The 60,157-nt window shown below is 40.7% G+C and overlaps 1 protein-coding gene across 2 annotated transcripts; it reads left to right on the top strand.

Annotated features, from left to right (window-relative positions):
- Nucleotides 1–12,371: 12,371 nt before the first annotated feature.
- On the top strand, nt 12,372–59,720 carry mcrs1 (microspherule protein 1). Of its 2 annotated transcripts, none has more exons than XM_061984738.1 (14): nt 12,372–12,589; nt 20,372–20,523; nt 20,661–20,799; nt 23,343–23,507; nt 36,553–36,662; nt 36,746–36,854; nt 36,934–37,072; nt 45,827–45,902; nt 46,821–46,849; nt 46,924–47,016; nt 52,265–52,347; nt 52,426–52,513; nt 52,574–52,701; nt 59,492–59,720. In XM_061984738.1, exons 1-14 carry the CDS (start codon nt 12,575–12,577, stop codon nt 59,576–59,578), a joined length of 1,413 nt encoding a protein of 470 aa, XP_061840722.1. In that variant the 5' UTR covers nt 12,372–12,574; the 3' UTR covers nt 59,579–59,720. The 2 variants fall into 2 exon arrangements, with proteins under 2 accessions (XP_061840722.1, XP_061840721.1); XM_061984737.1 differs by having other exon boundaries at nt 36,919–37,072.
- Nucleotides 59,721–60,157: the final 437 nt, after the last annotated feature.

Genomic DNA, 60,157 nt, shown 5'->3' with positions numbered 1-60,157 from the left:
ATTTAGACAAAAACATGTTTGGAAAGTATGATAATATACTGTAATATTTGTTGCAATATTGGATACTATTAAAGTTAAAAAGGCATGCAATTTCAAGCAGTACATATATTTCTTCTGTCAAAATGAAAAAAATTTATGACATTTAGTGAGAAAATAAGTACATTATTGACACATATCATTTACAGGTGTTTGTGGGCCAGATAAAATGATGTGGCGGGCCAGATCTGGGCCTTGAGTTTGACACCTGTGTCTTAGTAGATCTTTAGTGGCCGTTATATCTTCTACTCTATTTATTCTCAAATAATGTGCAACTATAATTGTCATTAAATGCAGAGTCACTTCTTCGCGTGTGCGTGTGTGTGTGTGCGTGTGCGCGCGTGCGCGCGTGTGTGTGTGTGTGTGCGTGTGTGTGTGTGTGTGTGTGTGTGTGTGTGTGTGTGTGTGTGTGTGTGTGTGTGTGTGTGTGTGTGTGTGTGTGTGTGTGTGTGTGTGTGTGTGCGTGCGTGTGCGTGTATGCGTGCATGTGTGTGTGACAACCGTCATGTCTATCGTCACCATTTCAAGTCCAGTCTAAATGATTCTTTGAACTCACGCGTTGCACAAGTAGGACCACATTTCGAAGAACTTGGGTATCAAAGTTCTTGTGTGTGGAGTCGATTGTGGGTCAACAATCGTTCAGCTCCAAGGTGACAAATACAGTTATCGTCACACAAGAACTACAGTAAAGATGCTGGAAATGGTATGTGGATTTTAACATGAACAAAGTACTGTGAATACTTAATGACTGTGGTTCTAAGTAATACTTCAGGAAACACTCCCAAGTACCACCATAATGACAACATTAAAATACAGTAGTGTAGTAGATCTAAGTATTCATCAAGTACCACCATAATGACCAACATTAAAATACAGTAATGTAGTAGACCTAAGTATTCATCAAGTACCACCATAATGACAACATTAAAATACAGTAGTGTAGTAGACCAAAGTATTCATCAAGTACCACCATAATCCATCCATCCATCCATCTTCTTCCGCTTATCCGAGGTCGGGTCGCGGGGGCAGCAGCTTAAGCAGGGAAGCCCAGACTTCCCTCTCCCCAGCCACTTCGTCCAGCTCTTCGTGTGGGACCCCGAGGCGTTCCCAGGCCATCCGGGAGACATAGTCTTCCCAACGTGTCCTGGGTCTTCCCCGCGAACTCCTACCGGTCGGACGTGCCCTAAACACCACCCTAGGGAGGCGTTCGGGTGGCATCCTGACCAGATGCCCGAACCACCTCATCTGGCTCCTCTCGATGTGGAGGAGCAGCGGCTTTACTTTGAGCCCCCCCCCGGATGGCAGAGCTTCTCACCCTATCTCTAAGGGAGAGCCCCGCCACCCGGCGGAGGAAACTCATTTCGGCCGCTTGTACCCGTGATCTTGTCCTTTCCGTCATAACCCAAATCTCATGACCATAGGTGAGGATGGGAACGTAGATCGACCGGTAAATTGAGAGCTTTGCCTTCCGGCTCAGCTCCTTCTTCACCACAACGGATCGATACAGCGTCCGCATTACTGAAGACGCCGCACCGATCCGCCTGTCGATCTCACGATCCACTCTTCCCCCACTCGTGAACAAGACTCCGAGGTACTTGAACTCCTCGAACTCCTCCACTTGGGGCAAGATCAATCAATGTTTATTTATATAGCCCTAAATTACAAGTGTCTCAAAGAGCTGCACAAGCCACAACGACATCCTCGGTACAAAGCCCACATAAGGGCAAGGAAAAACTCACCCCAGTGGGACGTCGATGTGAATGACTATGAGAAACCTTGGAGAGGACCGCATATGTGGGTAACCCCTCCCCTCTAGGGGAGACCGAAAGCAATGGATGTCGAGTGGGTCTTACATAATATTGTGAGAGTCCAGTCCATAGTGGATCCAACATAATAGTAAGAGTCCAGTCCATAGTGGGGCCAGCAGGACACCATCCCGAGCGGAGACGGGTCAGCAGCGCAGAGATGTTCCCAGCCAATGCACAGGCGAGCGGTCCACCCCGGGTCCCGACTCTGGACAGCCAGCACTTCATCCATGGTCACCGGACCTGTGCCCCCCCCCTCCACAAGGAACAGGGGAGCAGAGGAGAAAAGAAAAGAAACGGCAGATCAACTGGTCTAACAGGGGGTCTATTTAAAGGCTAGAGTATACAAATGAGTTTTAAGATGGGACTTAAATGTTTCTACTGAGGTAGCATCTCTAATTGTTACCGGGAGGGCATTCCATAGTACTGGAGCCCGAATAGAAAACGCTCTATAGCCCGCAGACTTTTTTTGGGCTCTGGGAATCACTAATAAGCCGGAGTTCTTTGAACACAGATTTCTTGCCGGGACATATGGTACAATGCAATCGACAAGATAGGACGGAGCTAGACCGTGTAGTATTTTATACGTAAGTAGTAAAACCTTAGAGTCACATCTTAAGTGCACAGGAAGCCAGTGCAGGTGAGCCAGTATAGGCGTAATATGATCAAACTTTCTTGTTCTTGTCAAAAGTCTAGCAGCCGCATTTTGTACCAACTGTAATCTTTTAATGCTAGACATAGGGAGACCCGAAAATAATATGTTACAGTAGTCGAGACGAGACGTAACGAACGCATGAATAATGATCTCAGCGTCGCTAGTGGATAAAATAGAACGAATTTTAGCGATATTACGGAGATGAAAGAAGGCCGTTTTAGTAACACTCTTAATGTGTATCTCAAAGGAGAGAGTTGGGTCGAAAATAATACCCAGATTCTTTACCGATTCGCCTTGTGTAATTGTTTGGTTGTCAAATGTTAAGGTGGTATTTTTAAATAAATGTCGGTGTTTAGCAGGACCGATAATCAGCATTTCCGTTTTCTTGGCGTTGAGTTGCAAGAAGTTAGCGGACATCCATTGTTTAATTTCATTAAGACACGCCTCCAGCTGACTACAATCCGGCGTGTTGGTCAGCTTTAGGGGCATGTAGAGTTGGGTGTCATCAGCATAACAATGAAAGCTAACACCGTATTTGCGTATGATGTCGCCTAGCGGCAGCATGTAAATACTAAATAGTACAGGGCCAAGAACCGAACCCTGGGGAACTCCGCACGTTACCTTAACATAGTCCGAGGTCACATTATTATGGGAGATGCATTTCATCCTGTCAGTAAGATAAGAGTTAAACCACGACAAAGCTAAGTCTGACATACCAATACGTGTTTTGATACGCTCTAATAAAATATTATGATCGACGGTATCGAAAGCAGCGCTAAGATCAAGAAGCAGCAACATAGATGACGCATCAGAATCCATCGTTAGCAGTAGATCATTAGTCATTTTTGCGAGGGCTGTCTCCGTAGAGTGATTTGCCCTGAAACCGGATTGAAAAGGTTCACAGAGATTGTTAGACACTAAGTGTTCATTTAGCTGCTGTGCAACAATTTTTTCGAGGATTTTCGAATTAAAGGGAAGGTGGGACACCGGTCGGTAGTTTACCATGAGGTCAGGATCAAGGTTAGGTCTTTTGAGCAGAGGATGAATAACCGCTTTCTTGAATGCTAGTGGAACAGTGCCAGAGGAAAGTGATAAGTTTATAATATTTAGCACTGATGGACCTAATAATACAAAAAGCTCCTTGATAAGTTTCCCAGGAAGTGGGTCAAGTAAACATGTTGTTTGTTTTATCCCACTTACACGCCGTAATAGTTCCTCTAATGTTATTTCATCAAAAAGAGAGAGACTATTTTGTATTGCAGTATCCGTCGTAGATACAGTTGTATCTGTGTTAATAAAACCCAGTTGTAGCTGGGATGCGTTGTCTTTAATCTCCTTTCTAATGAGTTCAATTTTCTTATTAAAGAAATTCATAAAGTCATCTGCCGAGTGGGTGGAGCTATTGGGAGGAGTCCCTTGTTGGGTTAGCGATGCTACTGTACTAAACAAAAATTTAGGGTCGTTTTTGTTGAGGCGGATGAGATTTGAGTAATATTTAGCTTTAGCTAAGGTAAGCATGCGTTTATACGATATTAAACTATCACTCCATGCTTGATGGAAAACCTCAAGCTTGGTCGCGCGCCATTTGCGTTCCAACTTTCTACATGATAATTTATGAGCTCTGGTTTCTTCTGTAAACCATGGGGTGCGCCTTTTAGGGGCCCTTTTTTGTTTTAGCGGTGCTATACTATCAATGGTTTTGCGCAGGGCATTGTCAAAGTTGTTAGTTAGGTTATCAATAGAGCCGACATAATTTGGGAATGGTGCCATTACCGAAGGCAGTAGGTCAGCAAGAGTCATCGTTGTGGCAGCATTAATGTTGCGGCTGCTATAGCAGTTATTATTATTATTACTTTGTTGACAATGAGTCAGAACTTCGAATTTTATAAGGTAATGATCGGACATTACTTTAGTATACGGGAGTACCATAACTTTGGAGGTGGTGACACCCCTGACCAGCACTAGATCTATCGTATTACCGTTGCGATGCGTAGGTTCATGTATTATTTGTGTAAGACCACAGCTATCAATTATAGTCTGGAGCGCCACGCACTGAGGGTCCGATGGGGTATTCATATGGATATTAAAGTCCCCTATTATGATTATATTGTCTGCGTGCGTCACTAGATCAGCAACGAACTCTGAGAATTCATTGATAAAGTCCGAGTAGGGCCCTGGGGGGCGGTAGATAACAGCCATATCGAGAGGCAGCGGTGCGACAGACCTCATAGTAAGCACCTCAAACGATTTGTATTTATTATTTAGGTTAGGGGTAAGGTTAAAGTTTTCATTGTATATTAGTGCGACACCCCCACCCCTTTTAAGGGGACGGGCAATATGCGCATTCGTATAGTTAGGAGGAGATGCCTCATTTAGCGCAAAAAAATCGTCTCGTTTGAGCCAGGTTTCGCTAAGACCAATGACGTTAAGATTGTTGTCTCTAATGACCTCATTAACTAATAACGTTTTGGGAGACAATGATCTTATGTTTAAAAAGCCCATATTATAAGTATTGGGCTGTTTTGACGAGTTTTTGTTTAAATTATCCATCCATCCACCCATCCATCTTCTTCCGCTTATCCGAGGTCGGGTCGTGGGGGCAGCAGCTTAAGCAGGGAAGCCCAGACTTCCCTCTCCCCAGCCACTTCGTCCAGCTCCTCCCGGGGGATCCCGAGGCGTTCCCAGGCCAGCCGGGAGAGATAGTCTTCCCAGCGTGTCCTGGGTCTTCCCCGTGGCCTCCTACCGGTCGGACGTGCCCGAAACACCTTCCTAGGGAGGCGTTCGGGTGGCATCCTGACCAGATGCCCGAACCACCTCATCTGGCTCCTCTCGATGTGGAGGAGCAGCGGCTTTACTTTGAGCTCCCCCCGAATGACAGAGCTTCTCACCCTATCTCTAAGGGAGAGCCCCGCCACTCGGCGGAGGAAACTCATTTCGGCCGCTTTTACCCGTGATCTTGTCCTTTTGGTCATGACCCAAAGCTCATGACCATAGGTGAGGATGGGAACGTAGATCGACCGGTAAATCGAGAGCTTTGCCTTCCGGCTCAGCTCCTTCTTCACCACAACGGATCGATACAGTGTCCGCATTACCGAAGACGCCGCACCGATCCGCCTGTCGATCTCACGATCCACTCTTCCCCCACTCGTGAACAAGACTCCGAGGTACTTGAACTCCTCCACTTGGGGCAAGATCTCCTCTCCAACCCGGAGATGGCACTCCACCCTTTTCCGGGAGAGAACCATGGACTCGGACTTGGAGGTGCTGATTCCCATCCCAGTCGCTTCACACTCGGCTGCGAACCGATCCAGTGAGAGCTGAAGATCTTGGCCGGAGGAAGCCATCAGGACCACATCATCTGCAAATAGCAGTGACCTAATCCTGCAGCCACCAAACCAGATCCCCTCAACGCCTTGACTGCGCCTAGAAATTCTGTCCATAAAAGTTATGAACAGAATCGGTGACAAAGGGCAGCCTTGGCGGAGTCCAACCCTCACTGGAAACGTGTCCGACTTACCGCCGGCAATCAGAATCAGAATCAGAATCAGCTTTATTGTCATTACGCAAGGTAACGAGATTGAGGCCATTCCATACAGTGCGATGTGTGCATGCTAGAAAAACAATGTGCAAATATATAAAAATTTAAAAAAAAATGTAGAAGTGCAATGAATATGGTGTGAAATGAATATATACATGAAAAAACAAAACAAAAACAGGGTGGTTGGTGGAATGGGTTATTGCACCGAAGAGAAGGCAGTTATGAGGGACAATGGGGCAGTCCGTTCAGGATGGTTATGGCCCTGGGGAAGAAGCTGTTCTTTAGCCTGTTTGTTTTGGTTTTAATGCACCTGTAGCGCTTCCCAGAGGGCAGCAGGTGGAACAGGTCAGAGCCAGGGTGGGTGCTGTCCTTGATGATGGCACTGGCTCTGTTGAGGCAGCGGGAGGTGTAGATGTCCGTCAGAGAGGGGAGAGGGCGGCCGATGATCTTCTGAGCCGTCTTGACCACTCTTTGCAGCCTCTCCCTGTCTGCTGCAGTGCAGCTGCCGTACCATACCGTAATACAGTAGGTCAGCAGGCTCTCGATGGACGAGCGGTAGAAGGTCAGCAGCAGGTCAGGCTTCAGGTTGTACTTCCCGAGGACTCTAAGGAAGTGTATCCGCTGCTGAGCCTTCTTGATGATTGATGTGGTGTTGACTGTCCAGGAGAAGTCATTAGAGATGGGGACTCCAAGGTACCTGAATGCGGACCAAGCTCTGGCACTGAGCATACAGGGAGCGGACTGCCACAATCAGATAGTCCGATACCCCATACTCCCTGAGCACTCCCCACAGGACTTCCCGAGGGACACGGTCGAATGCCTTCTCCAAGTCCACAAAACACATGTAGACTGGTTGGGCAAACTCCCATGCACCCTCAAGGACCCTGCCGAGAGTATAGAGCTGGTCCACAGTTCCACGACCAGGACAAAAACCACACTGTTCCTCCTGAATCCGAGGTTCGACTATCCGGCGTAGCCTCCTCTCCGGTACACCCGAATAGACCTTACCGGGAAGGCTGAGGAGTGTGATCCCACGATAGTTAGAACACACCCTCTGGTTCCCCTTCTTAAAGAGAGGAACCACCACCCCGGTCTGCCAATCCAGAGGTACCGCCCCCGATGTCCACGCGATGCTGCAGAGTCTTGTCAACCAAGACAGCTCCACAGCATCCAGAGCCTTAAGGAACTCCGGGCGGTTCTCATCTACCCCCGGGGCCTTGCCACCGAGGAGCTTTTTAACTACCTCGGCAACCTCAGCCCCAGAAATAGAAGAGCCCACCACAGACTCCCCAGGCACTGCTTCCTCATAGGAAGACGTGTTGGTGGGATTGAGGAGGTCTTCGAAGTATTCCCTCCACCGATCCACAACATCCGGAGTCGAGGTCAGCAGAACACCATCCTCGCCATACACGGTGTTGATAGTGCACTGCTTCCCCTTCCTGAGGCGGCGGATGGTGGTCCAGAATTGCTTCGAAGCCGTCCGGAAGTCGCTTTCCATGGCTTCCCCGAACTCCTCCCATGTCCGAGTTTTTGCCTCTGCGACCGCTGAAGCCGCACACCGCTTGGCCTGTCGGTACCTGTCCGCTGCCTCAGGAGTCCTATGAGCCAAAAGAACCCGATAGGACTCCTTCTTCAGCTTGACGGCATCCCTCGCCGCCGGTGTCCACCAACGGGTTCTAGGATTACCGCCACGACAAGCACCAACTACCTTGCGGCCACAGCTCCAATCAGCCGCCTCGACAATAGAGGCGCGGAACATGGTCCATTCGGACTCAATGTCCAGTACCTCCCTCGTGACATGTTCAAAGTTCTTCCGGAGGTAGGAATTGAAACTCTCTCTGACAGGAGACTCTGCCAGACGTTCCCAGCAAACCCTCACAATGCGTTTGGGCCTGCCAGGTCTGTCCGGCACCCTCCCCCACCATCGCAGCCAACTCACCACCAGGTGGTGATCGGTAGAAAGCTCCGCCCCTCTCTTCACCCGAGTGTCCAAAACATGAGGCCGCAAATCCGATGACACAACTACAAAGTCGATCATGGAACTGCGGCCTAGGGTGTCCTGGTGCCAAGTGCACATATGGACACCCTAATGTTTGAACATGGTGTTCGTTATGGACAATCTGTGACTAGCACAAAAGTCCAATAAAAAAACACCGCTCGGGTTCAGATCCGGGCAGCCATTCTTCCCAATCACGCCTCTCCAGGTTTCACTGTCGCTGCCAACATGAGCATTGAAGTCCCCCAGTAGGACGAGGGAATCACCCGGGGGAACACTCTCAAGTACTCCCTCGAGTGAATCCAAAAAGGGTGGGTACTCTGAGCTGCGATTTGGCGCGTAAGCGCAAACCACAGTCAGGCCCCGTTCCCCCACCCGAAGGCGGAGGGAAGCTACCCTCTCGTCCACCGGGTTGAACTCCAACGTGCAGGCTCTGAGCCGGGGGGCAACAAGAATTGCCACCCCAGCCCGTCGCCTCTCACTGCCGGCAACGCCAGAGTGGAAGAGAATCCAGCCCTTCTCGAGAGAACTGGTTCCAGAGCCCTTGCTGTGCGTCGAAGTGAGTCCGACTAGATCTAGCCGGAACTTCTCGACCTCACGCACTAGCTCAGGCTCCTTCCTCCCCAGCGAGGTGACGTTCCACGTCCCAAGAGCTAGCTTCTGTAGCCGAGGATCGGACCGCCAAGTGCCCTGCCTTCGGCTGCCGCCCAGCTCACATCGCACCCGACCTCTATGACCCCTGCTATGAGTGGTGAGCCCATTGGAGGGGGGACCCACGTTGCCTCTTCGGGCTGTGCCCGGCCGGGCCCCATGGGGACAGGCCCGGCCACCAGGCGCTCGCCATCGCGCCCCAACTCCGGGCCTGGCTCCAGAGGGGGGCCCCGGTGACCCGCGTCCGGGCGAGGGAAATCTGGGTTCCTTGTCAGTGTTCTTCATAGAGATCTTCGAGCTGCTCTTTATCTGATCCCTCACCTAGGACCAGTTTGCCTTGGGAGACCCTACCAGGGGGCATAGAAGCCCCCGGACAACATAGCTCCTAGGATCATTGGGACACGCAAACTCCTCTACCACGTTAAGGTGGCAGCTCAGAGAGGAGTACCACCATAATGACCAACATTAAAATACAGTAGTGTAGTAGACATAAGTATTCATCAAGTACCACCATAATGACAACATTAAAGTATGGTAGTGTAGTAGACCTAAGAATTCATCAAGTACCACCATAATGACAACGTTACAGTACAGTAATGTAGTAGACCTAAGTATCCATCAAGTACCACCATAATGACCAACATTAAAATACAGTAGTGTAGTAGACCTAAGTATTCATCAAGTACCACCATAATGACCAACATTAAAATACAGTAGTGTAGTAGACCTAAGTATTCATCAAGTACCACCATAATGACAACATTAAATTACGGTAGTGTAGTAGACCTAAGAATTCATCAAGTACCACCATAATGACAATGTTACAGTACAGTAATGTAGTAGACCTAAGTATTCATCAAGTACCACCATAATGACCAACATTAAAATACAGTAGTGTAGTAGACCTAAGTATTCATCAAGTACCACCATAATGACCACATTAAAGTACGGTAGTGTAGTAGACCTAAGTATTCATCAAGTACCACCATAATGACCAACATTAAAATACAGTAATGTAGTAGACCTAAGTATTCATCAAGTACCACCATAATGACAACATTAAAATACAGTAGTGTAGTAGACCTAAGTATTCATCAAGTACCACCATAATGACCAACATTAAAATACAGTAATGTAGTAGACCTAAGTATTCATCAAGTACCACCATAATGACCAACATTAAAATACAGTAATGTAGTAGACCTAAGTATTCATCAAGTACCACCATAATGACCAACATTAAAATACAGTAGTGTAGTAGACCTAAGTATTCATCAAGTACCACCATAATGACAACATTAAAGTACGGTAGTGTAGTAGACCTAAGAATTCATCAAGTACCACCATAATGACAACGTTACAGTACAGTAATGTAGTAGACCTAAGTATCCATCAAGTACCACCATAATGACCAACATTAAAATACAGTAGTGTAGTAGACCTAAGTATTCATCAAGTACCACCATAATGACCAACATTAAAATACAGTAGTGTAGTAGACCGAAGTATTCATCAAGTACCACCATAATGACAACATTAAAGTACGGTAGTGTAGTAGACCTAAGAATTCATCAAGTACCACCATAATGACAACGTTACAGTACAGTAATGTAGTAGACCTAGGTATCCATCAAGTACCACCATAATGACCAACATTAAAATACAGTAGTGTAGTAGACCTAAGTATTCATCAAGTACCACCATAATGACCAACATTAAAATACAGTAGTGTAGTAGACCTAAGTATTCATCAAGTACCACCATAATGACCAACATTAAAATACAGTAGTGTAGTAGACCTAAGTATTCATCAAGTACCACCATAATGACAACATTACAGTACAGTAATGTAGTAGACCTAAGTATCCATCAAGTACTACCATAATGACCAACTTTAAAATACAGTAGTGTAGTAGACCTAAGTATTCATCAAGTACCACCATAATGACCAACATTAAAATACAGTAGTGTAGTAGACCTAAGTATTCATCAAGTACCACCATAATGACAACATTAAATTACGGTAGTGTAGTAGACCTAAGAATTCATCAAGTACCACCATAATGACAACGTTACAGTACAGTAATGTAGAAGACCTAAGTATTCATCAAGTACCACCATAATGACCAACATTAAAATACAGTAGTGTAGTAGACCTAAGTATTCATCAAGTACCACCATAATGACAACATTAAAGTACGGTAGTGTAGTAGACCTAAGACTTCATCAAGTACCACAATAATGACAACGTTACAGTACAGTAATGTTGTAGACCTAAGTATTCATCAAGTACCACCATAATGACCAACATTAAAATACAGTAGTGTAGTAGACCTAAGTATTCATCAAGTACCACCATAATGACAACATTAAAGTACGGTAGTGTAGTAGACCTAAGTATTCATCAAGTACCACCATAATGACCAACATTAAAATACAGTAGTGTAGTAGACCTAAGTACTCATCAAGTACCACCATAATGACCAACATTAAAATACAGTAATGTAGTAGACCTAAGTATTCATCAAGTACCACCATAATGACAACATTAAAATACAGTAGTGTAGTAGACCTAAGTATTCATCAAGTACCACCATAATGACCAACATTAAAATACAGTAATGTAGTAGACCTAAGTAGTCATCAAGTACCACCATAATGACCAACATTAAAATACAGTAATGTAGTAGACCTAAGTATTCATCAAGTACCACCATAATGACCAACATTAAAATACAGTAGTGTAGTAGACCTAAGTATTAATCAAGTACCACCATAATGACAACATTAAAGTACGGTAGTGTAGTAGACCTAAGAATTCATCAAGTACCACCATAATGACAACGTTACAGTACAGTAATGTAGTAGACCTAAGTATCCATCAAGTACCACCATAATGACCAACATTAAAATACAGTAGTGTAGTAGACCTAAGTATTCATCAAGTACCACCATAATGACAACATTAAAGTATGGTAGTGTAGTAGACCTAAGAATTCATCAAGTACCACCATAATGACAACGTTACAGTACAGTAATGTAGTAGACCTAAGTATTCATCAAGTACCACCATAATGATATTTGTAAAGTACAGTAGTGTAGTAGACCTAAGTATTGATCAAGTACCACCATAATGACAACATTACAGTAGTGTAGTAGTACTGTATTAACACAAACTATTTCCAGGCTTTTGCGGGGCACATAAAATTATGGGATGTTTGCTATAACCATGTAGAAAGAAGAAGAAGAAACAAGTCCATGTCAGAAAACCAACAAATTTAGCTGAACTGCACCAATTTTGTCAAGAGGAGTCGTCAAAAAATCAACCAGAATCTTGCCAGAAGCTTGTGGATGGCTACCAAAAGCGCCTTATTGCAGTGAAACTTGCCAAGGGACATGTAAGCAAATATTAACATTGCTGTATGTATACTTTTGACCCAGCAGATTTGCTCACATTTTCAGTAGACCCATAATAAATTCATAAAAGAAACAAACTTCATGAATGTTTTTTGTGGCCAACAAGCATGTGTTCCAATCACTCTATCACAAAAAAATAAGAGTTGTAGAAATTACTGAAAACTCAAGACAGCCATGACATTATGTTCTTTACAAGTGTATGTCAACTTTTGACCACGACTGTATATATGGAGATATAAATGACCTACATCAGTTCCTCCAGGCCAACAGGTGTCGCCATTGCACTTCTGACATGTTGACTTCCTGATGAGAAGGAAACATACCTACAAAGAGGCTCATGCTAACAACACGTCAAATGCCCCACACCCGTCTCGCTATGTAGTGAAACATGGGCACCCGCTGAACGCGTTTTGGATCAAGTGCATATCGGGACACTTGCGTAGGCTCCAGCGGTCGGCCTCTAACACGCCAAATAAATGCACCAAGGAACGGTGAGTCACAAAAACGCGCCTGGCTAGCATTAGCTTGCTAATCGACACCGGCTAGCTCAAGCTATCATTTAAAATGTTTAAGCGAATAAAAGATGGCAGACTTAAACTTTTTTGACCGGGTTATGGTAGCAATTGTTTGGATAGTGTCATATACCGCAGCTATTTAAACAGAGTTGGGTGTTTTATGTTGCGAGTTTTGTCAGTTGGGCCCGAGGCTAATGCTCACATGTAAACAGAAATACGAGCGAAGGAAGCCAGAGTTCGAACGTCAACAAGTTAAAGTTAAAGTACCAATGATTGTCACACAGACACTAGGTGTGGTGAAATACGCCTCTGCATTTGACCCATCCCCTTGTTCACCCCCTGGGAGGTGAGGAGAGCAGTGAGCAGCAGCGGTGCTTCCAAACCTGTTTCATGGCTCCTCTGTATGTTGTAAAGATAATATATCAGTTGCGCTTCATTAGTGTTGGTGCTAGGAACTTTCAAAATGGGGTCCCACATAGGGTTGGGCCATATGGCCTTTTTTAAGGCCATGTCACGATACACGATATATATGGTTAGAGTGTCCGCCCTGACATCGGTAGGTTGTGAGTTCAAATCCCGGCCGAGTCATACCAAAGACTATAAAAATGGGACCCATTACCTCCCTGCTTGGCACTCAGCACCAAGGGTTGGAATTGGGGGTTTAATCACCAAAAATGATTCCCGGGTGCGGCCACCGCTGCTGCTCGCTGCTCACTGCCCCCCTCACCCCCCAGGGGGTGGAACAAGGTGATGGGTCAAGTGCAGAGGACAAATTTCACCACACCTAGTGTGTGTGTGTGTGTGTGTGTGTGTGTGTGTGTGTGTGTGTGTGTGTGTGTGTGTGTGACAATCATTGGTACTTTGACTTAACCTACTCAGTGGCCTAGTGGTTAGAGTGTCCGCCCTGAGATCGGTAGGTTGTGAGTTCAAACCCCGGCCGAGTCATACCAAAGACTATAAAAATGGGACCCTTTACCTCCCTGCTTGACACTCAGCATCAAGGGTTGGAATTGGGTGTTAAATCACCAAAAACCGCTGCTGCTCACTGCTGCCCTCACATCCCAGGGGGTGATCAAGGGTGATGGGTCAAATGCAGAGAATAATTTCGTCACACCGAGTGTGTGTGTGACAATCTTTGGTACTTTAACTTTTTAACTTAATATATCTCAATATTTTGCCTTAGCCTTGAATGAACACTTGATGCACAGTAGTATGATGATTCTATGTGTCTACATTAAAACATTCTTGTTCATACTGCATTAATATATGCTCATTTTAAACTTTCATGCAGAGAGGGAAATCACAACTAAGGCAAAAAGGTGTCTAATGCTTAAACCAAAAATAAACAAAAGGTGAGTGCTCCTAAGAAAAGGCATTGAAGCTTAGGGAAGGCTATGCAGAATGAAACTAAAACTGAGCTGGCTACAAAGTAAACAAAAACAGAATGCCGGACAACAGCAAAGACTTACTGTGACGCAAAGATGGCGTCCACAATCATCCGAACATGGCATGACAATCAACAATGTTTCCACAAAGAAGGATAAAAACAACTGAAATAATCCTGACTGCTAAAACAAATTAGATGCGGGAAATATCGCTCAAAGGAAGACATGAAACTGCTACAGGAAAATACCAAAAAAAGAGAAAAAGCCACCAAAATAGGAGCGCAAGACAAGAACTAAAACACTACACACAGGAAAACAGCAAAAAACTCAAAATAAGTCAGGGCGTGATGTGACAGGTGGTGACAGTACACCTACTTTGAGACAAGAGCTATAGTGATGCATGCTTATTTATGGTTTAAAGTCATATCCAACAATTGCGACAACAACTTCTTACTGTCAACTGAGTTTAGTTTTTTAATGATTTCTGCTGGTGGTGTGCCTCCGGATTTTTTCAACGCAAAAAATGTGCCTTGGCTCAAAAAAGGTTGTAAAACACTGCTCTTGAAGGTGACTTTTCAAGTCACTTTTCAAGTCATTCTACAAATTAGCAGTGCTGCTACTTTTTGTAGCAACGTTTTTGCCGCATACTTGACATATTACGCTTGTCTGTTCAACATCTTTCCGCTTGAAGCGAAACCACCGCCGGACAATGGACCCCGTGCTGTTTTTCTTGGGAATTAATTGTTCTTCCTTCATTTGTTACCAGACTCGCACCTTCTCTCTCTCGTATTTCCACTTGCACCAGCTAATGTTACCAATGCCGCTACCTCTCTGCTCCGCGAGGGCGTATGAAGTTGCATGTGCGACCGTATGTGACGTATGTAAGAAGGTGCGCTTGTTTTATGTCTCTGTGAGAAGGAGAGACAAGAGAGTGACAAACGGCTGTAGTGTAATGCCAGCAGCTAAAAACTCACAATATAGTCATTTTCTATATCGCACAGAGACAATCCCGCGATATATCGAGTATATTCCATTTATCGCCCAGCCCTAGTCCCACAGTACATTTTTGGGGTCCCACTGTTTTGTAAGCGTTTTGAAAACAAATGATAAATGTATGCATTATCCTGTTATATCTCACATTAAATTATATTAGATTAGTTTATTTCAAATGGGACAATGCAATTTCATAAAACACATGACTACACATGGTTAAAAAAGCCAGAATTAGCCAGAAGGCTAGTTTTCATCTGTAGTCCCCTGACCATGATGTAAAAAAGGCAGTAAAATTACAATTTAAAAGAAAAAGAAAAGAGAAAAAGAAAAAATGCACACAATACATATACAATATGATTCAAAATAAAATACAACATCACAACATAACATTTATCTGATCATCAAAACAGGCTCATCTTTTAGTGCTGGGAGCTGTAGGCGTTGATAAGCCACATTTTACATTTCTTTGTGACGGCCTTGTAAGTTGTGACCAGTTTAACCTCCTCAGGTACTGAGTTCCACACATTTGCACTCCTTACTGACCAGGCCCACTTACTGAAAGTGCTCCTGCGCAGAGGAATATAACAGTCACCTCTGACGAAGCCTCGAGTTACACGCTCACGGCTGTTTCTTTGGCTGATGAACTCTTTCAGGAGGATCTGCAGCCAATTCATGCAGGACTTTATAGGTCCCTTTTAAGTCTGCTAATGTGTGAAGGCTGTGCCAGTTTAAAACACTGTATTTTTTTTAAATGGCACAGTGGTGATAGTGCAGGGTTTCCCGCAGCGCTTTGTTGTTAAGGCAGCCGCCTTAACAACAAAGAGCCACCGCCTAAACTAAAGTCTTAACAAGCTGCTCCGCTTAGTTCTGCCTCTTGTCAGTACGTCTCTGCAGCACCCAGCATTGTCCCACCCACAGAACCATCTGATTGGTTACATGCAGAGCGGTAACAGCCAATCAGCAGTGCGTATTCAGAGCGCATTTAACAGCCAATCAGCAGTGCGTATTCAGAGCGCATGTAACAGCCAATCAGCAGTGCGTATTCAGAGCGCATGTAACAGCCAATCAGCAGTGCGTATTCAGAGCGCATGTAGTCAGTGCTCCTGCGGTCTGGTGAGCAGAAAGGTGTTTAGCAAGTAAACATAGTTATAATAAACACCTCCCAGTCAACTACCAGTAACATCACTATGAGCCCGTTGACGTTCTAGAAACATAAGCGGCAGCTCAGCTCACTCGCAGTCCTTGGAGTGAAGGCTAATTAGCTTTTAGTGTAACGTTAGCTAATTTTGCGGTGTGCGTGTGCGTGTGTTACGGGCAGTAAAGCCCTGTCTGTCTGAGAGAAAGACAAGCATTATTGACCTACAGTTAACAAATAAGTTATTTCACTTTACCTTTTTCTGCGTTGATTAAGCTTTGTTGAAGCAGCAAAAAAGGACATTATGTTAAATGAAGAGTTTCCTGAAGCTGTCTCTGATAGTTGATATAATAATGTAACTGCATCATAAAGCCTACATGAACTCCATGGTGTTCATGGATGAATAGTCTCTCCTATTGCTATTGTACTATTTTTTCAGCTATAGTAACATTAATCATTAGTAATGTAGCAGCCTAGTTTTGAATGGCAGGGTCCCTGCTATCACATGTTGATATAAATATAACATTTACATAACAAAAATCAACTACAGGCTTCCCAAATGCTGTAATAAATTAAGCATGATGAGTTGAGTATATGTCTTTGGAGGTGGGAGGAAGCCGGAGTACCCGGAGGGAACCCACGCAGTCACAGGGAGAACATGCAAACTCCACACAGAAAGATCCCGAGCCTGGGATTGAACCCCAGACTACTCAGCACCTTCGTATTGTGAGGCAGACGCACTAACCCCTCTGCCACGGTTGATTGGCAACACTAAATTGGCCCTAGTGTGTGAATGTGAGTGTGAATGTTGTCTGTCTATCTGTGTTGGACCTGCGATGAGGTGGCGACTTGTCCAGGGTGTACCCCGCCTTCCGCCCGATTGTAGCTGAGATAGGCTCCAGCGCCCCCCGCGATCCCAAAGGGAATAAGCGGTAGAAAATGGATGGATGGATGGAGTTGAGTATATGTCAGCATGTGGCCCCACTTTTAACTGTTTTTTTCATACGCTTACTTACAGTAAGTCATTAATTTGACTTTTTAAGTCATTATTTTGACTTAGTAAGTCATAATAATGACATACTTAGTATCTCAGGTAACTAGGACTGTTTTGTTTTTACTTTACGGAAAAAATATCGAGATATATATCGTATATCGCCATTCAGCAAATGGAGCAGAAAACACAACTAAAAAATTTTAGGCTTCTTCACGCGACGAAGCCGGCCTACGTCACCACAGTCTGTAGTCTATTGCCCCCCAGGCTGTGGTGGCAGCGACGAGGTGGAGACGTGATGGCGACAGACCAAGTTATACCGATCCTTACACCCACCACCCCCTTCCCCGGTCTGTCCGCCGGAGAGACACCACCTTGACTAACACATTTTCTGGGGGAAACACTGTAGTGCAGGGATGCTCACACTTTTTCTGCAGGCGAGCTACTTTTCAATTGATCAAGTCGTGGGGATCTACCTCATTCATATATATAATTTATATTTACTTATTTATGAAATATATGTTTTTGTTAACAAGTTAAAGGTGTTTAATGATAATGCAAGCATGTTTAACACATATAGTTAATATTGTTAATACATTAAAGGTGTTTAATGATAATACAAGTATGTTTAATACATATAGTTAATATTGTTAACAAGTTAAAGGTGTTTAAAGATAATGCAAGCATGTTTAACACATATAGTTAATATTGTTAACAAGTTAAAGGTGGTTAAAAATAATACAAGCATGTTTAACACAAATAGTTAATATTGTTAACAACTTAAAGGTGGTTAAAGATAATACAAGCATGTTTAACACATATAGTTAATATTGTTAACAACTTAAAGGTGGTTAAAGATAATACAAGCATGTTTAACACATATAGTTAATATTGTTAACAAGTTAAAGGTGGTTAAAGATAATACAAGCATGTTTAACACATATAGATTCCTTTCTTTCATGAAGACAAGAATATAAGTTGGTGTATTTCCTGATTGTGATGACTTGCATTGATTGGAATCAGACAGTGGTGATGATAACGTCCGCATTTTCGAATGGAGGAGAAAAAAAGTCCTCCTTTCTGTCCAATACCACATGAAAGTGGTTGGTTCTTGGTATCTTATTTGTCCAGCTTCCGTACTCCTTTGTATACACTTTACAAGAAATACAATGTCGGCAAACTCCGTAGCTTGCTAGCTTGTGCACGCCAGCTTTCTGAGACTCTTATTTTGGTAGCGCAGGCAGGATGAAGCAGAGCTTTTATTGTGCAACTGTGCAGTTGGTCTTTGCAGTTTTGACGACAGGTACGGCGCCAGAGTCTGTTGAAATAAAGTGTTTCTCGCCTTCCAGTCGGTAATTTTAATGAGCTGGCAGCAGCTAGGGTCATCTCAGAAGACCCTCGGGTGCCGTGAATGTCAATCAAGTGACGAAAGTGACGTCATAGTGAAGATTTATGATCGCTCATTTTTAGGACTATTTTTTTAATGCCTGGCTGGTGATCGACTGACACACCCTCCGAGATCGACCGGTAGATCGCGATCGACCCAATGAGCACCCCTGCTGTAGTGCATAGGTTTTTTTTATCCATAACTTTAATTGCTTGTCTGTAGAAGATTTCCAATGTTTTTTTTAAACTCTGACCAGGCTGAGACCAACTGGTAAGGCAATAGTTGAAGTGGCTGAAAATCATCGAATGCAAATACAATTTTGCAGCTTCAGTTGACATTTCATTTCGAATTGCACAAAAATTTGCGAGATTAAACTTGATTATTTTACACAATTTGTCAATATGGGCTTTAAAGGAAAGCTCTGAATCTACTATTAAAACAACATATTTATATTGGCAAAATATGCAAAATCTTCCACAAAAAATATTTTTCAAAGTAGAATATTTAATGTAAAGTAATCGGAGCCTTGGATAGGTCAATAATTCATCAAAACATTTATTTTGATTCAATATTATGTTTTGAGCAATAGCAGTTTTAAATGGCCTCCAGGCCACAATTTTGACACACTATGTATAATAAAAAATTTAATCTGATAAGTCTATGCCTGGATAAAAATAAGAGCCTGGCGTTTATCAGAAAGCGACGATTTCCCCATTAATTTGAGCGAGGGTGAAAGATTTGTGGATGAGGAAAGTGAGAGTGAAGGACTAGAGGGCAGTGAGAGCGATTTAGATAGGGAAGATGCTGTGAGAGGCGGGTGGGACCTGATATTCAGCTGTGAATGACTAAAACAGTAAATAACCACAAGACATATATATACTCTATTAGCCACAACACAACCAGGCTTATATTTAATATGCCACAAATTAATCCTGCATAACAAACACCTTCCCCCTCCCATCCATATAACCCGCCAATACAACTCAAACACCTGCACAACACACTCAATCCCACAGCCCAAAGTACCGTTCACCTCCCCAAAGTTCATACAGCATATATATTTCCCCAAAGTCCCCAAAGTTACGTACGTGACATGCACATAGCGGCACACACGTACGGGCAAGCGATCAAATGTTTGGAAGCCGCAGCTGCATGCGTACTCACGGTACCGCGTCTGCGCATCCAACTCAAAGTCCTCCTGGTAAGAGTCTCTGTTGTCCCAGTTCTCCACAGGCCAATGGTAAAGCTTGACTGTCATCTTTCGGGAATGTAAACAATGAAACACCGGCTGTGTTTGTGTTGCTGCAGTCGGCCGCAATGCACCGCTTCCCACCTACAGCTTTCTTCTTAGCTGTCTCCATTGTTCATTGAACAAATTGCAAAAGATTCACCAACACAGATGTCCAGAATACTGTGGAATTTTGCGATGAAAACAGACGTCTTAATAGCTGGCCACCATGCTGTCCCAATATGACCTCTACAATCCGTGACGTCACGTCCCGGCGTCATCATACCGAGACGTTTTCAGCAGGATATTTCGCGCGAAATTTAAAATTGCTCTTTAGTAAGCTAACCTGGCCGTATTGGCATGTGTGGCAATGTTAAGATTTCATCATTGATATATAAACTATCAGACTGTGTGGTCGGTAGTAGTGGGTTTCAGTAGGCCTTTAATGTACTCTAAGATTTTTTTGTGAAAATAAAGCCAACAATGCCATTTTGTTGGTCCCCTTTATTTAGAAAAGTATCAAAATACATTTTGGTATCGGGACAACCCCAGTGTGTGCAAATATATATTGACTGTTTTTAATAATAAAAAGGGATGAAGACTATGATCATGTTTGTGTCTCTTGTTGTGTTGGAGCAGATGCAAGCGGGCGACCCGGGGCTGGCCATGGCAGTAGCAGGTTCACAGAGCCGCTCAGAAGACGAAGAGATCCTTGGTGTAAAAGACGTGAAAAGGACAGCAGCACAAGCGTTCGGCAGTGGCGGCGTCCCCAAACGCCGAAGTTCGTCCAGGTTAGATTCCCTCTGTTCCACTTTGAGGTTTATACTAGCTTGGTGAGCATCGTTGGGCGCACAATGACTTATTCCTGCTCACCATGTGGTCTTTGGAAAAGCGCGGCTGTGTAAATGTTCTCCGAATACATGTCCAGATCAATAAAGAGGAAGAAGTTTGATGATGAGCTGGTGGAAAGCAGCCTTGTCAAGTCCTCGAGTCGAGTTAAAGGTCCCCCTCTCATGGAACCTGTGCGCTACTTTGGAAGTGAACCTTCATCAAGCGAGAAGAAAAAGGTACATAGTAGTGGTAACTGCTGTAAAACTCCCCACGGTTAGTATTATTGTATTAAATTAAAATGATCAAAAAACCCTGGTTGATAACCACACAATGATTACATCTGGACGTAAGCTTGCTAACTAGCTTAAAAGCTAACCTGAAAACAATATTATACATTAACATATACATTACAGGCCAAAAGTTTGGACACACCTTCTCATTCACAACACAACTGATGGTCCCAACCCCATTGATAAAGCAAGAAATTTCACTCATCAACCCTGATAAGGCACACCTGTGAAGTGAAAACCATTTCAGGTGACTACCTCTTGAAGCTCGTCGAGAGAATGCCAAGAGTGTGCGAAGCTGTAATCAGAGCAAAGGGTGGCTGTTTTGGAGAATCTAGAATATAAAACATGTTTTCAGTTATTTCACCTTTTTTTGTTAAGTACATAACTCCACGTGTGTTCATTCATAGTTTTGATGTGACAATCTACAATGTAAATAGTCATGAAAATAAAGAAAACGCATAAAATGAAAAGGTGTGTGTGTGTGTGTGTGTGTGTGTGTGTGTGTGTGTGTGTGTGTGTGTGTGTGTGTGTGTGTGTGTGTGTGTGTGTGTGTGTGTGTGTGTGTGTGTGTGTGTGTGTGTGTGTGTGTGTGTGTGTGTGTGTGTGTGTGTGTGTGTGTATATATATATATATTATACATATACATCAGGGTATCCACGCGGTCTTAAAAAGTCTAAAAAAAGTCTTAAATTCAATCATTTGAATTTACGACCTTAAAATGTCTCAAATTCTCTTAAAATCTCATAAAATGTCTTAAATACGATTTTGAAAAGTCTTAAAAATCTATTGACGTTACTTTTATTTAAAACATGCATAAACTTCAGTCTCACTTTGAAATGTTTCGATTTTTGAGGACGCTATAACGTAATACACAGCGGAACTAACCGTGCTCAGAATTGATCAAAAACCACCAGCTGTTGCTGTGCGCGCGCAGCTGTGTGTTGTTACAGCTTAGTTAGCATTGCAGCGGAGAAAACTTTAAACAGAAGCGAATTACAGTACTTGCAAGCATGCGTAAGTACAAGTTTAACGCTTTGTGGCTTCAGGACGAACAGTTCAGTGCATGGTTGAAGCCGGTGGAGGGAAACGCATATGAAGCACACTGCACTATGTGCAAGAAAACTTTAAAACTTGGAACATTGGGCATCAAGGCATTGGAATCCCATTGCAAATCGGAAAAGCACAAAGAGGTCATAAAATGCCAGCAGCAAATGCCGTCAGTCAGCCACTATTGCACCACATCAGGAACCGGAGCATCGAGGTCCAGCGCGACCCAGTCTGCTGCAACTCCAGTCGACCTCCGGTCAGCGTTTGGGTCTACGCGGAGGTTCTATGGACTTTTCACACGGTAACTAAGCACCAGTCATATACTGGTAATGAGAACGTTGATGAGCTGTTTAAGTGTGGAAAATACAAGACGGCGTACATGGCGCGATTTGGATTAGCCGATTACATCAAGAGAGACCTCGTCTCCAAAGTTAAGGGCCCGTTCGTGCTGAAGTTCGACAAAAGCCTGAATCAAACAAGTCTTTTGTACTTTTTTGCCTGTATCGATGTGAAATGGGTTTTAAATTGTATTCATTATAATCTTAAATTTGGCTTGGTGAAACCCTGATACATTTACGTCTTCCCCCGTTTAAAAAGGGTCATACCCCAAATAAACCTCTATATCTGAACAACTAAGACGCAGTTTTCACATTGAACATAAAGGCTGTGCTGCCTTTGCACAAATTGTTCCATATATACTCGACAGTTTTGAGTCAAAACAGTCGGAGATGTCTTTAACAGGAAGTGAACTCGCGTGACCAGAAGTGAAATAAACGATTGCGTATTTTGCAATTATTTAAAAAATATTATAAAACATTTACATCTGAAAAGATAACAAATATTTAATCACAAATAAAAATGATATGGCTCTTTTGAAGCCAGAACAATATCTTATGTTTCCTCTGCCAAGAAAGTATATTTTGTGCCCGTTCATTTTAGGTATTAAAAAACACAACTTGGTTAAAAGATTTCGGAGTACTTTTTGAGCAAATTCAACAATACCGCGATGACAATAACGGGATAATTTTGGTCACAATAACTTTCTTTAGCCATGTTATTTATTGTATTTTTGTCTTAACAAAGAGAGAGAACCTATTGTATCGCTTTTGGTTGTGATTTTTAATTAAGTGCAAAATGTTGCTAATAGAGTATATTTAATTTGTATTACTTGTTTGTTTTATTTAGCATTAAATGTTTACATTCCAATTACAATGTTGTCATATACGACAAATACATGTGTATTGGGTATACTTGCATTAATATTATGTATTATTGTTTCATCAGTGATTAATTTGGTTTCGAAATAATGTTGACAAAATATTGTTTACCGGGAATAATTGGTAGGTCAATATATCATCAAGCAAAATATGTTATGGGCCCTGGCCTAGTTAAAAGCTTAAAGATTACACTGCCACGGGTTTAATGTTCTCATTTCCTTGTAGGTGGCTAAAGCAGGACCGACTTTGATGCCGCCTCTCGCAATGGTGCTAAATCCTTCACCAATAAGCAAAAGGATGAAGAAAAGCAAACAGCCGCTACACATTACAAAAGACTTGGGTCGGTGGAAACCTACTGATGACCTGCTGCTTATTAATGCCGTGTTGCAGGTAAGTGCCACAAATGATGATTAGGACAGTAAGTGCTGAAATTCTTCTTTTAGCAGGATAATAGTCACTCAGCACATTTACATGCACTAAGGAAAACCAAATTGTTAAATTGATTGGCAAAAAAAACCTTTTCCTAAACACGTAGAAACACCTACTGTAGTTTCCGGACCATATGGAGCGCCAGATTATAAGGCGCACTGCCAATGAGCGAGTTTAGTCGGGTTTTTTTCATACATAAAGCGCACTGGATTATAAGGCGCATTAAAGGAGTTATATTATTATTATTTTTTCTAAATGTAAAATACTTCCTTGTGGTCTATATAACATGTAATGGTGGTTCTTTGGTCAAAATGTTGCATAGATGATGTTTTACAGATCATCTTCAAGTTGCTTTCTGAGCGTCTCTTCAGGATGCGCCGTTTTGTGGGCGGTCTTTTTTACGTGGCTCACCTTCACCAGCGTCTTCTCCCCGTCATCTTTGTTGTAGCGGTGTAGCGTGCAAGGACGGGGGTGGAGGAAGTGTCAAAAGATGGATGGAGCTAACTGTTTTAATGACATTCAGACTTTACTCAAATCAACAACGGAGCAGCATCTCCTCATCCGTGGCCCACTAGTGCAACAACAACGCCGGAAATTTGTCCTGTGAAAAACCGTCCGACCGGAACTCTCTAATAACTAAAGTTCCTCGGATGAATAATGTAAACTCACTACACTGGTAGTTTTTAGCGCTTCCATAGCAAGATGTAAGTTAGAACTTTACACTACTTTATATTAGAAATGGCAACAGCAGAGGATGAATGTCCCATAACAAGAAGATAGAGAAAAAGAAGAAGCTTATTGACTACGGCATCGGCGTGGACGTGCACACATTTTCAGGACTTATGCAGATCTCAAATACACATCAGCAGGTACCAGAAGGTAAGAAAAGTTGTTTCTGCATAATATTGTGAAACAAAACGCCAGATCATATGTCTGCTAATGAGTGCCATTTTGCGGTCCTTATACACACACACCATAGTAATACTTGTATCTCTGACTACGTTAGCCGTAATGGGCCGATGGTCCATCAAGCGGTGCGGCTTCAAAGTCATACTTAAACATTTTGACAGATTTTTGAGTGCAGTATATAATGGTCTTTATTTTCAATGGAACATTTAAAGTTTTAGTGTTTACTGGCGTCATATTGCAGTATACACGCATCTCTTATGTGTGACTACCATCTACTGGTCACACTTATCATTACACCATGTACCAAATAAAATTGCTTCGAGGTCGGTAAGCACAACCAAAATTATTACGTACATTAGGCGCACCGGGTTGTAAGGTGCACTGTCGATTTTTGAGAAAATGAAAGGATTTTAAGTGCGCCTTATAGTCCGAAAAATACGGTAATTTGATTGTGTTTTGGATTTTTTAAAATCTGATTAACACATCTCGATTATGCAATTGGAAACTAGTTCTGTCTGGCATGTAGTGAACTACTGTATGCGCCAGTTTAGGTTGAAGAGCAACACACAGCTCTTCATTATAGGGATCGATCAATATTTTTAAAATAGTAAAGTAGATAATAATAACCACTGGAGCATGTCTCCTCTGCTTACATAAACTTCTCAAAACTATTTTTTGCCGGGAATTCCAGTTTTTGTCCTTATTTCATGGAGTCTTCCTCCCGTTTTCTGTGTTTTGGTACTGAAGCCAATTGCAAGACAAACCTCCGTTTGCAACACTGGCAACGTGAGCTCTTTAAAGGAGCGCTGCTAGTTTTTATGTTCCGTGATCTAATCAAATAACATAACCGAGATGGATAGACTTGAAGATGACCGAAAATACAGTTCAGGCCAAAAGTTTGGACACACCTTCTCATTCACAACACAACTGATGGTCCCAACCCTATTGATAAAGCAAGATATTCCACTAATCAACCCTGATAAGGCACACCTGTGAAGTGAAAACCATTTCAGGTGACTACCTCTTGAAGCTCATCGAGAGAATGCCAAGAGTGTGCAAAGCAGTGATCAGAGCAAAGGGTGGCTATTTTGAAGAAACTAGAATATAAAACATGTTTTCAGTTATTTCACCGTTAAGTACATAACTCCTCATGTGTTCATTCATAGTTTTGATGCCATCAGTGACAATTTACAAGGTCAATAGTCACATATGCTCCTCCCTCCCCCCCACTATCGACCCGCTGCAATTTGCATACCGCCCAAACAGGTCAACCGACGATGTAATCGCACACGTATTGCATACCGCCACGACACACCTGGACAAAAGGCAGGGGAACTATGTGAGAATGCTGTTCATAGACTACAGTTCAGCATTCAACACCATAGTCCCATCCAAGCTCGTCATCAAGCTCAAGGACCTGGGCTTGAACTCAATCCTCTGTCAGTGGGTCCTGGATTTCCTAACAGGCAGACCACAAGTGGTGAGAGCAGGGAACTGCACCTCATCAACCATCATCCTCAACACCGGAGCCCCCCAGGGCTGCGTTCTGAGCCCCCTCCTCTATTCACTCTAAACACATGACTGTGTGGCTAAAAACACCACCAACTCCATTGTGAAATTTGCTGACGACACAGCTGTGGTGGGCCTGATCTCCGGTAACGATGAGACGGCCTACCTGAGTGAAGTGAAGAACCTGGCACTATGGTGTCAGGAGAACCACCTCGCCCTGAACGTCAGCAAGACCAAGGAGATCATAGTGGATTTTAGGAGACGGGGGGCAAGGAACTACAGTCCACTCAGCATAGACGGGACGCCGGTCGAGAGAGTGACCAACTTCAAATACCTCGGAGTGACAATATCAGAAGACCTGTCCTGGACCACACACATAGACAACGTGGTGAAAAAGGCACGACAGCGTCTCTACTTCCTCAGGAGACTCGGGAAGTTCAAACTAAACCACAAGATCCTCAGAAACTTCTACTCATGCACAACAGAGAGTGTCATGACTGGAAACATCACCTCCTGGTTTGGGCAATAGCACCGCACACGACCGCAACAGACTGCAGAGAGTGGCCAGATCAGCCGAGCGCACCATCGGAGGTGTGCTCCCAACCATCTGCAACATCTGGGGCGGCATGGCGTAGTGGGTAGAGCAACCGTGCCAGAAACCTGAGGGTTGCAGGTTCGCTCCCCGCCTCTTACCATCCAAAAATCGCTGCCGTTGTGTCCTTGGGCGGGACACTTCACCCTTTGCCCCCGGTGCCACTCACACCGGTGAATTGAATGAAGAATGATAGGTGGTGGTCGGAGGGGCCGTTGGCGCAAATTGCAGCCACGCTTCCGTCAGTCTACCCCAGGGCAGCTGTGGCTATGAAAGTAGCTTACCACCACCAGGTGTGAATGATTGATGGGTTCTACATGTAAAGCGACTTTGGGTACTTAGAAAAGCGCTATATAAATCCCAGTTATTATTATTATTATTATTATCTACACCAGGCAGTGTAGATCCAAGGCCAAGAGGATAGTGAGGGACTCTAGCCACCCAAGCAACTGCCTCTTCTCACTGCTGCAGTCAGGCAAGGGCTACCGGAGTCTCATGGCCAACATGGAGAGACTCAGGAGGAGCTTCTATCCCCAAGCCATCAGACTGCTCAACTGCACCGCTGATTAACACTTATCACAATTGCACAAAACCGCACGCTAGAGATGCGCGGTTTGCGGACACAACCGCGGAGTCCGCGGATTATCCGCGGGTCGGGCGGTTGAAATAAAAAAAAATTAGATTTTATCCGCGGGTCGGGTCGGGCGGTTGAAATAAAAAAAAATTAGATTTTAAATAGATTCAGGCGGGTGGCAGTTAAACCAATTCGGAAATATATATACATAGTTAAATGTTGTTACCCACATACGAAAAACGAGCAGGCACCTGCAGCATATGCCACAACAGAAGAAGAAAAATCAAAGAGATGGACACTTTTACGGAGCGGAGAAGGGACGCCTCGCCGGGGTCCGGGACCGAGGCCCCTTCCCCCGAGAGGGACCCACCGGGAGCCGTAGCTGAGGTGATCCGCGAGAAGGGCCCGACGCACGTCCAGGGTCACCACCGCGCCCACCGCACCGACACCCCGCCTCGTCCGCCTTCGCCGCGGCCGGCGTCACGCGCAGCTTACCTGCCCGCCACCCCCGTTGCCGGGGGCGCGTAACAGGGGTCACTCCGCGCGCAGTGCGCTCACGAAAGGGGTGGGGCTCACCCTGGTGAGCCGAGTGGGCCACTTTTGGTAAGCAGAACTGGCGCTGCGGGATGAACCGAACGCCGGGTTAAGGCGCCCGATGCCGACGCTCATCAGACCCCAGAAAAGGTGTTGGTTGATATAGACAGCAGGACGGTGGCCATGGAAGTCGGAACCCGCTAAGGAGTGTGTAACAACCCACCTGCCGAATCAACTAGCCCTGAAAATGGATGGCGCTGGAGCGTCGGGCCCATACCCGGCCGTCGCCGGCAGCGAGAGCCGCAAGGGCTAGGCCGCGACGAGTAGGATGTCCGCCGCGGTGCGCGCTGAAGCCTCGGGCGCGAGCCCGGGTGGAGCCGCCACGGGCGCGAGGGACATCGCACCTCCACGCGCTTGGAGGTGCGCTCAGCGCGGCTCCCAGATGATTGCGCACTGGTGTGCGTCTGGGCCGTGACAGCGTGGCACGCGAATGTCTCTGCTGCATTGGATCAGTCTCCTTTCTTTAACAGGCAAAAGCTTTATAACCTCACTAATGCCTTGCATCATCTATATTAGATATATAACAGCGGGCGGGTGCGGTTTTGATTAAATGTTAGATCGGGCGGATGGTTGACGACTTTTGTGATGCGGTTGCGGATGAAATAATTGCCTATCCGCGCATCTCTACCGCACGCACAAGAATCACTTTACTTACCACTGTAATTACCGGACTACAATACTCCTCATTCAATGACTGTAAATAATGTAAAAACAAGAGTATAAAGAAGTCATACTGTTCCATTACCTTTGTTCATACTACTGTCACTACTCAACTGCCAAAAGAACTGTAGACACCTTAATATGTATTACTTGCTATACTGTATATACTGTTATACTATTTGATATTGCACTGGTACAGTGACGTGCAGTCACTAGAGGCAGGTGAGGCGGGGCCTCACCTGCCATCATGGAAATATATATTTTTTTTTAATTGTTATATGTATCCAGTGATTATACTATAAAGTTATTTTCCATTTAACTTCACCAGTTTTAGATTATTTTTATTCAAAATCGCTGAATTTTCACATTTGACGTTCAAATACTGAGAAGAGACTATGCGGTGAACAGCAGCCAGTTGAGGCACGTCACTCAGTGCCGCAACATGGATTGCGCAATGACTCGGCTAACTGCTGGCCTGCTGTGCAGTGAGACTGTATTGCTATATGAACTATATTATACATTTCCATAGTTTAGTTAGCTGAGGTATATAATGTACAGTGTATTTTGTCAACAACTGTATGTGTGTAAAGTATTTCTTGTGCTGAGCGATCATAAAACGGCTGCAAGAGACGCCTGAGGCTCGCCTCCTGCACCCCCGCCGTAGAATTGTTATATCAACTAAAGCCCACACTTAAACTTTCCACGTGCAAGATTGAATCTATTTTAAAAAATTATTTCATAAGAAGCCAAAAAGTGCAAAAACAATAATGTTGGTGTTGGAGGAGTTGTGAATGACTGCAGGGACACAACATTAGATACACCTGCAGACTGCAGGTGTACCTAATTCACAACTCCTCCAACACGAACATTATTGTTTTTGCACTTTTTGGCTTCTTATTAAATAACTTTTGTAACCTATTTTCATGGGCTTTCCTCTTTGTGATGTTAAGTTCCTGTTATGCGCTGTTATACAGTATATGCCTTGAGCTCTTATTTTGAAGGCGCTAAGAGCGGAAGTGATGACGCGGAGTGGAGCGGAGGTTTTTGAAAGAAGGTAAATAAAGTGGTCCTCGTGTAAACTGGAGCCTCCGTGTTTGTTATTTTGTAGTTTCATACAGTATAGGCGACATTTATAAACCCTCGGTTACACTTTTTTAAATAGATTCAATCTTGCACGTAGAAAGTTTAAGTGAGGGCTTTTGTTGCGGCGCATGGACTTAATTTCTAAGTAAAGGTAAGACCATAATAACGTTTTTTTTTATTAAATGTGCTTTTTTGTGTGCTACAGTTTGTATGTGTAAAGTTAAAGTTAAGTTAAAGTACCAATGATTGTATCACACACACTAGGTGTAATGAAATTTGTCCTCTGCATTTGACCCATCCCTTGATCACCCCCTGGGAGGTGAGGGGAGCAGTGGGCAGCAGCGACGCCGCGCCCGGGAATCATTTTTGGTGATTTAACCCCCAATTCCAACCCTTGATGCTGAGTGCCAAGCAGGGAAGAATGCTGGTATGAGCTTTTAAACATAACCCGTTAACTGCTGCCAATCAAATGGTGAATAAGATACTCTTTAGGGTTCATATGTTTGTAAATCTGACTGTGATGAAGTCAGTGCCTCACCAGCCATCAACCTCACCGCACGTCACTGCACTGGTACTGTATGTGACTACTGTACTGATACTTCTACCATAACTACTGGGACTTATTGTGCAACTTATTGTCTTGTAATTAATGTACATCAGAGCTATTCAAATTGTTGTATTTTTTTGTATTTAGTGTATTAGATTCAGCAACTAGTGTTTGGATCCCACTGTACGCAATATCTGAAGAGCATGGAAAAAAGCATTTCACTGTGGTGTATTCTGCATGTGAAGAATAAAACCTTTGAACCTTGAACCTTGAAAATAAAGAAAATTCATTGAATGAGGATGTGTGTCCAAACTTTTGGCCTGTACTGTATATATCTGCCAAAATCCAAACATTGTCTAAATTAACAAATAGGAGACTTATATAATAAGCAGCTCACACATTCTCATACTGACATTGAGGAAGAAATTATGTCAGCCATCTTGAAAGTTGTCTCACTTATCAGCTACATAAAGTAGCCCGAAATTGTTTATCGGCCCTGAAAAAAACATATCGGTCACTTCATTACATTATTTACAGGGCAAGAATGCCAAGCGGGGGTACTCTTTATACCAAAAAGCAAATCATTGTCAATAAATACTATTATTTGCCATTATTTTTTTTAAGATCAAATTCATCTCTAATGAAATGATGATAATTCAAGTACAGTGTTCCCTCGCTACAACACGGTTCACTTTACACGGCCTCGCTGTTACACATCTTTTTTGTGTGTGTGTAATTTTTTAGTGTCGCATGCTTTTCTTTTTTACAGCGTATGAATGTGCATTGTGTTCTGCGTCCTGATTCATTAAAGTACATTACAGAATGCATACTATGGTGGGGGATATAATCCTGAACATGTTTTTAATATGGATGAGACAGACTTATTTTGGAAACGAATGCCCTCTCGCACCTTTACAATGCAGGACGAAGCCAAAAGCGTAGGATTTAAGGCTCAAAAAGATGGTGTGACTCTGGTTATGTATGGAAATGCTGCGGGCTTTATGATAAAACCCGGGCTTATTTATAGGTCCAAAAAATCCTAGAGCCCTAAAAAACAGGTTTTGATATTTGGTTTTATTCTTTAATACAGTAGTGTACTCTACTTATTTTTTTAAATCCACGAAGGTTTGAACTTTGAGTGTTTAAACGAGATAAATGTGAGAAAATGTTAATGCCTGCCTGAGAAAAGTTTATAAAATGTGTGTTTAGGGGTTTTACAGACTTAAAACATATATAAGAAACAAAAAAACATAATAAATGAAAAAAACATAAAAACATGCACAGTAAATGAAAAAAAAAACATTCTGTGAATGAAAAAACATATACCGGTAGTGTAAACGAATAATGAACGAAAACACATAAAAAATGTGGGGGAAAAAGCTACTTCTACTACACGGTTTCTACTTAAAACGACTGTTTTTTGGAACGTAACCCCAGCGTTAAACGAGGGAACACTGTAGACTCTTTCAAATGCAATAAACTTGTGTTTCTTCTATATTTAGGGCCCGCATGGCCCATTGCATAAGGACTCCCACAGGGAGTCCTTATGCAATGGGACATAAGGACCTATTGAATTTGTAAGGTTTTATTCTTTATTCTTTATTCTTCCGCCGCCACATTAAACTGTAATTTGATCCACTTAACATGCTTCAAAACTCACCATATTTGACCCACACATCAGGACTTGCGAAAATTGCCTTTTTTTAAAAAAAACGAACCACAAAACTCAAAATTGCGCTCTAGCGCCCCCTAGGCAAAAAAAAAACTAGACTGCCTGTAACTCCCACTAGGAAGGTCGGAGAGACATGAAACAAAAACCTCTATGTAGGTCTGACTTAGACCTACATTTCATAATAGTACATTCTCGGGCTAAAATCAACAGGAAGTTGGCAATTCCCCCTTCAAGACAAAAAAGTACTAAAAACAGTCACTTTTGCCTCTTTGAGCTGTAATTTGACCCCCTTAACATGCTTCAAAACTCACCAAACTGAATGCACACATCAGGACTGGCAAAAATTGTGATCTAATAAAAAAACCTAATCTCAAAATTGTGCTCTAGCGCAATTTTTTAATAAAACGCACAAAAAACTGCTCCTCGGATGAAAAAACTGACAAAACTGCCTGTAACTCCCACTGGGAAGGTCGGAGAGACATGAAACAAAAACCTTTATGTACGTCTCACTTAGGCCTACATTTCATAAATTGACAACCCCCAGCAAAAATCAACAGGAAGTTTGCTATTCCCCCTTCAAAACAAAATTTTTGTAAAAAACGGTCACCTTTCTTCAAAATCTATCTCCTCTGAGCGCGTTTGTCGTTTCGGCTTCAAACTAACACAGGAGAGAGATTAAACCCTTGTGTATAAAATAACAGAACAGCGTTTTAATACCTGCTCCGGTTTTGATTTTATGACCCTTCAAAGACCCGCTGCGCTGATGCTGCTGCGCTGCTGTTTTTTTAAGATGGCTGCTTAAAAGCAGGAAGCACCAGCGTGCCTACACAATGCAGACAAGGTAGGTACACTAGACAAAAGTATTGGGACACTTATGACTACCACCGGACAAAAGTATTGGGACACTTAGGCCGAAAACTGGACAAAGGTATTGGGACCCTTGGGACTACAACTTGACAAAAGTATTGGGACACTTAGGACTACAACTTGCCAAAAGTATTGGGACACTTGGGACTAAAACTGGACAAAAGTATTGGGACACTTAGGACTAGCACCTGCCAAATACGCGGGCCCGACCAACGCTGCTTGCAGCTTTAATTTAACATTGTAATTGAAATGTAAACTTTTAAATACCAAGCTAAATGAAACTAAAAAATAATAAAAATAAAATATACTGTCTGTAAGCAAAATTTTGCAACTGAATAATAATCACAACCAAAAGCAATGAAATAAGTTCGGTTTTTGTTAAGGAAGGGGAGGGAGACCCTCAAATAGACACAACCATATCCAAAAAATGACTAAATAAAGTTGTTGTGACCAAAATGATCACAATTATCATTATCATTGAAATATTTTTGAATGTGCTCAGAAAGTAATTATACACACGTTTTTAACCAAGTTGTATTTTTTTTAAATAAATAAATAGCCACACAATATACTTTCCTGGCAGAGTTCTGGCTTCAAAAGAGCCATATTATTTGTTTTTTCTTCTTCCATTTTCATTTGTAAATGTCTTAGAATGTTCTTTAAAAATGTCAATTGCGTGATCAGTTATTTCAGATTTATGGGAAGTCCCGTGAATTTACTACCTGTTGTACGGAGTCCGTGTCCGTCTGTTTCCACTGGTGACTGTGGCGTTCATATTCATAACCTTTGTGCAAAAACATCACAGCCTTTATATTTAACGATGATTCTGTACCTCAGTTGTTTAGACCGTAATGTGTTTATATAAGTTTAGATAAGGGGAATGACGTTAATGTCTCTAGTTTACATGGTAGCTTCTTGTTTATTCTAGCTAGCAAGGTAATGCTAGTTATTCTCCTTTATTTTATCCAAGTGTGGTTATCAATCACGGTTTTCTGATCGTTTTAATTTTATATAGGATTACTAAGTGTCAGTTTTACAGCGTTTAGTTATCATTACTACCGTTTATTTGTTATACAAACTCACGCAGCTGCAGAAACCGATGCAAAAAAGTGACCACTCTTGTAACCCGTAACAACGCATTTATGACACAGATGTTGAACCAAGTCAATAGTTTTAAAGTTTATGATGAAATAAAAGCCTACCTGGTTTTAAGTTTCGGAAACAATAAACATACAGCTATTACGATGCTTCTAATTATTTTCTATTTCGCGCCCCCCCCCCCCCCTCGCAGAAGAAAATTCCCCCCTATTTGTCTATAAAATGGTTATTTGTACACTTCAGCATAATATTGTACCCTTATTAACGTGAAAACAAAGAAGAAAGAAATGTAGATCAACTTACAACAAAGAATAACTATATCAACATTGTTTTTAGACTGTGATTGAAAAGATTTAAAGTGCATCAATTTTCCTTTTATAAAAAAAAAAAAAGTATTTTTTTGACCGACTTGAACCATTTGATACTGAAAAATAAAATGAAAGAAACTCAATAATAATACATTGAAATTGATAAGCAACATTAACTCAGAGCAAGTACCCGGTAGTAATAGTGCCAAGGAGAAGCCAGAACTTGAAAACTCTCTTTATTCGTTAAAGTTCTTATTCCGGAATACTTGACCTTTCCAATGAAATATGTAATCCGATAAGGCGAAAACAATGTATAGTCGAGATGAAGAACATGGCCCTCAAGCTGGAACCATTTTTTTTACTAACAATAATACAATAATTCACACCTCTAACAACTCTTAACTGTAGCACTTGCCAGTATTGTTGAGCTTTCCTAAAAAGAGAAATATGATTTATTTTACTAAAGGGTGTTATTTAGTGTATAATTACCATGTTTGCACCTTTTGTTTAAAACTTCATTAAAGCAGTGTACACCAAAGTAAAGCAGTTGTACGATTTGCATTTTGTCCCCTTACTGTACCGAAGAGGAAGCAAACTAAGTTATGTCATCCCGTTGAAGTTGTTGGTCTGACATGTTTCCTGACACAGGTCACACAGTGTTTGTAGAAGATTATACTGTGTGTGTGTGTTTCATAATATAACCTGAAATGTCAACTCGCACCAGCAATTGTCTGCTTCTGCGTTTTGCAATGTAGACTCCAAGTCAATAAGATAAATGCTCCTGGTCTGTGACCCTTGCCTGTGGAAAGGCAGACATTTGCTATTAAATGTAATTGGACTGTGCAGGTGTAGCTAATGCATTGTCCAGGCATGTGATTTGTTCCTGTATAGTCGGAAATCTTCTTTTTTATCTCTGTAAAAATATTTAAAAATTTTTTTTTCCGTTTTTCTTCGTTATTTCCAACCTACAATGTGTGTTAAAATCTTGATCAATCTCTTTGCCATACCTGCCAACAACTGCGGTTTTCCATAATGAGTAAAATTTTTGATCATCCAGTGGTAAAAAGTACGGTTTTGCATAAAAAATGATTAACTTAACACTCTCTCTCTCTCTCTCTCTCTCTCTCTCTCTCTCTCTCTCTCTCTCTCTCTCTCTCTCTCTCTCTCTCTTTTTTGATCATCCAGTGGTAAAAAGTACGGTTTTGCATAAAAAAATGATTAACTTAACACTCTCTCTCTCTCTCTTTGTCTCTCTCTCTCTCTCTCTCTCTCTCTCTCTCTCTCTCTCTCTCTCTCTCTCTCTCTCTCTCTCTCTCTCTCTCTTATATTTATATATATATATATATATATATATATATATATATATATATATATATATATATATATATATATATATATATATAATTGCCAGCCCAAATCTCATACATGAACACTATTTGTATCTACATGGACAACAAGGGCAGTTATGTCTTATGGTCATCCATAAGACATAACTATATATATATATATACACATACATATACATACACGTACACTTTTGAAATTTGTCACCGGATGGCCATAAGACATAACTGCCCTTGTTGTCCATGTAGATACAAATAGTGTTCATGTATGAGATTTGGCCTGCCAATTATGGCCAAAGTAATAATTAAGATTATTGTTATCAATATTGAAATCATGCTTATTGATTGTTAGGGAAAGCAGTGTTGGGGTGTGAACGTAATACCATCATATCATTTGTAATAGACTATAGATAAACGTTATCCATATATCTAAAGACAAATATTAGTTTTTGTTTATTCTTTAATAATATAAACTTGTCAACTTTTTGTCATTACATGATGCCTTTATCTCTATTTTTACATTTTGATAGAGTGAGGTTTTTTTTATTTTATTATTATTTTTATTTTTTTAAGTTATGTACATTTATATTTACATGTGGATGCTGTATCGGGACAGATCCATTAAGAGTTTCAGCAGTCATATAGAAATTAATTATGCACAATAACACATTGGCAAAATGCTGTGTCACATGTATGGTTTTTGAAGTACGGTAATACCTTTGTGACATGAAAAAACACAAGTAATGTTAAAAAAACATGGTGTTTACTTTTTTATATCAATATAAAACTCAAAGCAGTTTGGCAATTGAAGTTGAATTGTAATAAACAAGCTTTGTTCTTCTGCAACGCCTCCTTGTAGTTCAGTACAACAGTTTGGCCAACAAAATATAACCAGGAGTGACACCTCTCTCGAATACACAATCTTCACAGCCTGTGTTCAGTTCGATGAGATGACACATTTTTTTTAGTTAGTACTGATGTTATTTGAACAGTGATACAGTTTGCAGTAAAATAAAGGAGTTATCATCTCAGTAAACAAACTAAAGACTTTATAAACAAGTTGTGACAACGTTTACGACACATCACCTGCTGCATGTTTTCTCACCTCATTAACTGTCAGTCACAGCTGAAGGACGCTTTATTGAGAAAATAAAAGCGACATCAAATAGTTTTCTCCTTCGCTGTGTACATGCCTGAGTGTCCTTTGTGCATGTACACAATGCTAACTTTGCATGTGTCTTCTCCTGCAGACCACAGATCTCACATCAGTTCATTTGGGCGTCAAGTTCAGCTGTCGTTTCACTTTGCGGGAAATTAAAGAGAGGTGGTACGCACTCCTCTATGACCCGGTTATCTCCAAGTAAGACGGCAGGCCAGCAGCATGTTCTTCTCCTTGCGGTGTTGACAGCCTCTACTCAGCTCTCTGTTGTCTCTGTGATTCAGACTAGCATGGCAGGCTATGAGGCAACTTCACCCAGAAGCCGTGGCAGCGATACAGAGCAAAGCGCTCTTCAGTCAGGCTGAGGAAGCGCTGCTGGCCAAGATCGGTTCGGTCAGTACAAATCCTTCTTTCAGGCGTCTCCTGCTTGTTCCACACTAATCTAATCTTGATTTAGTTTGTCCATAAGCAGACCAGCCAGCCCAAACTCGACTTATTCCAGGAGCTTCTGAGTAAACACCCAAGTGTCTTTCACCAGTCCCGCACGCCGAAAAGTCTGCTGGTCCACTGGCAGCTTCTGAAGCAGTACTACCTACTGAACGACCAGAGTGGTGAGTCAGGTCACATGTCCATACCAACCAGGGTTGTACCGCTACTAATAAAGTACTGCGCTACTAATAAAGTACTGCGCTACTAATAAATTAAAAACGATACTACACTGCCTTTTGAAAAACACAGGTACTTTTTTGTTCCATGCGTGTAGAGGAAGAATGGCAAAAAACATCAATTCTACTGGTTAATAAAGAGTGTGCGTGAAGCGCAATATGGAGGTTTTTGGCCTTCAAAACTACCGATAAAGGTGAGGCTTTAAACAAGGAAGCGCCACGCTGCAAGTTCTGCTTTAAAACATGCCTCGCCAATCTTTGTTTCAAACTTAGGTAAACATTTAAGTCAAAATCTTTGTTTTTGTCTTAAAGCACAGACAAAGAGTGGCAACCATAAATCATGAAGCACTTAATACAATGTCAATACAGCTTTCTATTCTATTCTAACCACATCCTAGACCAAAGCTGGGCAAACATTTTGACGCAGGGGCCACATTGAGAGGAAAAAAATGTGTCTGAGGGGCCAATGTGTATGTGTGTATAAATTATACATACACATTTAGCTGTAAAAATCCGCTGTACAGTATGTGTTTGGTTCCCTTTTTTTCAGGAACACTAACACCAAAAGTCACAATGTCCAATAGAATTAAAAAACAGACCACCTCAAAAAAACGGAATGTAACTTTACAGTTTTTTGCTGAATGGGACACCCAAAACGCACATGAAAATAAAGAGAAAAAGTGGGATTTACAATATTAAATATGAGCAATAAAACACTGAATATTAACAATATATGAACATCGTTCCTCTTTTACTTATCAGACCAGCTCCTTGATAGACATCTTTTACAATCAACCAAAACACAACAAAAATATAACAAACACATAAATATGAATGCAATGTGTAATAAACACCTACAATATGCTATATTATCACTTTTATGCAGAAATTTGTTGTAAGAATCTGCTTCCGCATCTGTTTCTGAAACACGCGTTTCCGGCTCGCTGCTCTGAAAACAAACCCCGCCCACTCTGCTTTGTTTCTGTCTAAGCTGCTGTTACGTAGATTACCTTAATAACTCAACCGTAACACTCAAAAGCGCAGATTCCAACAATTGAAATACTTTCTATAGTTCAAGACTTACGGTCATTTAAAAACAGCACCGCACATCATAATGGCGGCTACAGTTTTGAGGTTAAAGGTCTAAAAAAATAATGTAGAACGTCCGGCGGGCTGGATTGAAAATCTTTAATGGGCCGTATGTGGCCCGTGGGCCTTATTTTGCCCAGGCCTGTCCTAGACTATGGCAGGTTATATGTAATATATATAATAATAATAATAATAACTGGGATTTATATAGCGCTTTTCTAAGTACCCAAAGTCGCTTTACATGTAGAACCCATCAATCATTCACACTTGGTGGTGGTAAGCTACTTTCATAGCCACAGCTGCCCTGGGGTAGACTGACGGAAGCGTGGCTGCAATTTGCGCCAACGGCCCCTCCGACCACCACCTATCATTCATCATTCAATTCACCGGTGTGAGTGGCACCGGGGGCAAAGGGTGAAGTGTCCCGCCCAAGGACACAACGGCAGCGATTTTTGGATGGTAAGAGGCGGGGAGCGAACCTGCAACCCTCAGGTTTCTGGCACGGTTGCTCTACCCACTACGCCATGCCGCCCCTATATAAAAGTGTTCTTTGCTTACAATAAGAAAGCCCAATGTGTTAAATGCCTTTTTAATTTGTATTTTTAACTTTATAAAATTCTTCTTTGAGTGCAATAAAAAACATATGTTTAATGTAACGTAGGATTTTTGTTAAAATTATACCAATTAGGACATTTTCTTGTTCTCCTCTTCATTTTGAAAAGTATCAAAATACATTTTGATATCAGGACAACCCTGATACCAACAAATGAACGGACACTATCTATATAATTTGCATTAAAAGTCATTCAATGGGTTTTGCACAAATGAAAGCCTTAAATGGAATTAAAAAGCAATAAACTCGATGACCATAAGCATTAAAAAAAAGAATACAATTGTATGCCTGGGCTGATGGTCAATAAGTAGATTAACCAAACGATGAATTGAAATGAACTCAAACGTTGCTGTCATTGATAAAATAGTACTGGTTTCTTTTCTTTGGCTCTGGCTTTCAAAGTTGATACAGGAGTTGTCACTTTGTGCCTCGCTGTCAGCACCTGAGCATGTTTATTCCACAGTAGAATTACATGAACATAGTGAGCCTCTCGTCAGTCATACATAATCTTTGTTTTGGTACGTGCAGGCAATTCTCTTTCACACGATTTCCTGTGTGGGCAACTACAACTGTTGTTGACTCGCTATTAGCTTCCTCAGTGGGGGAGCTTCCTGTTTGTAGTAACATAACAATGGCCGACACTCGCTCTGATGTTGGAGCTGGAATTAATCCTTTTGAAGTGAAGACGTTCACCAAGATTAGCTGTGTGAACCCCGGAAATGATGTCGTATCAAGCTGACCAATCACAGCTTTTTTCTGACTTCACTACATAAAATTCTAACAATCGGAACATACACGTATACATGTCTCTAAACATTGTTTCCAAATATGTACATAGGAATTATTTTCCTTTTATATTTTCAAATCGTTAAATAAAAAATTTCAACAAAACTACCATGAGGAAATAATTAACAAAAGTATCATGAAACATGTGTAAATCATGACAAAAGAACATAAACAAAGAATGTGAAATGATCAAATTAAATTTTTTTCCAAAATGTTGTCTTTGATGAAAAACTGTCTGTCTTTTAGGATGTAGGATGTGACTTCTGGATATGCGTGTCCTTTCAGATTTAAAGCGTAAAAAGACACAAAAAGTGTGTTAATGCCAACATTGATAAGATTAGCTGACACCTGCAGAAATCCCGATTTGGTTCCCGGGCCTTCAGTGGGGACTTAACCAGCGATCACTGCCGAGCACCAAATTTGGGTACTTTTGATACTCCAACTGAATTTCAGCGGTACTACAGGATATAGATGCACGTAAAAATAAAAAGGAGCCCTACAGTCTTTCAATACCTTCGTTGCACTTTTTTCTTTCTTTCTTTAGTTTATTTCGAACATGAACACACTTACAGTATAATACATCACACAATTTCATATCATTTCACTTTACATCATGTCCGAAAAGGAGTAGGAAGAAGCAAAGCTTATTTATTCCTACCCCTTTCCCACTTCAGAGCGTTTACAAATATATAGAATCATTTACCGTATTTTTCTGATTATAAGTCGCAGTTTTTTTCATAGTTTGGCCGGGGGTGCGACATATACTCCGGAGCAACTTATGTGTGAAATTATTAACACATTACCGTAAAATATCAAATAATATTATTTATCTCATTCGCGTAAGAGACGAAGCAAATGTCCGCAATTGTCACACACACGTCAGCAATCGTCACACACGTCAACCAATAAGAATTCGGCGGGGGCGGATCATGGCAGAAGTGCATTGTGCGTCATGGCAGAATTGCATTGTGGGTCAAGGGATGCTAACTGCTGCTACATCCGTAGTTATTAAAATGGATTATTTCAACATTGGCGGTAACTTACAAAAACTGAGAAGGGCTGAACTAAAATGGCACCGAAAAGGAAATCATATACTGCAGATTACAAGCCGGACGTAGTGAAATATGCAGCAGAAAACGGCGATCGAGCAGCAGAAAGAAAGGAAACGGCGCATACCAGAGGCGACACCGGGGAGGAAGATTTCATCGGATTTAGCGGTCGCGAGTGACAGATTGTTTGGTAAACGTATAACATGTTCTATATGTTATAGTTATTTGAATGACTCTTGCCATGATGTGTTGCGTTAACATACCAGGCACGTTCTCAGTTGGTTATTTGTGCGTCATAAGGCGTACACTTATTCAGCCTGTTGTTCACTATTCTTTATTTATTTTAAATTGCCTTTCAAATGTCTATTCTTGGCGTTGGTTTTTATCAAATAAATTTCCCCCAAAAATGCGACTTATACTCCAGTGCGACATTTATATGTTTTTTCCCTTCTTTATTGTACATTTTCGGCCAGTGCAACGTATACTCCGGAGCGACTTATAGTCCGAAAAATACGGTACTGACCTTTCTATATAATAAAATAACATCTGTGAATTAATATACACAACAGTTTTGTAATATGTAATTAATTAATTCAGTCATTATTAACATACTGAAATGAAGAATATCTTATTTTCAATAAGGTTGAAAATATTTCTCATAATTCTTCTTCTTTGTACTTTGTAAGCAGTATTATTTTGAACAACCTCTTAAACTGGATCATATCAGTGCAATGTTTAACTTCTTTACTTAATCCATTCCATAATTTAATTCCACATACTGATATGCTAAAGGTTCTAAGTGTTGTACGTGCATATACATGTTTTAAATTATTTTTTCCTCTAAGGTTATATTTCTCCTCTTTAGTTGAGAAGAATTGTTGTACATTCGTTGGTAGCAGGTTTTAGTTTGCTTTGTACATCATTTTAGCTGTTTGCAATTTTACCACATCACCGAACTTTAATATTTTTGACTCAATAAATAAAGGGTTTGTATGTTCTCTATATCCAATATTATGTATTATTCTAATTGATCTTTTTTGTAACACGGTTAGCGAATGTGGCACACATTTGTAGTTATTTCCCCATATTTATACACAATAACTCAGATATGGTAACACTAGCGAGCAGTAGAGAATATGAAGTGATTTTTGGCCCAGGACGTATTTTGCTTAATTCATTATTGAAATGTTTTTTGCCACCTTCTGTTGTATGTTTTGTATAGGAGATTTCCAGTTCATTCAAATCTTGTTTCTTTTACCCTTTTAATGTCTACTCCGTCTATTTGTATTTGTGTATGATGGTCTTTTCTACTGTTACCAAATAGCATTGTTTTAGTTTTACTGAGATTCAAAGAGTCTGTTTTTGTCAAACCATATTTTTAATTTGTTCATTTCTTCTGTTATTATTTGTATTATCTTCTGTGTGTTCTCTCCTGAACAGAAAACAGTTGTGTCGTCTGCAAATAAAACTAACTTTAAGTCCTTTGTAACTTTACAAATGTCGCTTATATAAAGATTAAACAATCTTGGTCCCAGTATTGATCCCTGGGGTACACCACAAGATATATCTAGCCGTGTTGACATATTTTCACCCATCTTCACATATTGCTTCCTGTTGGTTAAATACAAACCCCGTTTCCATATGAGTTGGGAAATTGTGTTAGATGTAAATATAAACGGAATACAATGATTTGCTAATCATTTTCAACCCATATTCAGTTGAATATGCTACAAAGACAACATATCTGATGTTCAAACTGATAAAAAAATTTTTTTTTTGCAAATAATCATTAACTTTAGAATTTGATGCCAGCAACACGTGACAAAGAAGTTGGGAAAGGTGGCAATAAATACTGATAAAGTTGAGGAATGCTCATCAAACACTTATTTGGAACATCCCACAGGTGAACAGGCAAATTGGGAACAGGTGGGTGCCATGATTGGGTATAAAAGTAGATTCCATGAAATGCTCAGTCATTCACAAACAAGTATGGGGCGAGGGTCACCACTTTGTAAACAAATGCGTGAGCAAATTGTTGAACAGTTTAAGAAAAACCTTTCTCAACCAACTATTGCAAGGAATTTAGGGATTTCACCATCTACAGTCCGTAATATCATCAAATGGTTCAGAGAATCTGGAGGAATCACTGCACGTAAGCAGCTAAGCCCGTGACCTTCGATCCCTCAGGCCGTACTGCATAAACAAGCGACATCAGGGTGTAAAGGATATCACCACATGTGCTCAGTAACACTTCAGAAACCCACTGTCAGTAACTACAGTTGGTCGCTACATCTGTAAGTGCAAGTTAAAACTCTCCTATGCAAGGCGAAAACCGTTTATCAACAACACCCAGAAACGCCGTCGGCTTCGCTGGGCCTGAGCTCATCTAAGATGGACTGATACAAAGTGGAAAAGTGTTCTGTGGTCTGACGAGTCCACATATCCAAATTGTTTTTGGAAACGGTGGACGTCGTGTCCTCCAGACCAAAGAGGAAAAGAACCATTCGGATTGTTATAGGAGCAAAGTTGAAAAGCCAGCATCTGTGATGGTATGGGGGGTGTATTAGTGCCCAAGACATGGGTAACTTACACATCTGTGAAGGTGCCATTAATGCTGAAAGGTACATACAGGTTTTGGAGCAACATATATTGCCATCCAAGCAACGTTACCATGGACGCCCCTGCTTATTTCAGCAAGACAATGCCAAGCCTCGTGTTACATCAACGTGGCTTCATAGTAAAAGAGTGTGGGTACTAGACTGGCCTGCCTGTAGTCCAGACCTGTCTCCCATTGAAAATGTGTGGCGCATTATGAAGCCTAATATACCACAACAGAGACCCCCGGACTGTTGAACAACTTAAGCTGTACATCAAGCAAGAATGGGAAAGAATTCCACCTGAGAAGCTTTAAAAATGTGTCTCCTCAGTTCCCAAACGTTTACTGAGTGTTGTTAAAAGGAAAGGCCATGTAACACAGTGGTGAACATGCCCTTTCCCAACTACTTAGGCATGTGTTGCAGCCATGAAATTCTAAGTTAATTATTATTTGCAAAAAAAAAATAAAGTTAATGAGTTTGAACATCAAATATCTTGTCTTTGTAGTGCATTCAATTGAATATGGGTTGAAAAGGATTTGCAAATCATTGTATTCTGTTTATATTTACATCTAACACAATTTCCCAACTCATATGGAAACGGGGTTTGTAGATTCTTACCCAGTTCAATACCAAACCTCTGATGCCATATCGTTCTAATTTTTGTATTAATATATCATGTCACTTGATCCGGTTGCAGACTTGGCGAGGAACCAAGCACTCAAGCAGCACTTGTAGCGAAGTCAGTCGGACTGCCTCTTGGTAATGCTGTAATTTTTCATGTCAGCATTTCAAGTATGCCTGATAAAAAAAAAAAACGCTCCACTTTTCAAAATGTGCTAGCTCAGTGCTAAATTACATTGGCTTCAATGAAGGTGCTTGTTGCGATCAATGCGCAATAAATACAATATTTACTTTATAAAGACTTTTGAGGGCACAATATAAGACTAAATTGAGCTTGATGGCAAAGACTAAGCAACACACTACTGCCATCTAACGTCTTGGAACTGCAACTGCATGCAGTCGACTTGTGGATGAGACTCCATCCATCCATCCATTTTCTACCGCTTATTCCCTTCGGGGTCGCGGGGGGCGCTGGAGCCTATCTCAGCTACAATCGGGCGGAAGGCGGGGTACACCCTGGACAAGTCGCCACATCACCGCAGGGCCAACACATAGACAGACAACATTCACACTCACATTCACACACTAGGGCCAATTTAGTGTTGCCAATCAACCTATCCCCAGGTGCATAGTGTAAAATAAATCAAGATATAACAACTGGACAGCACAGGTACTAGAATCAGCTCACTGTTCAGTGTTAAATACAACATTTTTATTTTTATCTTTAAGCAGATGAACATTTATTAACGCATGAACACACACAAAAGTATAGAATATTGGTACCATTGAGTGCCGATATCAAGTCCAAAGTCAAATGTGAAAAGTACCCATCTCTAGCCAAATACATGACTTTTTTTTTACTGTACTTGAATGTATAATAGACTGTATTTATATTATTCACATGTGAATAATCCTGTACAATAGGCTATTTATATTATGCACATGTAAAAAATACCTAAGTGTTTATTGTGAGCGAACTGTGGTGCTGAATTTCCCCCAGAGATCAATAAAGTACTTTCTATTCTATTCTATTCTAAAATACATCATGATTATTTATAGACAAAATCTATCGTCCTTTCATGATCGCAATCAAAGAAGTAAGGAATACTGACGCTGTAGTGAGCAAACTAGCTAACCCGTGAGGCTAGACTGAAATGAGATTGGTAGGTCGTGAGTTCAAACCCCGGCCGAGTCATACCAAAGACTATAAAAATGGGACCCATTACCTCCCTGCTTGGCACTCAGCATCAAAGCTTGGAATTGGGGATTAAATAACCAAAATGATTCCCGGGTGCGGCCACCGCTGCTGCTCATTGCTCCCCTCGCCTTTCAGGAGGTGAGGGTGATGGGTCAAATGCAGAGAATATTCTCACCACACCTAGTGTGTGTGTGACAATCATTGGTACTTAAAAAATAAATAAATAAATGTGATGGGTTCAAGAAAAATTGTTCTAATTCTAGTTGAAGTGACATGAGGCAGCACTCCTGATTCTAACACATAGAAGCTGAAATCTGATTGGACATATCTGGCATACACAAACAATAAAACAGTGCAGCCAAGAGACTTTGCTATGAAATGAAGATTATAGACTGTTGGGAGTTTATTACTACAAATACTCCAATTTAAGATATAAATGTGTATCACTGCTCCTGGTGGTGTTGAGGCCTAAAAACCCTCCACTGATTTACATTCAAATATATATTTTAATGGTGTCCCCTTTTGAATGTTCTTGTAATGGTGTTTGTCTTTTACAATATTATTGTTTCTGTTATTGTTCCCCATCAGACTGACTACTTCCAACTCAACATTGTCAAATACTTGATTTATCAGTCGATCAATTAATAATGTAATTATAATAAACATTTGCAATTCCATTGAGGGAAAAAAAGAACAAAGCTGATTTATAGAATAATGAAATATGAAATGTGTTTTTGTGAATTGCAGTCCAGCCACTCCCAAAGGGCGACCAAGTCTTGAACTTTTCTGACGCCGAGCAAATGGTTGATGACGTCAAGTTAAAGTAAGACATCTTTGAACGTTTTAATTATTTAGAGCAGGGGTGTCAAACTTGTGGCCACATGGAGGAAAATCTATTCCCAAGTGGGCCAGACTGGTAAAATCATGGCATAATAACTTAATAATAAAGATTATCTTTGTTTAAAAATAGACCAAGCATATTTTGAAAATGTACAAATCATAATGTGTTTTTTTTTACACTTTATTTGTCATTATTTATACTTTGATGATGTAATGATGTTCATCAGTCAAATAGGTGGAATTGAGTCTGGCAGACTTTTAAAATGCTCCCATTGGTGTTATTTTTTAATCTATCAGAAGATTAAATAAATAATATCAAAATCAAATGACAGGATGTTACCAATGTAATTTACTCAACCGATGTGCTAACATCATGTGGTTTATTCTGTACACTTTGGACTCATTTCATTAATCTCACACGAGGTTAGAAGGGGATACATACTATGTCATTATATATTTATTTACGCCCAGAAAATGTGTCCCCATGCAGTCATATTATCAAAATCTTTTCTTTTTTTTCTTTTTTTGGTGGGCGGGGGGTAGAAATATTTGACTATCACTATTACTTCATCACTAATAAGCAGCATAAGTACAAACAGGGAAGTGTTGCCTCTATCTTAACAGGGCACATAGCTACGCCTCCACTGAAGTCATGCCTGCTCTTGGCAGTCGATACAAAGAATTGCTATTGCGACATCCAGTGGAGACATTTAGAACAGCAGTTTATTTCATTCAAAATTTTCTGCTCATTTTTATACTTATCAAACTCATCTCCCGGGCTGCACAAAACCTGTTCCATATTTTTGACACCTGATTTAGTGGTTAATTTGAAGGAGATTGACACTAAATGATAATATATCCACATTATTTCGGTTATTTTTAATCTTCTTCACGCCCGCAGGGAGAGCAGAGACGAAGTACTGGAACACGGTAAGAAAGCATTTAGTGTCCATCAACAACTGTCTTGGTGTTAAAAAACCTAAATTGCTGCTTTTGCTTTCCAGAACTAATGATATCTGACCGTCACCAGAAAAGGGAGATCCGACAGTTGGAGCAGGAGTTGCCCCGCTGGCAGGTTCTTGTGGACAGTATTACAGGTATCTATACCCTTTATCTTTAAAAAGGTGTACAGTGGAACCTCTAAAGTTCCAGGAGGGTAGTCAGAGGAATTGTCATGTCTTATTTAATTAATGTTATTGTTAACGTTGTTGGACAGTTATGAAAGTAAGCTTTGCACAACGAATGCATTACAGCAATAACTCTCCTTAAACACTCTCTAAATCCCAGCCTCATACACAAAAAATCAAGCAGTAACACTTGATCTGGCATGAGTGGAATGGCAATTGATACACTTTAAATTATGCTTAATGATTCGGTTCTTTGTCGATTCCCTTAAGTCTTATTTGGAAACATTAAAAAAAAAAAGGGTGGATTAGCAAAAAATGTTTAGTTTAGAGCCAAATCAAATCAAATCAACTTTATTTATAAAGCACATTTAAAATTTACCACAGGGGTAGCCAAATTGCTGTACAATGGGCAGGTTAAAAGTCAACACAAGAGAAACGAGCAAGCACAACACAACACAATCAGAGCATGATAAAAAAATAAATAGATAAAACATAAAAAACAGGTTCACAGCAGGTGCATTGTGGGACGCCATAGCAGGATGGAGATCACTCAGTGTTAAAAGCCATGGAATAAAAGTATGTTTTAAGAGTGATTTAAAAACAGGAAGAGAGGAGGCCTGTCTTAACACTCAGAGGTAAGTCTTTCCAGAGCTTGGGAGCAGCAGCGGCGAAAGCTCTGTCACATCTAAGCTTCAGCCTTGTGTCAGGGACCGTCAATAGCAGCTGATCGGCTGATCTTAGGGATCGGGGGTGGGCAGTAAGGCTGGAGGAGGTCGGAGAGATAAGTTGGAGCGAGGTTGTTTAGACATTTAAAAACAAATAGTAGGAGTTTAAAATTGATTCGGTAACGCACAGGGAGCCAGTGAAGGGACGCTAGTATAGGGGTGATGTGCTCACGCCTGCGGGTCTGTGTTAGCAGACGAACAGCAGAGTTCTGCACGAGCTGCGGGCGAGGGAGGCCTGGCTAATGCCTACGTACAGGGCATTGCAGTAGTCAAGACGAGTCGAGATAAAGGCGTGGATTAATTTCTCAAGATCATGTCCTGACAGAAACAGTTTCACTTTCGCTATTTGGCGTAGTTGATAAAAGCTTTTTTGTACGACGCTGCTGATTTGTTTTTCGAACTTAAAATCTGAGTCGAACTTTACCCCCAGGTTTGTAACACAGTCACTGAGATACGGGGACAGAGTGCCGAGGTCCACGTTGGGGGAGGGAGAGCGACTTGGACCGAACAACATAACATCTGTTTTGTTTTCATTTAGGCTCATTAAGTTAACTGAAAGCCAGGCTTTGATGTCGTGCAGGCAGTCAATAAGACGTTGGACCGTGGTATTTTGTGCCATGGGAAAGTAGATCTGGCAATAATCGGCATAAAAACGAAATGCAATACCGAACTTCCTGAAAACAGAACCGAGGGGGAGAAGGTAAAGTGCAAATAAAATTGGGCCAAGGATTGAGCCCTGGGGGACCCCATGTGGTAGAGGAGCTGTGGAAGACATAAAACTGTCTACTTTTACACAAAAACTCCTGTCAGTTAGGTACGACCGGAACCAGTTGAGGGTGGCGCCCTTAATGCCCACACAGTTATCAAGACGAGTGATTAAGGTGGCGTGGTCGACGGTGTCGAACACAGCAGACAGATCTAAAAGCACCAGGACAACATATTTACCAGAATCAGTGGACAGGAGGATATCGTTAGAAACTTTTAGAAGCGCTGACTCTGTGCTGTGGAGGGCTTTAAAATCGGACTGGAACAGCTCAGTGATACCATTATCCTCTAAGAAGGGCAACAATTGACTGTAGACAACCTTTTCTAATGTTTTGGAAATGTATAGAAGATTAGAGATAGGTCTAACACAGGGGTCGGCAACCCGCGGCTCCGGAGCCGCATGCGGCTCTTTGATCACTCTGATGCGGCTCAGCAGCTTACTTGCTGAACCCCCCAATTTTCCCGTGAGACTTCCGGATTTCAGTGCCTCTCGCAGAAAACTACCGGGAATAATTTTCACCGATTTTCACCCTTGCGGCTATTATAAGGGCATGCCATGATGGTACAACATTTGGCACCCTCTACTATCTGTATTAACAGTGTGCCAGCCCAACACTTATTATACAATATACATCTTCTGCTTGCACGCTTACGTGACAGCATGCATACTTGGTCAACAGCCACACAGGTTACACTGACGGTGACCATATAAAACAACTTTAACACTCTTACTAATAATGCGCCACACTTTTAACCAAAACCAAACAAGAATGACAAACACATTTCGGGAGAACATCTGCACCTTAACACAACATAAACACAACAGAACAAACACCCAGAATCCCATGCAGCCCTAACTCTTCCGGGCTACATTATACACCCCTGCTACCACCAAACCCCGCCCCCACCCCAACCCTGCTCCCTCACACATCAACCCCACCCCTCTCTCGTCGGTTGAGGTGGGCGGGGTTTGGTAGCGGGGGTGTATAATGTATCCCGGAAGAGTTAGAGCTGCATGGGATTCTGGGTATTTGTCCTGTTGTGTTTATGTTGTGTTACGGTGCAGATGTTCTCCCGAAATGTGTTTGTCATTCTTGTTTGGTGTGGGTTCACAGTGTGGCGCATTATTAGTAAGAGTGTTAAAGTTTTTTTTTTTATACCGCCACCGTCAGTGTAACCTGTGTAGTTGTTGACCAAGTATGCCTTGCTGTCACCGACCTGAGCAAGCGGAAGCCCCATACAACGTGTGGCTGCTCAGGCACGCTCGTTGTAGTGGGTGCTATATGCTGTACAATCGCGGCATGCATGACGCTGACAAGTGTCATACATTTAAAACCCGCGTGCCGCACCAGCTTTCAAATTCCATATAAAGGTTTGGGCAGCGTGTCTGAGACCCCTGGTTTATACATAGCACAAAGCATAAAAAAAACTCTGTATGCAATGTTATTTCATCTAAAATGTCAAAAAAATATTTTGCGGCTCCCATTGATTTCTTTCATTTGTGAAACTGGTCAAAATGGCTCTTTGACTTGTAAAGGTTGCCGACCTCTGGTCTAACATAAGGTTACAAACCCAACAGTGAGGTCTTTGTAAAAAACAATGAAAGAAAAAACATTTTTGAAAATTGATATAAGAAATAAATATTCTTCTGTAGAATTTAACAAAATAAAACACATTCTTGTGTAATTTACACATATAACATTTTGAATATGTCCAAGAATCTTTATCTCCCTAGAATATACAGTATACCATATTTTTCGGACTATAATATTCTCAAATATCGAGTGCGCCTAATGTACGGAATAATTCTGGTTGTGCTTACCAACCTCGAAGCAATTTTATTTGATACATGGTGAAATTTTAAGTGTGACCAGTGAATGGCAGTCACACATAAGAGATATGTGTAGCCTGCAATATGACGCCAGTAAACAACACCAAAACTTTAAATGTTCCATTGAAAATAAAGAACATTACACACGGCACTCAAAAATCTGTCAAAATATTTTAGCATGACTTTGAAGCAGCACCGCTTGATGGACTGTCGGCCCATTACGGCTACCGTAGTCAGAGATTGCTAATGTGTGTGTATAAGGACCGCAAAATGGCACCCATTAGCAGACATATTATCTGGCGTTTTGTTTCACAATATTATGCAAAAGCAACTTTTCTTACCTTCTGGTACCTGCTGATCTGTATTTGAGAACTGCATAAATCCTGAAAATGTGCGCACTGTAGTCCGTGCCGATATCCGTAGTCGATAAGCTTTTTCTTTTTCTCTATCTTCTTGTTATGGGACATTCATCCTCCGCTGTTGCCATTTCTAATATAAAGTAGCGTAAAGTTCTAACTTATATCTCGCTATGGAAGCACTAAAACATACCGGTGTAGTGAGTTTACATTATTCACCCACGGAACTTTAGGTATTAGAGCGTTCCGGTCGGACGTTTTTTCACGGGTCACATTCCGGCGTTGTTGTTGCACTAGTGAGCCCGGATGAGGAGATGCTGCTCCGTTATTGATTGAAGTAAAGTCTGAATGTCATTCAAACAGTTAACTCCATCTTTTGACACTTCTTCCACCCCCGTCATTGCACTCTACGCCGCTACAACAAAGATGACGGGGAGAAGACGCTGTCGAAGGTGAGCCACGTAAATGAATCGCCCATAAAATGGCGCATCCTGAAGCAACTGTCAGAAAGCGGCTTGAAGATGATCTGTAAAACATCATCTATGCAACATTTTGACCAAAGAACCACCATTACATGTTATGTAGACCACAAGAAAGTCTTTTACATTTACAAAAAAATCATTAAAATATGACCCCTTTAATGTGCCTTATAATCTGGTGCACCTTATGTATGAAAAAAGACCTGACTAAACCCGCTCATCGGCTGTGCGCCTTATAATCCGGTGCGCCCTATGGTCCAGAAAATACAGTACAAGTGAAATTCCCCCAAAATTTGAATATCGGGCAAAGGTGTGTTTACATTTACAAGGTGAAACTAACATAAGACAGAAGCTCATAACATGCAACTCACGATATTTCAAGTCTGATTTTGATATCATTTTGATGATTATGGCTTTAAAGCTTATTAAAACCTAGAGTTGAAAATCTCTAAAAATGTTGGGTTTTCAAAAACTGTATAAATCATGATAATCAAATAAAAAGAAATAAGTGCTTGACGTATCCCACTTTTCATGTAATGAGTTTATATCACATATTAGTTTCACGTTTAAAGTAGAATTGCTGACATGAACGGACTTTTATACAATATTCTAATTTTTGGAGCTCCACCTGTGTAATATAATGACTTTGAAAACCTGGTGGAGGGAAAACATGCAACCTTTCTCTGACTACAGTTCAAAATTCACCTACTGAAAATCAGGAGCACTGTGGCAAATGTCTGCAAGCCTTTGACCAAAAACTTATTCACTGCTTGCTGACATTCGTCGTTCCTGGCCTGAGTGTACCCTTCCCTGCCGCGGTGAAAGAAGAGGCTAGCGGCTGACGTGAACTGGAGCGAGTACTTACTGCCAGTATTGACGTCATTCTCGCCGCAAGAATCGTTAAACGAATCGTTTGGAAAAATGGCAAGCGATTCCAAGGAGTTGATACACTGGGAACCAAATCTTCATTCCATTCCTTGGCATGAGACTTTGAAGCCATATTTTTCCCTGAAATTATTTTCTATTTTTATTTCTATGACTTTGTGGGTGTTGTGTTACTAGGAATGAGCATGCCTGACTTTGACAACCAGACGCTGGCCGCTCTCAGAGGACGAATGGTACGCTACCTGATGAGATCGCGGGAGGTGAGTGAGACGCAGTGCTACCACCAGCGTACATTAAAAGTATGATGCCCATTGTCTTTGCATTTATGCTCCCATCAGATTACACTGGGTAGGGCGACCAAAGATAAACAAATAGATGTAGATCTGTCCTTGGAAGGACCCGCCTGGAAAATCTCAAGGAAACAAGGTGATGGAGTTGTCTAGGCAACATGGTGCTGACAGGAAGCTGTAACGTATGTGTTTGCAGGAATTATTAAGCTAAAGAATAATGGAGACTTCTTCATCGTCAACGAGGGAAGACGACCCATCTACATCGATGGCAGACCGGTCCTGTCGGGCAACAAATGGAAACTAAACAACAATTCGGTGGTGGAGGTGCGTGTTAGTCTGCCAGAAAGTTGAACGTTTGTATGATAGAGAACCATTAATGATTGGCGAGTGCTTAAAATGAAACCTGTACCTTACTATGACGGCGTGGCGAAGTTGGGAGAGTGGCCGTGCCAGCAATCTGAGGGTTACTGGTTCAATCCCCACCTTCTACCATCCTAGTCACGTCCGTTGTGTCCTTGAGCAAGACACTTCACCCTTGCTCCTGATGGGACTGGTTAGCGCCGTGCATGGCAGCTCCCGCCATCAGTGTGTGAATGTGTGTGTGTGAATGGGTGAATGTGGAAAAATAGTGTCAAAGCGCTTTGAGTTCCTTAAAAAGGTAGAAAAGCGCTATACAAGTACGACCCATTTACCATTTTACCAATAAAGAAGGTAAAAGTTTAACAACTTGACTCATCTACAGATACTGTCTCAGGCAGGGGTGTCCAACATTTTCCACAGAGGGCCACACTGAAAAATCAAAGCAAGCGGGGGCCATTTTCATATTTTTTCATTTTCAAAACCAAAACAATATTTAGATTTTTTTTTTAAACGTTTGGGGCTCCCTTTATGTTTGGTGTAAGGGTTTCAGTTTAGTTCAGTTTATTTATTTATATAGCACATTTAAAAAAACAACCCCAGTTGGCCAAAGTGCTGTACAGACATAAGAAAAGGGGCACATAGGGTCACATTAACATCATAACATGGAAGGATGAATAAAATACAGTAGTAAAATATACCTTTAAAGAAGTGCAGAATATATTACCTAAAATACTAAAATGTAATAAATAAATAAAAAAGGATAAAACAAGAAATAAAAACAACCAAGATCTCCTGTCTAACTGGATTTGAATGCCAGTGAGTAAAAATATGTTTTCGCCTAGATTTAAATTGGCTCAGAGACTTCAAGACTTTCAATTATAAAAATGTTAAAAACAAGTCCTATGTTATTTTTAATTTTTACTTTCAATGTTTACATTTCTAGATCAACTTCAGATCTATCGATTTGAAGTTTTATTTTTTTGTTTGTTTTATGCCCTTCTTGTTTAAGAAAACACAGTTTTTATGGCCGAATCGCACAATACGTAACGTTATTCTCTTAAAAATGTTCAAAGTGGAATATTGGATGTGAAGTTATTAGATCAATAATTCATGACAACATTGATTTTCATTCTTTATTTTTTGAGCATCCATCCATCCATCCATCCATTTTCTACCGCTTATTCCCTTTGGGGTCGCGGGGTGCGCTGGAGCCTATCTCAGCTACAATCGGGCGGAAGGCGGGGTACACCCTGGACAAGTCGCCACCTCATCGCTTTTTGAGCAATCAATGTTTTTTTTCTAAGCTTCTGAAAGGGTCCAAAAAGTGTTAAAAGTAAGTCATACATTATTTTGTACTTTTTTACTTTCAATGCTTAAACCTTTAGACCACGAATGTCAAACTCTAGGCCCGAGAGCCAGATCTGGCCCACCACATCAATGTGTGTGGCCCCTGAAGGCGTGGAAATATGTGTAAATGAAGTACCTTAATAAATGTATTACAAAAACAAATGTACTGCATACAATTACATATATTTACACTTTAATCATCTCAAATAATAAAACAAAATATTATATCATAATACATTTCAAAACAATCTTATTGTTCAAATAAAGATAAATACTTAAATATCTGCTCGACTTATGATTTCAAAGCAAGTAATCCAACAAACTGTTCATGTAAAAATGTTACTGTGAAATTTTTTTTACAGTAATAATACACTATAAAACAAATCGATTTTACAGTATAAAAAACGTGCATGAATTTTTACGTAAAAAAACCCCAAATGGTACCGTTTTTCCATTCCATTTAATTTAATTTGTTGTACTTTTTAATTTTATATGCTGTAAAAAAAAAAAAAAACCTGCAAATATTATGATAAAATTATGACGACTGAGCTGCCAGTTTTATACAGTACAATCTAAAAGATTTGGTTATGTACAGCATATGTAAAAAAGATATACACATGTTTTATATATCCACATTTATATTCATACTGTATATTATTCACTGTTAAAGCGGCCCTCTGAGGGCAACCTCAACTGCGATGTGGCCCTCAATGAAAACCAGTTTGACACACCTGCTTTAGACGAACTTCAGATCCATGCGTCCATTTTACGTTTGTTTTTTTATGTATTTTTTGTTTGTGTTTTGTGCCCTTTTTGACATCAGTTTTTTATGGCAAACACACAAAATATGAATTATGTTTCCCCAAAAATATTTCAAAGTGGAATATGGATTTTGTTTCATAAATTGTTTGTTTTTTTGAGCAATGACAGTTGTAAAGAAAAATTCAACGGGTCCTCGCCCCCGTTGCACCACGGTGTTCACGCGGGTTGGCCAGAACGCATTGACGGTAACGTCCTTTTCAACCCACCATCAAACATTTCAGGAAAATTGGAGCATGTATACGGTAATGAAGTTACGACTGTTATAAGTTTCCACTGCAAGGGGCGTTAATAGCGCCACAGTAGTCATGCAGTTACGTCCCACCCAATGCCCTGACCCACCATTAAAAATGTTAAGGAAGATCGGAGCCTGTGTAAAGAAGTTATAACTTTTTATAATTTTCCACCGCAAAGGGGCGATAATAGCGCCGCAGTATTAATGCAGTTGCGTCCCACCCAACACCCCGACCCACCAGCAGTTGCGTCCCACCCAACACCCCGACCCACCACCAAAACATTTCAGGAAGATCGTAGCATTTTTAAGAACGTTTCGACTGTTACAATTTTCCAACACAAGATGGCAATATTGGTGCCATAGCAATGATGCGGTTGCAGCCCACTCAATACTAATACAAATTAGAGCATGGACTGTCAGAATTTTCCACCACAAGAAGGCGATAAAGGCACTGCAGTCATGCAGGTGTGTCCCACCCAACACCCCAACTCACCATAAAAAAACTTCAGAAAGATTGGAGCATGTGGAAGGAAGTTATAACTGTTATAGTACCGGTATTCCACCGCAAAAGGACGATAAAGGCACTGCAGTTGTGCAGTTGCGTCCCACCCAACACCCCGACTCACCATAAAAGATTTAGCTCGGTTGGTAGAGCGGCCAGCAATTTGAGGGTTCTGGGTTCGATCCTCGCTTCTGCTATCCTAGTCACTGCTGTTGTGTCCTTGGGCAAGACACTTCACCCACCTGCTCCCAGTGCCACTCACAATGGTTTAAATGTAACTTAGATAATAGGTTTCACTATATAAAAGCGCTTTGAGTTACTAGAGAAAAGCGCTATATAAATATAATAATTCACTGTTGTGAAAATCAACACTGCAACTTTTTAAACTTTTCATCTCCCCCACCGTATAATGCTTTATTAATACACTTTTTTAAGTTTTTTAATTTGAATAGTATTTGTAGAATGTGCCAAGGACTGGTAATAAATGAGTTGTGGGCCAAAGTGTGGACACCTGTGCACTTTTTAATTTATTTTGCTTATCGTTCACAATCATTATGAGAGACAAGAACACACGTGTGTTTTTTTAGGCATTCTAAATATTACATAAATGTGATTAAAAGTAATCTTACAATGGTGCCTATAGAAGTCGCTCTATTCCGCCTATAAAGCCCTTAAAAATCTCCATTAATGTATTATATACATGATGTAAGTATATATGTAATGTAGTAACATTTAATATTGACCTGTTTTGATCATTTCAAGCATTAATTTCAAAAACGCATCACGACGTTTGCTTTTTTAAACAACGTGACTGGTTATTACTCACTGCAGACTTCATGCGAGCCAACAAAATAATAAAACATTCCTTATTGTTCAAGGACTTAGACTTAGACTTCCTTTTTATTGTCATTCAAATTTGAACTTTACAGTACAGATAAGAACGAAATTTAATTTCATTAGCTCATGGTAGTGCAGGATAAAAAAGCAATAAGGTGCATATATAAATAAATAAATAGGTTACTGTACAGATAAATATATTGCACTTTTTCACATGCGTCCACGTTTATGAATGTATGTTATAGTCAACGTTCCCTCTAAGGTGCGCGCCTGCGCAATTGCGCACCGCTCACGCGTCCTCTGCGCACAGCAAATTAATGCCGCGCAGGAAATCAAAAATCCCATCTGAACTTTAAACAAAATAAACACATTACAATTTATTCTGTATGATTTTGCAATGCAACTCTGTGAGTGAAAGGTGACAACAAGAGTGGCTCCAATGAATAAAACCATCTTTGTCAACACAGTTCAATTATCGTCTGTCGAGACACTTTACGGACAGGAATTCCATCAATCACTTTATTGAGCAAAACTGTTTGTAACCACACCAAAAACATGAGTAAAAAAAACGTTTATCTATAAAAACTGGTAATTTTCTGCCATACAAACCAGGCTTAAACGAACGTTGTCATCCGTTGTTTCAACAGAAGCCGCTCGCTCTGCCTCACCTGCACCAACACACGCACTCATGGCACTTAGCCAGTGCTGCGTTTATGGCCACACAAAAAGTCGGACAACCCCACGCCACACAATGTGTAAATGCCAGGTGGTAACACTCTGACTCCACAATCAGATGTGTGCTTATTTTACTGCCATTTATTAAGAATGTTAATCCAAGCATATTATTCATGAAATATTGTCACTAGATTTCATAAATGCTAATAAAAAGATGTATTTTACAGACAGAAAGTTACAGGAACTAAATGTAATCTCTGAAAGGGGTAACATTTCTTTTAAAGGCAGGGCCCACAGCCAGACATACAATACTAGCACATAGGTCATGAAAAACATGTTTTTTTGTTATTGTCATTGTAAGAGGGCAAAATCACTTATATCAGAAAATAATTTTAATAAAACATTTAAATTGTTACGATGTCAGGTTTGGAACAGGTGTGACGCTGGTGTGGCCACAGTGTGCACGTCTGATGTTGCTCACATGTGCTCCACTGAATGCTCAGGGAGTTTGTGCGTTTGCTCACACACATGAAAAATTAGAGGGAACATTGGTTATATTGTCTTTTTTATTCCAGCGAGTTAATCCATTTTGGGGGGAGTTGAGGGGATTTTTATGATGCGTGAATTGCTGCTGTCATTAGACTGTTAGGATGTTCATATATTCCCATTTAGATGAAGAATGACTCGTAAAGAAAAGGGGGTGGAGCCAAGTGTCTTTGTGTTTTTCCTCGCCATTTCCATGTTTAAATTGGCTGTCAAAGTGTACCAACATGTTTGAATACCTACTCAGACTTCTATTCAGGTGAGAGGCGGGATTTATGATCTACAATAAACTTACATGGAGCAAGGAAACGAGGAAGCAGCTGATCAGTCGATGATGTCAACATAGGCACACAGGAAGTGATCACGTCGCTGCTATAAATAGTCTGTCTGCGTTAGCACTTATAATAACAATATCACTAATACTTGTTAATATTTATAATATCACTACTACTTGTTAATATTTATAATAATATCAATAATACTTGTTAATATTTATAATAACTATCACTAACAACAGTTCATATTTATAATAACAATATCCCTAATACTTATTATTTATAATAACAATATCACTAATACTTGTTAATATTTATAATAACAATGTCACTAATACTTGTTAATATTTATAATAATATCAATAATACCTGTTAATATTTATAATAACTATCACTAATACTGGTTCATATTTATAATAACAATATCACTAATACTTGTTAATATTTATAACAACAATTTCACTAATACTTGTTAATATTTATAATAACTATCACTAATACTTGTTAATATTTATAATAATATCACTAATACTTGTTAATATTTATAACATCACTAATACTTGTTAGTATTTATAATAATATCACTAATACTTGTTATTATTTTTGATAAAAATATCACTAATACTTCTTCATATTTATAATAATATCAATAATACTTGTTAATATTTATAATTATCACTAATACTGGTTCATATTTATAATAATATCACTAATTCTTGTTAATATTTATAATAACAATATCACTAATACTTGTTATTATTTATAATAACAATATCACTAATACTTGTTAATATTTATAATCATATCACTAATACTTGTTATTATTCATAATAACAATATCACTAATACTTGTTAATATTTATAATAATATCAATAATACTTGTTGATATTCATAATGACTATCACTAATACTGGTTCATATTTATAACAATATCACTAATACTTGTTATTATTTATAATAACAATATCACTAATACTTGTTAATATTTATAATAATATCAATAATGCTTGTTAATATTTATAATAACTATCACTAATACTGGTTCATATTTATAATAATATCACTAATACTTGTTATTATTACAATTACAGCACACCACATGGACATAATGTACTAATATGTGTTAATATTTATAATAACAATATCACTAATACTTGTTAATATTTATAATAACAATACCACTAATACTTGTTATTATTTATAATAATATCACTAATACTTGTTAATATTAAAAGTCACCAAATGTAAACAGAGCATTGTTGGCGCTATTTGAATGTTTTTTATTGGGTTTTATGGGCGGACTAGAGGATCTCCCATTGGCTCCGCTGTAAGCAGACTTTTATTTACGTTTATTTAATATTTAGAATGCATTAAAAAATCCATCCGTCTTCATGTCTTTCCTAATGATTGTGAACCATAGGCAACATTTTAAAAAAAAAGTGCACTTCCCCTTGAAGTGATGCAATGAAAGCTGTGTAAAATGTGAAAACGTGATACTCAAGTTGTGTATCTTTCTGTAGATTGCAGGACTGCGCTTTGTGTTCCTTATAAACCTGGAACTCATCTCCCTGATCAAAGCTGAGGCCGCCAAGATGACCCAGCAGTGAACTCCTGACGCCCAATGGAAGTCAGTCCTCCCGCCTTGATGGTCTTTGGGGGCCTGAGACAATGACATGGTGCAGCCCTCGTTTATTTAAATTGTGTAGGAAATCTTTTTTTTTTTTTAAATAAATTGACATACACACTTGACTTTCTCTACATTCTTTTTTCTACGCATTTGACTCCTAATTCATTTATTGTCAACTTTCTTCACAAAACCCAAAACCAGTGAAGTTGTCACTTTGTGTATATGGTAAATAAAATCAGAATACAATGATTTTCAAATAATTTTCAACTTATATTCAATTTAATAGACTGCAAAGACAAGATATTTAATGTTCACATTGAGAAACTTCATTTATTTTTTTGCAAATAATCATTAACTCAGAATTTATATTATGTCAGACCCACTCGACATCCATTGCATTCGGTCTCCCCTAGAGGGGAGGGGGGTTACCCACATATGCGGTCCTCTCCAAGGTTTCTCATAGTCAGTCACATCGACGTCCCACTGGGGTGAATTTTTCCCTTGCCCTTATGTGGGCTCTGTACCGAGGATGTCGTTGTGGCTTGTGCAGCCCTTTGAG

The sequence above is a fragment of the Nerophis lumbriciformis genome, linkage group LG23 (assembly GCF_033978685.3).
Source record: "Nerophis lumbriciformis linkage group LG23, RoL_Nlum_v2.1, whole genome shotgun sequence".
NCBI lineage: Eukaryota > Metazoa > Chordata > Actinopteri > Syngnathiformes > Syngnathidae > Nerophis > Nerophis lumbriciformis.
Note: the sequence above shows the minus strand (reverse complement) of the source record. Positions and strands in the feature narration are given on the sequence as shown.

Coding starts and splice junctions, on each gene's coding strand:
- mcrs1 (XM_061984737.1), top strand. Junction 20,524..20,660: donor AAACGCCGAAGTTCGTCCAG/GTTAGATTCCCT, acceptor ATACATGTCCAG/ATCAATAAAGAGGAAGAAGT. Junction 45,903..46,820: donor GTTGATGACGTCAAGTTAAA/GTAAGACATCTT, acceptor TCACGCCCGCAG/GGAGAGCAGAGACGAAGTAC.